This window comes from Oncorhynchus tshawytscha, linkage group LG09, assembly GCF_018296145.1.
Source record: "Oncorhynchus tshawytscha isolate Ot180627B linkage group LG09, Otsh_v2.0, whole genome shotgun sequence".
Taxonomy (NCBI): Eukaryota; Metazoa; Chordata; class Actinopteri; order Salmoniformes; family Salmonidae; genus Oncorhynchus; species Oncorhynchus tshawytscha.
This window is the reverse complement of record NC_056437.1, coordinates 31,294,135-31,365,925: the sequence shown is the minus strand read 5'-3', so window position 1 is coordinate 31,365,925 and position 71,791 is coordinate 31,294,135. Positions and strand designations below refer to the sequence as shown.

The window sequence follows — 71,791 nt, the reverse complement described above, 5'->3', positions numbered from 1 at the left end:
GGGTAAAGTCCAGTAGCAGTGGCTAACAATGACTAAATAGCTAGTAACTTAGCTAATTAGCTGGCTACCTTCTGATGAAAGTTTTGGCTATAGGGTCTAAAAAGAATAGCGGATCCGTGTCACATTGAGTGAGGCGGGTTACCGGAAGGTATATTTAATTTTTTTAAATGGAAAAAGAGATTGAAAAATATATTGGAATATATACAAAAAAAGACGAAAAATACAAAAAGTAAACGAGAGGACAACAAACCACATCTTCACTGCTACGCCATCTTGGATTTGTTCGTCCCATCACTTCAACTCCCCTACGGAGTTGGGAGAGGCAAAGGTCGAGAGCCATGCGTCCTCTGAACATGACCCTGCCAAGCCGCACTGCTTCTTGACACACTGCTCACTTAACCCGAAAGCCAGCTGCACCAATGTGTTAGAGGAAACACTGTACAGCTGGCAACCAAAGTCATTTTGCAGGCGCCCAACCCGCCCCAAGGAGTCGCTAGAGTCCAATGGCACAAGGAAATCCCGGCCGGCCAAACCCTGCCCTAACCCGGACAACGCTGGGCCAATTGTGCGCCGCCTAATGGGTCTCCCGGTCACGGCCGGCTGTGACACAGCCTGGAATCGAACCTGGGTCTGTGGTGACCGCTGCGCCACTCAGGAGGCCCCCATTATCTCATTGTTATGGATGTATCCAAAGAAATGTCACTAGAAAACAGCTTAAACAAATGATAATGCAGAAATGTTGCTGTTATTCTGGCTGAATTTTTTGATGCGACTGTAAGTTAGTCATAGTTGGCTAGTTAGTAAGCAAGGGATAAGAGTGTTGCCAGCCAGTATGGCAATGGAACATTTAGAACAAATGACTGGATCGCGTCCATAGCTACAGAACAAAAAGACTGAACGTGTCAGGACTATATCTTGTGGAAGGATGAAATAGTATGAATAAATTAATCAAAACAACGTTTTAAATGAAAATATGTCATTCATTATTTGAATATGTTGGTAACCCATTTAAAGTGCCACCAGCCACCACTGATTGACACACAAGGAACATCTAACAAAACATCTGAATAGAGAACACATCCCACCATCGGTCACAGCCAGGAAGAGTAGGTCTTCATGTTTTACTTAAGTGATAACGCCATCGAAGCCGGTGTTTGGGGGATATATTGGCACGGTTTGCCGGCCCTGGACTTCATCTTGAGCCTAACACCACCCGTGCCAAAATATCCTCAAAACACAAGCTTCTCAGGCATTATCACTTAAGTAAAACATGAAGACCTACTCTTCCTGGCTGTGACCGATAGTGGGATGGGTTCTCTATTCAGATGTTTTGTTAGATGTTCCTTGTGTGTCAATCAGTGGTGGCTGGTGGCACTTTAAATGGGGAGGACAGGCTCATGGTAGTGGCTGAAACGGAATAAATGGGATGTATCAAACACCTGGTTTTCCATGAGTTTGATACCATTCAATTCACTCCATTCCGTCCATTATTATGAGCCATCCTCCCCTCACCAGCCTCCTCTGATGTCAAGCTGAGATTGCTCCAAAGTAGGCTGCAGTCCATCACACTTTTGATACTGAGGCAGCCTCTCAGAGTAATCACAGAGTGACTAATCAAGATGCTGAACTGTAGATGCTCCTGTTGCTCCTCGAACCTTACCACTGAGGGATGGGGAGGTATTCTGAGTACACACGTCATAAGAAAATGTTATTTTATTATTCTTTTCTAGAGGATAGTCAGAATACTCTGGAGATATTACACAGTGTGGTCTCGTAAAGGATCGTGTATCTCGTATAGACATCAGCTTTCTATTAAACGACTAGTTTGTGCTGAGTCAACAATAATAGGTAATAACTCAGATAATTGTGCAGGTTCAGTGTCCTGTAGGTAGGATAATACAACAACAAAAGTCCAACTATGTATTCAATCAAAAACAATACTTAAAAAATCTTCTCAAAAGTTTTACCAAATGGTTGTCTCAGTGTCCCTAGTGGTTGTTGATGAATCATACTCTATACACCCTCTATTATACTGTTTGAGCATGAACATTAGAGAAACATCAGCTATGGATTAAACAGCACTGCTGAAAATGTGGACTCGATGATCCTCAGCCAAGCACAGACTGAATGTTAAATCATAGCCCTGGAGGCTTTGTAAGTAGTGCGTAAAATATGTCACAAATAATGTTTCAGACATGGATTAATTTTTGTTCATATGCATGGTCATTAATATCATTTTGATCTGTAGACACAGAGGGGGGAAATAGACTTCAAACCACAGGACGTCGATGACATATGGTGTGTCTTATCTTGTTTTCCCATAGCCATCTTTTCTTTCATTTGACTTCCTTTCTTTCAGTGACTTACAACCTAAAATTATTCTTAGTTCGTGTTTAGCCTGTTACCATATTTCCTTGCACCAAGGTTTGTTTGCATTGCCATTGCTAGTGGTGTCTGCCTGGTGGTCACCCCTCTCGTCCTGTCAGGCCTGCTCCAGCAACAGTCCACTGTCCACTAGCAAACAGCCAGCCCAAGGCTGCAGGACATGCAGCACATTAATGTGGAATAATAAACTGAACTGGCTGGCTGGCTGGCCAAATTCTCACTTCTGCAGTTATCTGCCCAAGGCCGCAACAGCCAATTGAAAGAAATCTAATTAAATCAAACTAATTAAATGACCGCCTAAATTAGCCAATGCTGAGCTCTTTACTCTCTTGCCATGTTGCTGTGTACACGCAGTCACAAACTTAAAACAAGAAGAGAGATCTCGTCATCACTCAGATGTGTGTGTGTGTGTGTGTGTGTGTGTGTGTGTGTGTGTGTGTGTGTGTGTGTGTGTGTGTGTGTGTGTGTGTGTGTGTGTGTGTGTGTGTGTGTGTGTGTGTGGGGTACAAGTGCAGTGTTAATCGTTTGGCTGGCAGTCCTGGTACCCCAGGTGTGTGTGTGTGTGTGTGTGTGTGTGCGTGTGTTTGTGGAACGTTGAGGCTCCTGGGGGCATTGGTGTTCGATCTGGGTCCAGACAGCAGTGTGAGTTACTCTCTGCTGACGCATTGTGGGGTACAAGTGCAGTGTTAATCGTTTGGCTGGCAGTCCCTGGGCTGCCAAGAGCAGGTCATCTGGGTTCAGACCCTGTTATACAGCAGGGAAACCAAACACACACTGACTAGTCAGACTGAATTTGCTCCAATAAATACTTGTGGAGGCTTTGCATCGCTTGTGGGCATCGGAATGCATTTCCATATTAAGAGATTAAAATTAATTGAATTGTAATCGCAAATAAAGCCTATGCTGTCCATACCCTGCCACCACCACAAACCAGGCTGGCACCCTGCCTTAGTCTTTTTATGAAAGAGACTGACTGAGCTAAAACTCACATATTTATGTGTGGGCAAATATGACTTGTTTGGTTTCTGTCTACTTGATGTACACTGAGTGTACAAAACATTAATAACACCTTCCTGACATTGCGATGCACCTGCTTTTTCCCTCAGAACGGCCTCAATTCATCAGAGCTTGGACTCTACAAGGTGTCGAAAGCATTCCACAGGGATGCTGGCTCATGTTGACTTCAATGCTTCCCACAGTTGTGTCAAGTTGGCTGGATGTCCTTTGGGTGGTGGACCATTCTTGATACACATTGGAAACTGTTGAGTGTGAAAACCTCAGCTGCGTTGCAGTTCTTGACACACTTAAACTGGTGCGCCTGGCACCTACTACCATACCCCGTACAAGGCACCTAAATATTTTGTCTTGCCCATTCACCCTCTGAATGGCACACATACACAATCCATTTCTCAATTGTCGCAAAGCTTTAAAATCCTTATTTAACCTGTCTCTTCCCCTTCATCAACACGGATTGAAGTGGATTTTACAGGTGACACCAATAAGGGATCATAGCTTTCAACTGAATTCACCTTGTCAGTGTACAGTATAGTCAGAAGATAGCTGTGAGATGTGCTCTGACCTGAGGATAGGTAAAGGATAAAATAAGTTATTTTGATTAGTTTGTAATGAAATCTTAGCTGTGAAAATGGAAGGTGAATGAGGAAAATCATTGAAAGAGGAAAGAGAGACAGCAAAACATTATGCAAGATTGTCATTATGCAAGATTCTGGGAGACAATCTGGGCTCAACTGGTGCTGCCTGGTCCTCAACTGCAAGGCCAGCCCTCCACAGCCCCTCCCCTCACACCAGGACCAACCACCTTGGGCTCAACATGTCTCCTCATTACCCATTTAGAGTCATCAGGAGCTGGGAAGGACTGAACTTTCCACTGAAATGTCAGTCAGTCTCTATAGACCTCAAGAGCCTACAGAGGATTAATGCACTCCGTCAACTGTAAAGATGTTCAGATATGTGTCCCTCTAGCGATTCCTATGTATTGTCTATCATAATTTCTCCTGTAAAGCAACAATATTCTGTTATGTTTACCACAAATGTGAGTTGGGTTGCAGTCATGAGATGTATTACATAGGAGTTTTCTATCCATGCCACTGAGTCCGCTGAGAAAGAGAACACATTCCTTAGATCCTTAGTTACTCATTCAAGGGTTTTTCTTTATTTTTACTATGTTCTACATTGTAAATTAATAGTGAAGACATCAACACCATGAAATAACACATATGGAATCATGTAGCAACCAAAACAGTGTTAAACAATTCAAAATATATTTTAGATTTTAGATTGTTCAAAGTAGCCACCCTTTGCCTCGATGACAGCTTTGCACACTCTTGGCATTTTCTCAACCAGCTTCACCTGGAATGCTTTTCCAACAGTCTTGAAGGAGTTCCCACATATGCTCAGCACTTGTTGGCTGCTTTTATTTTACTCTGCGGTCCAACTCATCCTAAACCATCTCAATTGGGTTGAGGTCAGGTGATTGTGAAGGCCAGGTCATCTGATGCAGCACTCCATCACTCTCCTTCTTGGTCAAATAGCCCTTTCACAGCCCAAATAAAATAAAATCTAATTGTATTGGTCACATACACATGGTTAGCAGATGTTAATGCAAGTGTAGCGAAATGCTTGCACTTCTAGTTCCGACTCTGCAGTAATATCTAACAAGTAATCTAACAAATTCACAACAACTACATTATACACACAAATACACACAATTGATAAAGGATGAATAAGAATATGTACATATGAATATATGGATGAGCGATGGCGTGCAGCATAGGCAAGATGCAGTAGATGGTTTAGAATACAATATGTACATATGAGATGAGTAATGTAGGATATGTAAACATGATTAAAGTGGGGTTATTTAAAGTGACTAGTGATACCAAAATGTAAACATTATTAAAGTGGCGTTATTTAAAGTGACTAGTGATACCTTTATTAAGTACATTTGTTTAAATGGCCAGAGATTTGAGTCTGTATGTTGGCAGCAGCCTCTCTATGTTAGTAGTGGCAGTCTGATGGACTTGAGATATAAGCTGTTTTTCAGTCTCTCGGTCCCAGCTTTGATGCACCTGTGCTGACCTCGCCCTCTCGATGATAGCAGGGTGAACAGAAATGTCTCTGTTGGTTGTTGTCCTTGATGATCTTTTTGGCCTTCCTGTGACATCGGGTGCTGTAGGTGTCCTGGAGGGCAGGTAGTTTGCCCCCAGTGATGCGTTGTGCAGACCTCACTACCTTCTGCAGAGCCTTGCGGTTGAGGGCAGTGCAATGGCCGTACCAGGCGGTGATACAGCCCAACAGGATACTCTCGATTGTGCATCTGTAAGAGTTTGTGAGCATTTTAGATGACAAGCCACATTTCTTCAGCCTCCTGAGGTTGAAGAGGTGCTGTTGTGCCTTCTTCACCACGTTGTCTGTGGGTGGACCATTTCAGTTTGTCCGTGATGTGTACGGAGAGGAACTTAAAACGTTCCACCTTCTCCACTGCTGTCATGTCGATGTGTATGGGGGGGGTGCTCCGTCTGCTGTTTCCTGAAGTCCACAATCATCTCCTTTGTTTTGTTGAAGTTGAGTGAGAGTTTTTTTCCTGACACCACACTCCGAGGGCCCTCACCTCCTCCCTGTTGGCCGTCTCGTCATTGTTGGTAATCAGGCCTACAACTGTAGTGTCGTCTGCAAACTTGATGATTGAGTTGGAAGAGGGAACAAGGAGTACAGAAGAGGGCTGAGAACGCACCCTTGTGGGGCCCCAGTGTTGAGGATCAGCGGGGTGGAGATGTTGTTTCCTACCTTCACCACCTGGGTGCGGCCCATCAGAAAGTCCAGGACTCAGTTGCACAGGTCGGGGTCGAGACCCAGGGTCTCGGGCTTAGTGATAAGTTTGGAGGGTATTATGGTGTTAAATGCTGAGCTGTAGTCAATGAACAGGATTCTTACATAGGTATTCCTCTTGTCCAGATGGGAGTGTGCAGTGTGATGGCGATTACATCGTCAGTGGACCTATTGGGGCGATAAGCAAATTGAAGTGGGTTTAGGGTATCAGGTAGGGTGGAGGTGATGTGATCCTTGATTAGTCTCTCAAAGCACTTCATGATGACAGAAGTGAGTGCAATGGGGCGATATTCATTTAGTTCAGTTACCTTAGCTTTCTTGGGAACAGGAACAATGGTGGCCCTCTTGAAGCATGTGGGGACAACAGACTGGGATAGGGATTGGTTGAATATGTCCATAAACACACCAGTCACCTGGTCTGCGCATGCTCCGAGGACATGGCTAGGGATACCGTCTGGGTTAACACGTTTAAATGTTTTACTCACGTTGGTCACGGAGAAGGAGAGCCCACAGGTTTTGGTAGTGGGCTGTGTCAGTGGCACTGTGTTGTCCTCAAAGCGAGCAAAGAAGTTATTTAATTTGTCTGGGAGCAAGACATGGATGTCCGCGATGGGGCTGGTTTTCTTTTTGTAATCCGTGATTGACTGTAGACCCTGCCACATACGTCTCGTGTTTGAGCCGTTGATTTGCAACTCTACTTTGTCTCTATACTGACTCTTCGATTGTTTGATTGCCTTGCAGAGGGAAAAGCTGCACTGTTTGTATTCGATCATGTTTCCGGTCGCTTTGCCATGATCAAAAGCGGTGGTTCGCACGTTTAGTTTTGTGCGAATACTGCCATCAATCCACTGTTTCTGGTTAGGGAAGGTTTTAATAGTCATAGAGGGTACGACATCTCCGATGCACTTGCTAATAAACTCACTCACCGAGTCAGCGTATACATCAATGTTGTTGTCTGAGGCTATCCGGAACATATCCCAGTCACCGTGATCGAAGCATTCTTGAAGCGTGGAATCCAATTAGTCAGACCAGCTTTGTATTGACCTGAGCATGGGCGTTTCCTGTTTTAGTTTCTGTCTATAGGCTGGGAGCAACAAAATTGAATCATGTTCAGACTTGCTGAAGGCAGGGCGGGGCTTTGTATGCATCGCGGAAGTTCGAGTAGCAATGATCCAGAATACTACCAGTTCGAGTCGCGCATTCGATATGCTGATAGAATTTAGGAAGAATTGTTCTTAGATTAGCTTTGTTAAAATCCCCAGCTACAATAAATGCAGCCTCAGGATGAATGATTTCCAGTTTACATAGAGTCCAGCGAAGTTCTTTCAGGGCTGGCGAGGGATCTGCTTGGGGGGGGGATATACACAGCTGTAACTATAATCGAAGAGAATTCTCTTGGAAGATAATGTGGTCGGCATTTGATTGTAAGGAATTCTAGGTCAGGTGAACAAAAGGACTTGAGTTCCTGTATGTTGTGATTACACCATGAGTCGTTAATCATAAGGCAAACCCCACTCCTTCTTCTTACCAGAGAGATGTTAGTTTCTGTCAGCAAGATGCGTGAAGAAACTGGATGGCTGTACTGACTCTGACAACAAATCCCAAGTGAGCCATGTTTCCGTGAAACAGAGAATGTTACAATCTCTGATGTCTCTCTGGAAGGAAACTCGTGCCCTAATTTTGTCCACCTTGTTATCTAGAGATTGGACATCGGTGGGTAACATGCTCGGAAGCGGTGGATGGTGTGCTCGCCTTCTGAGTCTGACCAGTAGGCCGCTCCGTCTGCCTTTCCTGCGGAGTCCGTTTTGTTTTGGGTCGGCCTCTGGGATAAGATCACGTGTCCAGGGTGGAGGTCCGAACAAAGGATCCGCTTGAGACGTATTCCTGGTCGTAATGATGGTAAGTTGACATCGCTTTTATATCCAATCGTTTTTCATGGCTGTATGTTATAAAACTTTAGATTTTCTAGGATAACAATGTAAGAAATAATACATAAAAGAACAAATAACTGCATAGTTTTCTAAGAACCTGATGCGAGGCGACCATCTCTGTCAGCGTCATTTCACTGGAGGTATATTGGGTGTGTTGGGTCATTGTCCTGGGTCATTGTCCTGTTTAAAACAAATGATAGTCCCACTAAGCCCAAACCAGATGGGATGGCGTATCAATGCTGTGGTAGCCATGCTAGTAAGGTGTGCCTTGAATAAAAAAATAAAAAATCACAGACAGTGTCACCAGCAAAGCACCCCCACACCATCACACCTACTCCTCTATGCTTCATGGTGGGAACCACACATGCAGAGATCATCCGTTCACCTACTCTGCGCCTCACAAAGACATGGCAGTTGGATCTAAAAATCTACATTTGGACTCATCAGACCAAAAGGACAGATTTCCACGGTCTAATGTCCATTGCTCGTGATTCTTGACCCAAGCAACTCTCTTCTTCTTATTGGTGTCCTTTAAAAGTGGTTTCTTTGCAGCAATACGACCATGAAGGCCTAATTCACGCAGTCTCCTCTGAACAGTTTATGTAGAGATGTGTCTGTTACTTGAACTCTGTGTAACATTTATTTGGGCTGCAATTTATGAGGCTGGTAACTCTAATGAACTTCTCCTCTGCAGCAGAGGTAACTCTCGGTCTTCCTTTCCTGTGGCGGTCCTCATGAGAGCCAGTTTCATCATAGCGCTTGATAATTTTTGCGAGTGCACTTGAAGAAACTTTCAAAGTTCTTGACTGACCTTCATATCTTAAAGTAATGATTGACTGTCAATTCTCTTTGGTTATTTGAGCTGTTCATGCTATAATATGGACTTAGTCTTTTACCAAATAGGGGTATCTTCTGTATACATCCCCTACCTTGTCACAACACAACTGATTGGCTCAAACGCATTAAGAAGGAAAGAAATTCCACAAATAAATGTTTAACAAGGCACACCTGTTAATTGAAATACGTTCCAGGGGACTAACTCATGAAGCTGGTTGAGAGAATGGCAAGAGTGCGCAAAGCTGTCATCAAGGCAAAGGGTGGCTACGTTGAAGAATCTTAAATCTAAAATATATTTTGTTAACACTTTTTTGGTTATTACATGATTCTATATGTGTTATTTCATAGTTTAAAAAAAATCTCTTCACTATTATTCTACAATGTAGAAAATAGTCAAAATAAAGAAAAACCCTTGAATGAGTAGGTGTGTCCAAACTTTTGACTGGTATTGTAGGTTTGAGATAGAATGTCTTTGTGTGTGTGGTTGAGTGTATTTCTGTCAACCATCCTCTTTAATTGCTTCATAAGTCCAAGCAGCATTGTTATGCGACACCATGATGCAGATGATGTCATTTCAGATTAGAAAGCACTGAGATCCTCTGATGCAGGCTGACCGATTGACTCTCTCCGTGGCTTTTACACCCCATGGCTTTTGGAAACTTTACCTCTGAAATGGTAATTATTATTTACCATGCTTATCTTGCACTCTGAAACTTCATATTAGTCACGGTAATGTCCTTGGTAGGAAAATTAGAAAGTGTTTATTTGATTACATCATACATCACTACACTTGACCCGGTCAAAACAATTTGACATACTTCATCTGGTAAATCCCTACCTCACAATTACAAGATCTTGCATATTACAGTAAACAATTGTTAAATGGAATGGAGGTCACTCATATGGAATTGTTGTCATTTTTATTATAAATATAGAATAGATTTATTATGATTAAGTTCTGTTTGAACAAAAAGGCCGATGATAATGTAGTTATTACACTATGGTAATAATGGAAGACTCTTATAGGAAATTGCTACACCATCACGTTTTAAGAGTATGACAAAACTTTGTTATGGGTAGGGTTGAAATACATTCCCTGGTTTTCCAGATGATTCCTGAAATTAAGAGGGAATAAGCAGGAAATGGAATCCGCCTTCCTGGATTTCTAGAACACCTGGACATTTCTAGAAAGTTACAAGAATTTTGCAGCCCTAGTCTCGGGTAATTGCACTTCTCAATATGTCTACCGAATCACATTGCATTCATGCCATTAACATGGGGTAACATTCCAGAAGAGAATACGTTTGAACATTGATATAGGCCTAAACCCGAATGGCTGGAGCAGTGAGAGTTCCAACAGACTCTATGGGCTGAAGGGAATGTGGAGGATTCTCTCTGAGCACTTCAGCTCACTGTCATAAACCTCTAGTTCAATCATGCTGAATTTATGAGGCCCACCACAATGCTAGCTGGTACAGTAGATAGAAATGTGGCGGTGCTGGGGCTGTGGGGGGACAAGCTCTTAACCTAACAGAGTTATGGAGCCCTGTGCTCATGACGGAGTATTGAGAGGCAGGCCTTGGTGCATCAATCAGTTTGTCAGAGTTTCCATCACATTTACCTTACTGTCAAAGATCATTTGGGTGCGTGCTTATGGACTAATTTACACCCAGTTTGCCATTATATAAAACCATATAGAAATGAATAGCTTGCCCAGTGTGACAATTATTTAAAACTCAAGGGGAATTTGTTTGGTTGGCATCATATGCTCCTGCCCTTAGTTGATATAGATGTGTTTTGACAATATTTGGCCTGGTAGGTTGCCTTACAAGCAAACCCTTCGAGGCTTAGTTCCAAAATAGAGGCACCACTTTGTTTCAAAAGTTGGGGAAGTTTCCAAAATGATAACATGAAGAGCAGAGAAGGGCAACATTAAAACATTTTGAGAACATTTGACATATTTTACAGCTGGATTCTGCTGTATGTGAGTAAGATTGTACAAATCCTTCACACAATAGTAACATGTCTGTGTTTCCTGACACCAGTTACACCCAGGATGTTGTATGCACTGGCATGGCCATTTGCTGCCTGGTTACCATTGACAAGATCAGGAATCTGGTAAACAAAAGCAAAACATAGTTTACAGTGTATACTCTTCCCTAAATGTATCCCAAATGATACATGTGGTTTACAGTTTATGTTTAACTTCTCCCATTTAGGTAATGAAAGAGCACAGTAACACTTTACAGCTCTCTCACACTCTCTCTTTTAGGGTTGTTGGTTTGATTCCCACGCGGGACCAGTCCGAAAAAGTACATATGCACTCACTATTGTAAATCGCTCTGGATAAGAGTGTTTGCTAAATTACTAAAATGTAAAATAACTAATAATCTTCAGCTGAAAATGCAATCACCCTGAAATTCTTAGGTTATGACTTATTACAGTTGACTTTAATATTACATTTGTTAAGTTTCATGAGGTACTTCTTACCAGACTCATTACTTTTATGAAAACGAATCAATTACACTGTAAATAAATCATACAGAATAAATTGGCATCTGAACAAATTAAGAAATCCACATCTAAATCTAGAGGCCACCTTATGTGGCAATGTATTATTACGTACCTCAAAATGTTTTGTATAGTTAGTCTGGATGTAACCACTGTCGTTGAATTCACTGTGGGTGACACCTGCTGTAAGAAAGATACATCTCAGTATTTTACCATTGGAGCATTTTCAGGGATAGAAGAATGTGTACACATGTGACAGCAAGAGGCTGATATAAACATAGCACGGCATAACTTAAAGAATTTTGTTAACATTAAAAATGTGTTCTGTTAATCGAAAATGTCATTCTAATCTGTGTGTAGGCATAAGTGCCTATGCGGGCGCATGTGTGTGTGTGTAAAGACAGAAATGATAGCTCCTACTTGTTTGGCCGTCTATCACGTATGCAGGGTTTTCCTTGCCCTGTCTCTGTCCCACTGCGCCACCACTCATCTCGATCTGGGACCTCGTTCTCCTGGGATACATCAAACACTTCACTGCAACAATCACACTATAAACCTCACATAATGATCAAGGTAACTGATCTGGTAATTGGGGACAAAATGGTAGCAGAACTCTCTTACCCCATTTCCTTCTGGTAGCTGGATTCTGAAATGAACCCGAGAGAAAATAATAATGAATCAGGTATAGACGTGTTGCTTTTGGTGATGGTAATTATGCCATGATGAATGTAGTAGGTCAAACTTTATTTGGATAGTCCATCTGTAGATGCGATCTACAGACTATCAGTAACATTTCAACTGACTATCTACTAATCCTAACACTAGCTCTAACCCTAACCTTACCCTAACCCTTATTCTAAACTTAACCCTAACCTTAGCAAGCACTTGCTTATCAACAGATAGTTTGTTGATAGTATGACCATCAGTAGAGCATCTACAGATGGAAAATCCGGACTTTCTAAATCAAGTGTGACCGAATTAATTCTCCAACATTTGTCCCTAGACATATAGGCCTATAGGTGTTATAGACCTATAGTCAGAGTTTTGTACCCTTTCAGACAGTGAGTAATCTACATCCACAAATGATCATACATTAACCTTTATACTCATTAGAAGGTTTACTGCAAGTCAACCTCTTTGTTAGCATCTCCTTGAAGTCTGTTGCTTGTTGAGCTTTCCTGTATGCATCGGACATATGAGAGGCAAGCAGCGAGAGCCAAACAGTCCTAACGTTACTATATTTTCTGACTGGTGTGTTCTGTATTTAGATGAAGGCCTCTGCATATATCTCACCCTGTCATTGTCCTAATAGAGGACCTCAGTGAGACCTGTCCTGACTCAGTCTACTTGTTTTCTACTTTCTTCAGTGAAACAGAGCAAGAGGCTCGTTTTGGGCATGACTCCTGCTCCTTGGACTACAGGAGGTTTGACCTTGATACAAGCTAAAGAAAGGCTTCTTACTTGCTTCTTTTCTGCGTTTGCAGCAGAAGACGATTCCAAGGATGAGCAGCACCAGCAGAGCGAAGCCACCGATGGAACAAACGACAGCGATGAGCACAGTCCAGTCTTGGGGCTCTGGTGAAACAGTGGTCTCGAGATAAGTAAGAGTTAGTGAGTTAGTATGTATGGTTAGTAAATATCACAATGTAGACTGACATCTTAGCCTTAAACTCAGTTGGCTATTGAGACAGTAGGTTATATTGTAAGTCCAACCTGCCACTAGTTGTTAATGTACTGAACTAATCAAATGTGTGACGGAGCTACGGAAAATTATACATGGCAATGTGCTCTTGGAAGAAATACACAACTTGTATCATGTAAGTATCTACCTGCATAAACAATGAATTCATTCACTTATTTATTAATGTAATAAGTAATTATGGAAAAATAATCACAGTCCCACAGAACAGTACAAAGGCATGTGTTAAGGGAGGTAGCTCTTATCCTTTCTCAGAGGATTTTCTCATATTTTTTATTGCTCTAAAAATTGTAAGGCCAGCCAGGAACATCAACTTTTAATTGTGATTTTTGGCAGCACCTCAACTTGGCCAGGAACCCATAAAATCCCTTTCCTGACTCAGCAAGGGTTCCCATTTCTAACAGTGTAAGCAGACCTCACTAAATCCTATCCATGTTGAAGGTACTGTCCAGGCTACTGAAAGTGACCAGCCAGGGCTGGCACTATAGGCTGGACGTAGGGGGAATGGCCCGCCCTACCTTACCTTGTTCCCTGTCCAAACATTTCAACATTGATAATTTATTTGATCGAGAAGCAAACAGAAAGACTGATTAATTTAAGATAGGTTACCTTCGCACGTATCTCACCAGAGAAAGAATCAGAGCGATCAAAACGTATCTGATGCTGCCTGGCCAAAAAGAGTATTGCATATCATACTCTTTTTGGCCAGACAGCATCAGATACATGGGCTACACACAGTAAGACAGAAAAACACTATTTTGCACGCTCGGATGCTTTCTCTGGTGAGGTGGTTTCAGTCACTTGCGAATTGAAGGAAAGTTGGCGGGTGCACAGTGTACTGTTTGGATCCTGGAATTATTTTGGACAAACGTGCGAAGGTAACCTACTTTTGAAGTGATTTGTTTGACAATCAGATTAAAACATCAGACTGGTTGTGTTCATGCACATTAAAATGGAAGATCGTCAAGGACAACAACCACCCGAGCCACTGCCTGTTCACCCCACTACCATCCAGAAGGCGAGGTCAATACAGGTGCATCAAAGCTGGGACCAAGAGACTGAAAAACAACTTATATCTCAAGGCTATCAGACTGTTAAACAGCCATCACCAACACAGAGAGGCTGCTTCCTACATACAGACTCGAATCCTTGGCCACTTTAATAAATGGATTACTATTCACTTTAAATAATGCCACATTAATAATGTTTACATTACTCATCTCATATGTATATACAGTTGAAGTCAGAAGTTTTCATACATTTAGGTTGGAGTCATTAAAAATCGTTTTTCAGCCACTCCACACATTTCTTGTTAACAAACTATAGTTTTGGCATGTCGGTTAGGACATCTACTTTGTGTATGACACAAGTCATTTTTCCAACAATTGTTTACAGACAGATTATTTCACTTCTAATTCAATGTATCACAATTCCAGTGGGTCAGAAGTTTACATACACTAAGTTGACTGTGCCTTTAACAGCTTGGAAAATTCCTGAAAATGATGTCATGGCTTTAGAAGCTTCTGATAGGCTAATTGACATCATTTGAGTCAATTGGAGATGTACCTGTGGATGTATTTCAAAGCCTACCTTCAAACTCAGTGCCTCTTTGCTTGACATCATGGGAAAATCAAAAGAAATCAGCCAAGACCTCAGAAAACAAATTGTAGACCACCACACATCTGGTTCCTCCTTGGGAGCAATTTCCAAACACCTGAATGTACCACGTTCATCTGTACAAAGAATAGTACGCAAGCATAAACTCCATGGGACCACGCAGCCATCATACCGCTCAGGAAGGAGATGCGTTCTGTCTCCTAGAGATGAACGTACTTTGGTGAGAAATGTGCAAATCAATCCCAGAACAACAGCAAAGGACCCTGTGAAGATGCTGGAGGAAACAGGTACAAAAGTATCTATATCCACAGTAAAACAAGTTCTATAACGACATAACCTGTAAGGCAGCTCAGCAAGGAAGAAGCCACTGCTCCAAAACCGTCATAAAAAAGCCAGACTACGGTTTTCAACTGCACATGGGGACAAAGATCGTACTTTTTGGAGAAATGTCCTTTGGTCTGATGAAACAAAACTATTTTTTTATGGCCAAATAGTTCTAACTATAGAACTGTTTGGCCATAACGACCATTGTTATGTTTGGAGGAAAAAGGGGGAGGCTCTCAAGCCGAAGAACACCATCCCAACCGTAAAGCACGGGGGTGGCAGCATCATGTTGTGGGGATGCTTTGCTGCAGGAGGGACTGGTGCACTTAGATGATGGAACCATGAGAAAGTAAAATTATGTGGACATATTGAAGCAACATCTCAAGACATCAGTCAGGAAGTTAAAGCTTGGTCGCAAATGGGTCTTCCAAATGGACAATGACCCAAAGCATACTTCCAAAGTTGTGGCAAAATGGCTTAAGGACAACAAAGTCAAGGTATTGGAGTGGCCATCACAAAGCCCAAAGACATCAATCATATAGAAAATGTGTTGGCATAACTGAAAAGGCGTGTGCGAGCAAGGACGCCTACAAACCTGACTCAGTTACACCAGCTTTGTCAGGAGGAATGGGACAAAATTAACCCAACTTATTGTGGGAAGCTTGTGGAAGGCTACCCCGAAGCGTTTGACCCAAGTTAAACAATTTAAAGGCAATGCTCCCAAATACTAATTGAGTGTATGCAAACTCCTGACCCACTGGGAATGTGATGAAATAAATAAAAGCTGAAATAAATCACTCTCTCTGCTATTATTCTGACGTTTTACATTCTTAAAATAAAGTGGTGATCCTAACAGACCTAAGACAGGGAATTTTTACTAGGATTAAATGTCAGGAATTGTGAAAAACTGAGTTTAAATGTATTTGGCTAAGGTGTATGAAAACTTCCGACTTCAACTGTACTATATTTTATACCACGTATTGCATCTTGCCTATGCTGCTCGGTCATCACTCATCCATTTATTTATATGGACATATTTTTATTCCACCCCTTTAGATTTGTGTGTATTAGGTAGTTGTTGTGGAATTGTTAGATTATTTGTTGGATATTACTGCACTGTCGGAACTAGAAGCACAAGCATTTCTCTACACTTGCATTAACGTCTGCTAACCATGTGTATATGACCAATAACATTTGATTTGATACATTTCTACAGTTATATTACATGTATTTCCTATAAAAACGCATTTAAAAATGTGTGCATGCCCTTGTCCCGTGAACAAAACGTGCCCCCCTATGGAAATCAAATGCCTGTCTAACTGAAGAGTCAGAAGAGTTCTTACCAACCACCAGGTAGATGGAGCTGGACAGGGGGGTGGTCAGGGCAGATACGCTGGCCAGGCACTTCACTTGAACACTGTTGACCCCTCGGACAGTGAGGAGGCTGATGGAGTTATACAGACTGTCCAGGGCCTCACTGCTACTGTTGTAGCTGTTCTGGTCCACCACGACCCCATCCACCACCCAGCTCACTGTGGGCTCAGGGAACCAACCAGAGGCCTCACACTGGACGATGGCCTGGTGGCCCTGGGCCACTGTCATGTTACCTCCCACAATCCTCACTGTGCCGCTCTCTGTGGAGACAGACAGAAGAGAACAGTCAGCAACCGTGAGGGATGACATCTTATATGAAACACAATGAATGTACTGTAGTGTTAATGTTGGAACACCTACAGAGTGGATAATTCTACAGATGTTGGAACTTAATTTGAGCCAGTTTGCTTCAGCAGGAAAATAATCCTGCAACTATGTTCTAGTATGTTAAATGCTTCCTGAATGTCCTGACTTAACACTGGTCGCAGCTGAGGGTTGGCCACAATGTAAACAATCAATGTAATATCGACATCCATTCAGTTGGATATTACTACTGCCTGCCTAGGAGTATTGATACATGGAGGGGAATATGTTTGTAATCGGGTAGGTCCAAATCAGGGGAATGAGAAGTCCATCCATGCACCATACTCTATATCAGGGGTGAAGGTACAACCCAGATGCAGACCACGTCGAATAAACAATAGTTTAATATTCCAACGGGGGCAGACAATGGACAGGTCATGGCAGGCAGGGCTCAGTAAACCAGAGGTGGGGCAACGGTACCGGGCAGCAGACAGGCTAAGGGAGACAAAGGGCTGTGAGACATGGGTTTGACTCTGGAGACATGAAAGGTGGGATGAATACGAAAGGTAAGGGGCAAAAGAAGATGAACAGCAGAGGGGCTAATGATCTTGGAGATGGGTAACGGGTTGATAAACCGGGGGGAGAGATTGCGGGATTCCACCTGGAAGGGCAGATCCCGGGTAGATAGCCATACCTTCTGCCCGAGACGAAACCGGGGAGCCGGGGACTGATGGCGATCCGCTTGTTGTCGATACCTGGAGGTGGTCTTGAGGAGTGCTCTCTTCCAACAACAGTGGTAGACAAACATCTGGGCAGAAGGTATGCCGACCTCCTCTTCCTGCTCAGGGAAGAGTGGGGGATGATACCCGAGGGAACATTCAAATGGTGATAGGCCTGTGGCAGATCAGGGAAGGGTGTTGCGGGCGTAATCTACCCACACCAGCTGCTGGCTCCAGGTGGTGGGGTTGGCGGAGACCTGGCAGCGCAGGGTGGTCTCGGGGTCATAGTTGGCTCGCTCCGACTGGCGATTAGACTGTGGGTGGAACCCAGAGGACAGGCTGGCCGACGACCCAATGAGGGTGCAGAACACCTTCCAGAACCGGGACGAGAACTGAGGGCTGTGGTCAGAGACCATGTCCACGGGCAGTCCATGGATCCGGAAGACGTACTGCACCATGAGCTGGGCCGTCTCCTTGGCAGAGGGTAACTTGGGGAGAGGAATGAAGTGGGCGGCCTTGGAAAAGCGATCCACCGCAGTCAGGATGGCGGTGTTGCCATCAGACGGGGGGAGACCCGTGATGAAGTCCAGGGAGATTGGGCCCACTCCAGGACCACGGAGTGGACAGCGTCAGGCACGAACATCCGGTTATCTGGGACCCCCTAGGGTTCGGCTGGGACCGCTGTGCCTCCCGAACCTGTTTCCCGATACCCCAGCTGAGTGCCGTCGCCAGGCACGAGATGGGAAGGGGCTCCGGGGTCGGGCTCCGGGGTGGTAGCTGAGTCGTTATAGCAGTGAGACAGGGCATCCGGCTTGACATTCTTGGAACCCGGCCGGTAGGAGAGGGAAACGTTGAACCAGGTAAACAGCAGAGCTCATCTCACCATCTCACCTGGAGTTGAGGCTCTTGGTGGTGCGGAGATACTCCAGGTTTTTGTCATCGGTCCACACAATGAACGGATGTTCCGCCCCTTCGAGCCAGTGCCTCCATTCCTCCAATGCCATCTTCACCCGCGAGAAGCTCCCGATTCCCCACATCGTAATTCCTCTCCATGGAGGTGAGGTGGTGGGAGAAGAAGGCGCAGGGATGTAGCTTAAAACTTCTTTGGGATAGGTGGGAAGGTAGCGTCCCACCTGGCCAACATCCGGTGAAATGGCAGAGCGCCAAATTCAAATTAAATAACTATAAATATTAAACTTTCATGAAATCACAAGGGCAATACATCAAAATAAATCTTAACTTGTTGTTAATCCAGCCAACGTGTCAGATTTCAAAAAGGCTTTAAGGCCATGTGAAACCATGCGATTATCTGAGGACAGCATCCAGCACACAAATGCATAAAAAATCATTTTCAACCAGGGAGTTGCGACACGAAAGTCAGAAATAGCGATATAATATATGCCTTACCTTTGAAGATCTTCTTCTGGTGGCACTCCAAAAGGTTTCAGTTAAATTACAAATGGTCCTTTTGTTCGATAGATTTCTTCTTCATATCCATAAAATCTCAGTTTAGCTGGTGCGCTTCAGTCAATAATTCACTCGGTTTCTATCAGTCAAAATGCATACAAAATGAATCCCAAACGTTACCAATAAACTTATCCAAACAAGTCAATCAACGTTTATAATCAAGCCTTAGGGACCCTAATATGCAAACAAACAATACAATTTAAGACGGAGAATCGTTATTGTCTTTACCGGAGATAAACATAAATAACGCGCTCTCGGCCATGCGCATGGAAACACTACAGCCAAAATGGGAGCCCTTAGAAAAACTACTTCTTCTCCCACATTTTTCCAAAACCAGCTTGAACCTCTTTCTAAAGACTGTTGACATCTAGTGGAAGCCCTAGGAACTGCAATCGGGCATGATTTCGCCCTATTATAAAAGTGCCAGCCATTGAAATCAGTGGTAGGATGAAAAAAACATTTCTTGGGATGGTTTGTCCTCGTGGTTTCATCTGCCATTTCAGTTCTGTTATACTCACAGACATTCTTTTAACAGTTGTAGAAACGTTGGCGTATTTTCTATCCAATTCTACCAATTATATGCATATCCTACCTTCTGGGCCTGAGTAGCAGGCAGTTAACTTTGGGCGCGCTTTTTACCGGAATTCAAAATACCGCCCCCTATCCCAAAGAAGTGTTAAGGTCTAGGGCATTGGCCACCACAAACTGGAGGTGAACCCCAGGAAGCGTTGCAGCTGCACCCTGGATGTAGGCTGAGGTCAATCCACCACCGCTTTCACCTTCTTGGGATCCATCTTGACGCTCCCAGCAGAGATGATGTAGCTCAGAAAGGGCATGGTGGAGCGATGGAACTCACACTTTTCCGCCTTAAAACTTCTTAAGTCGACCCTCTACTTTTTCGAACATTCTGTTAAAAATCGCGCAACATTTCAGCGCCCTGCTACTCAGGCCAGGAATATAGTATATGCATATGATTAGTATGTGTGGATAGAAAACACTCTGACGTTTCTAAAACTGGTTAAATCACGGCTGTGACTATAACAGAGCGTCTGTTTCATCGAAAAGCACAGGAAAATCTGATCACTGAAAATGGAAAAAAATATCCATGCGCCACTTCCAGGAATTGTTAAAGGTGAACCGGATTAAATGAGGCCGAGGTTGCAGTACCTACAGCTTCCACACGATGTCTAGAGTCTTCTCATTTGCTTCGGATTTGATTCTTGGTCGAACCGACCCAAGGGAACCGATTCCCTCCGGTCTCTGGCAGGATGCTTTGGTTGAGATTTCTCCGGACATTTTTTCCAGACGGACACCTATAGAATTTACATCGCCTCCTGATGAATTTTATCGCTTATTAACGTGTACTAATACCTAAAGTTGCATTACAAAAGTATTTCGAAGTGCTTTGTGAAAGTTTATCGTCAACTTTTTTAATTTTAAAAAATGACGTTACGTTATGAAACGCTATTTTTTTCCGTTTATCACACAGTCTTCATAGATCGATATCTAGGCTATATATGGACCGATTTAATCAAAAAAAAAGTGTGATTTTTTTTTTTGTGATTATGGGACATCTAGGAGTGCCAACAAAGAAGATGGTCAAAGGTAATGAATGTTTTATATTTTATTGTGCGGTTTGTGTAGCGCCGACTATGCTAATTATTTTGTTTACATCCCCTGCGGGTCTTTTGGGGTGTTACATGCTATCAGATATTAGCTTCTCATGCTTTCGCCGAAAAGCATTTAAAAAATCTGACTTGTTGCCTGGATTCACAACGAGTTTAGCTTTAATTCAATACCCTGCATGTGTATTTTAATGAACGTTTGCGTTTTAACTAATACTATTAGTGTTTAGCGTAGTGCATTTGCATTTCCAGAGCTCTAGATGGGACGCCTGCATGCCAGGTAGGAGCAAGAGGTTTTAACGAACAACTGGTCCTCCAGAAGGAGCTGGAGAACCTGCCGGACATGGAGCACGTGTTCTTGGGGGCAGTGGGAGAAGACGAGGATGTCATCAATGTAGACGATGACGAACCGGTTCAGCATATCGCGGAGAACGTCATTCACCGGAGCTTGGAACACGGCAGGGGCGTAGGTGAGGCCAAAGAGCATGACCAGATATTCATAGTGGCCGTGTTGAAGGTGGTCTTCCACTCGTCTCCCTCTCGTATCCGCAACAGGTGGTAGGCATTACTTAGATCCAGCTTGGAGTACACAGTGGCCCCCTGGAGCGGCTCGAAGGCTGTGGAAATGAGTGGAGTGGATGACTGTTCTTTACAGTGATGCAGGATCTTGTCCATCTTCTCCACGAAGAAGAACCCTGCGCCAGTGGAAGAGGAAGAGGGACAGATAAATCCAGTATCTAGTGAGTCCCCAATGTAGTCCTCCTTAGCCTTGGTTTCCGGTCCCGACGGCGAGTACAGACTCCCCCTGGCGAAGCGTGGTGCTAGGGAAAAGGTCAATCTCGCAGTCATAGGGGCGGTGTGGTGTAAGGGAAGTTGCCCAGGACTTGCTGTGACACCACCCGGAGATCCTGGTATTCAGCAGGAATGGTGGAGAGATCCGGAACCACCTCCAAGGACCCAGGAAGACATCCCGGGGCAGGTTATGCCGACTTCAGACAATGGGTGTGACAGAACGAATTCAAGCCCATGATGGCACCCGTAGACCAGTTGATGAGTGGATTGTGTCGCTGGAGCCAGGAGAATCCCAAAAACACGAGGATCTGGGGGGACTTGATGAGCAGAAACTGAACGGTCTTGCTGTGATTCCCTGGCACACGTATGTTGATAGGAGAGTTATTATAGCTGACCTGACCAATAGAGCGCCCATCCAATGCTCTAACATCCATAGGAATGGAGAGAGGCTGAGTGGGGATATTCAGCTCAGAAGTCAGTGTGCCATCCAAAACGCTCTCATCGGCCCCAGAGTCAAGGAGGACCCAAAGAGATTTGGACTGGTTTCCCCACAGCAGAATGACATATAAAGGGTTGTGAGTAAGGAAAGGAGAAAAGTCCCCCTAAAAGCCCACCAGAGTACTCGCTCCTACCGGTGAGCCTGCACTTTTACCGAGCACGAGGACACAAAATGACCCGCAATACAGACAGCTCCTTGTGCTGACACTGTGTTGCCATTCCGCTGGCAACAGCCCAGCCCTGACTAGCTGCATGGGCTTGGGAAACAGTGCCTTGGCCCTCCTCGGTGACTCTTGAGAAATGTAGGGAAATCTCGGGTGCACTCGGCCACGGGACCGTCGGGAACTTCTGGGAGGACTCGGAGGCAAGGTGGAGTCCCTGGACAAGCGAGTGAAATCGAATTTCCTCTCGATCTGTCGTACCCGCAATCGCCCATCGATGTGGATGGTCAAAGCGATGAGGGGGTCAAACTCTGTGGGTAACTCCCGAGCCGCAAGCTCCTCCTTAACCTCCTCCGAGTTGCTGTGCAGGAACATGTCGAACAGTGGTTCCGGGTTCCACGCACTCTCAGCTGCCAACGTACGGAATTCCACTGCATAGTCGGCCACAGTGCGGGCATCCTGTCGGAGCTGGATTAGCTTCCGGGCAGCTTCTCTCCAGGAGAAAGGGGCATCAAGGACCTTCCTCACCTCTCCCACGAACCCCTCCAGGCTCTCGCATATGGCTGCTGTTCCCATACAGCGGTAGCCCAGGTGAGAGCCCTTCCAGACATCAACGTGATGAGGTAGGCTATTTTGGAGCAATCCGAGGGGAAGGAGGAGGGCTGAAGCTCGAAAATGAGGGCACACTGAGCTAGAAACACCTGACAGGTGCTCGGCTCTCCATTAAAGCGTTGCACAGGAGGTAAACGGGGGAGGTGGAGTGGCCGGTGGGGCGGCATTGCTAACCGCCGAATTGCTGAGGCGCGGTGGGGTTACCAGCAGCATGTCCAACGCCCGGTCATGGCGCTCAGCCAACGTTTGGGCCCCTCCATCAGCCCATGAAGCAATTCCTCATGCCTACCAATGGAGGCTCCTTGGGAGGAGATGGCGTTGCGCAGCTGGCCCGCTGGGTCTGCTGGGTCAGTCATGGCCTGTTTGTACAATCAGGTGTGAAGGTACGACCCAGATGCAGACCACGTAGAATAAACAATAGTTTAATATTCCAACAGGGGCAGGCAATAGACAGGTCAAGGCAGGCAGGGGTCAGTAAACCAGAGGTGTTAAACCAGAGGTATAAATACACAGGGGATAATGGGGAAGATGGGCGACACCTGGACGGTGGTGGAGACAATCACAAAGACAGGTGAAACAGATCAGGGTGTGACACCATAGAAACAAGACCAAATCAATATCCAACAAAGGTAATCCAATAGAGCCAGCAGGAGCCGCAATAAGATGAACAGTAAATTGTAACCGTGAATGTGTAAATGGCATACCATCACCCAAGCCACTAGAGGAAGGAGTACAAAACAGAGTCAACCAAGGACGACCACACTCGCATGATGAGGGCCCTTGCCTGAGATTTGAAGACTTGCATTAGCTCCCTAAGCTAATGCATAGGCTTTAGCTCAGCAGGCTAGCAGGATAGTAGTATTATGGCACACAAGAGACCAGGGTTCAAATTCTAGGTCAATCACACATTTTGCTGAAGTGCTAATAAAAACAGATGTCAGCTCTATAAAACAAAAATGTCAAAAGAGTGTTCAGTAAAGATCAACTGAATTGAGAATATTCATTCCCGTTGCGCTTTATAATCAAATACAAAAATGTTTTTCAACATCTTGTCTCCAGGCTGGAATCTTTGTCTCAGAACATCTGATGCCAAACTTTATTCCTCTCTTTTTTGTGTGAACTCTACCATGTGGAAATAGGCAAATTTAGCAAATAATGAGCCTCCCCCTATGCATGGTGCAACTCTTCAAAATAGTCCATAAATGCTGAGCCCTACAAGGCATTTGCATATCCACAGTGTGTTTCCCCTATGCTTGGTTGGTTCTTCTATCATTTTGGGGATAGAAAAGTCACCATAAGGATAGTAAAAAACAGGAAAATTCTCCCTCATGGGGACATTTCCAGCATGCCCATGAGGACAACGGCTATTCTAAGCTCAGAGGTTTGGTTTAGGGTTAGGGTTGCAATTAGGATTAGGGTCAGAATTTGGGTTAGGGCAAGGGGTTAGTGGTTAGGTTTAGATTTAGGGTTAAGGTTAGGAATTAGGTTTAGGTTGGGTTACGGGTTAGGGTAAGGGATTAGGGAACATATTCATTGTAGTTCCACACGAAGATAGAAGAACATCACGTGTGTGTGTGTGTGTGTGTGTGTGTGTGTGTGTGTGTGTGTGTGTGTGTGTGTGTGTGTGTGTGTGTGTGTGTGTGTGTGGTGTGTGTGTGTGTGTGGGATGCAGGAGAAACTCGCTGCTCTGAACTAAGCTGACCACTCTGTCTCCCATTCCATGTACCAAAATGCTGCCGTTGGTGAGGACATTCTCACCTTCACTGTTAAGGCGAGGTTGAAAGTTCTACCAACAAAATATTATCTGCCACTCTGGTACCCTGCAAATCATGACCAAATCAGTATTCTACATGAGTCAAATATAGTGGAGTCTATTGTCCATGTTGTTAATGCACACAAGCATAAACATTCTTGTGTAAGGGGAAGCTGGTTTGATGTTGATGCCTTTGCCGAGAAGCTACTTAAGTACCAGCCCATCGGGGAGATGCTTGGACAGCCTTCGGGTGTAGGTGCAAGATGGTGGTGCTGATATTTGTCAGTCTCGGCCACTTACACAGGATTGCAGTGCATGGCCTCCAGATTGCTGGCCTGACAAAAACAAGAGCAAAGCAGTTGGCTAGGTACTGCTCTGTTTTCGCTGTCATGTAAAAATCTTCCCAGCGTGAAATAGTTCCAATCGTTCTGATTGTGACATCATGTTGTAACTTTCCCAGTCAATAATTGCACACGCAGCTGAGCTCCTTTAGATGTTTCTCTCACACCCCCTCGCCCTTGATTTAGCTAGCTAGCTAACTAAGTAACAAATATATGCAGTGTCAATTGAAAAAGTAGCGCCCAAGTCTTTGCAAACGCAAAAAATCTCTCCTCATGTCAATCCTCAGCACTTTGACGCGAGAGTCCGGGTATTTATATGCAGACCTCACGCCTCAACAAGCTTCTGATTGGTCCCTGGCCACCATTGATTTGCAGACATGTGAAGCAAATTTTTATGCTGGGAGAGATATTACAGAATGAAGTCACAATCAGAACACAATAAGAATGATCAGAACTATTGAGAACTATTTCAAGCTGGGAAGATTTTTAAATGACAGTGGGCAGAAGGAGGTGCTTTCTGTACCCTTGAGTGTCATCCATACAGGGACCTTTGAAATGTTTGGATACTTTTTTAATGTAAACTTGATAGGTGAATTCAAATAGAGTATATAAAGTGTGTGTGTGTGTGTGTGTGTGTGTGTGTGTGTGTGTGTGTGTGTGTGTGTGTGTGTGTGTGTGTGTGTGTGTGTGTGTGTGAGCGTGTGTGAGCGTGTGCACACTTGTGTGCGTGACTTGAGGAGATTGCGCTTCAAAGAAATGCTTACCATCAAATTAAGCAGTAGAGTACAATTAACCATAATGCAAATCCTACAGCTCCCATCCACTAGTGTGTTTTACCTTACCCTTGTCTAGGAGCCAAAGCATACTTGCTGATTGGAAACAACGGATGCAAGGGTGGTGTACAAAGTATTGTGGTGTACAATGTTTCTCTGGGATCTATAGACCAGCACTGTATTTTCTCTGCACAATTGCTAATGTGCAGATCAGACCAGTAAGATTTTTGCCTACAGCAAAAAGACTTACGTTACATGGACTTGGTTCATTAGTTATTTATTACACTAATCACTTTTGGCAACTGTGGCAAATTAGCTAGACAGAGAAAACTTGCCTTACCCACTGGGCACAGACGTCAGTTCAACGTCTGGTTTTGATTTACATTTGGTTGTGCTGACAATTAACGTGAACTCAATGTGAAATCCACCAAAAATGTCACCCTGCCCCAGTTACTCTGCAGTTTATTAATTCATTTAATTTAATCTCCTCAACAATGGTACTCTATCATTTCAGTAAAGGTGATTATTTAAATGAACTCCATATTCTAACCTTGGATTATATAGAAGCTCATCAAAAGTATTTTAAAGAGTTATTTCTGTCTGAATCAGACTGTTCCATCTGCCTAATACATGGATCCTTATTCCTGTGTTGATGATTAGCCAGGACCTGCTGAGAGAACAGATTATTATCCCTTTCTATGCTCAGAGTTTACAGTGTGCTACCACTTCTCTACTCTCTGATCTTACAGTGTATACTACTGCTCTCCAGAGCATAGGTCGGTCATTACACTACTGTCATCTATAGTGATACTGTATGTGCACAGCCTATACAGTGCAGGATGAGATGGGGAAAAATACATTATTTTACTACTCTGCACATTTTGATTCCAGTAAAGAGGCCAGTCTTCACTTCTAAGGATGAAATATTGAGGAATTGTTCCCAACCTTGGACAAAGAGCTGAGCGGTCTGGGTCGGCTTTTCCTGGACGCCACAGCTGACGTCACCAGAGTCGTTCCTCCAGACGTCCCAGATGATGAACTCCCAGCAGTATATGTCGGCGCTGGAGTAGTTTTTAACGGAGAAACGACTGTTGTGCTCAGACACACCAGTGCCACTGTTGATGGTGAGGACCAAAACAGTTTTAAGCATCCATGACATGGAGTACCAGGCCTCAGACAGGCTGATGTTAAACCGAGCCTCTGAGCCCCGTAGCACAGTCACATTCAGGGGCTCCAGCTGAGGGACTCCTGAGACTCCTGGAGAGGAGAGGAGAGGAGAGGAGAGGAGAGGAGAGGAGAGGAGAGGAGAGGAGAGGAGAGGAGAGGAGAGGAGAGGAGAGGAGAGGAGAGGAGAGGAGAGGAGAGGAGAGGAGAGGAGAGGAGAAGAGAGGAGAAGAGAGGAGAAGAGAGGAGAGGAGAAGAGAAGAGAAGAGAGGAGAGCATCATGGTGTGGTTAGAGTTGGGGGTGAGAGGAGATAATGATTATCTATTTGTCATTTGTTGTATTTGAGATCATTAAGTTTGCTGACGACACAACAGTTGTAGGCCTGATCACCGACAACAATGAGACGGCCTATAAGGAGGAAGTCAGAGAACTGTCCGTGTGGTGCCAGGACAACAACCTCTCCCTCAATGTGAGCAAGACAAAGGAGCTGATCGTGGACTACAGGAAAAGGCCGGCCGAACAGGCCCCCATTAACATCAACAGGGCTGTAGTGGAGCGGGTCGAAAGTTTCAAGTTTCTTGGTTCCCACATCACCAACTAACTATCACGGTCCAAACATACTAAGACGGTCGTGGGGAGGGCACGACAAAACCTTTTCACCCCCAGGAGATTGAAAAGATTTGGCATTGGTCCCCAGATCCTCAAAAGGTTCTACAGCTGCACCATCCTGACAGGTTGCATCACCGCCTGGTATGGCAACTGCTCGGCATCGGACCGTAAGGCACTACAGAGGGTAGTGAGAATGGCCCAATACATCACTGGGGCCAAGCTTCCTGCCAATAGGCGGTGTCAGAGGAAAGCTTATAAAATTGTCAGAGACTCCAGTCACCCAAGTGTTTATAGACTGTTTTCTCTGCTACTGCACGGCAAGCGGTACCGGAGCGCCAAGTCTAGCACCAAAAGCTACTGCTACTTTGCTGCTACTTCCTGGTCCAAGAGGGTGGAGTGGAGCCGAACCGAACCGATGGTGCTCCAATGCCCAGATGACTGATGCAACGCATGCTATTTCCCAGAAATGGGATGATTGACTTTCCTAACCCTTGTGAATGATTTGAGTGACTTGAGTGAGTGATTTGCCTTGGGGCCTTAGTACCTGTATTCTTGTCTTTGCTGCAAGTGCCACACCTTTAGAACAGTAAACCTCGAGAACCCTCTTGACTCATTATTCTGCCGATAGAACAAGTTCCTAAAACAGTCTAAGGTGTTTGGAATGTTGGGCCTGTTTACACTCTGAGTTGCTCATTCATTCCATAATAATAGATGCATTTTACAAAGTTCTTTTCATACAGACTACGTCACTTTAAAAAAAAATGCATCTAAGGAGCCCCATGGAGCTCCAATGAGACATGGATAGGCTTTCAGCAAAGTGACTTTCACTTTTACTTGAGTCATTTTCTATTAAGGTATCTTTACTTTTACTCAAGTATGACTATTGGGTACTTTTTCCACAACTGCTTGTAATGACAGAGTTGTGGGTTTGATTCCAACGAGGGACCAGTGTGAATGAAAATGTATGCACTCACTACTGTAAGTCACTCTCGATAAGAGCATCTGCTAAATGACAAAAAATTGATGAGGCTACTTGTGGCTACTTTGAAGAATCTAAAATGTAAAATATATTTTGATTTATTGCACACTTTTTTGGTTACTACATGATTCCATATGTGTTATTTCATAGTTTTGATGTCTTCACTATTATTCTACAATGTACAAAATAGTAAAATAAAGAAACACCATTGAATTTGTGGGTGCGTCCAAACTAGAAATGTCCTCTCACTGTCAGCTGTGTTTATGTTCAGCACAATTAACATGTGTAAATATTTGTATGAACATAACAAGATTCAACAACTGAGACATAAACTGAACAAGTTCCACAGACATGTGACTAACAGAAATTGAATAATGTGTCCCTGAACATAGGGGGGGTCAAAATCAAAAGTAACAGTCGGTATCTGGTGTGGCCACCAGCTGCATAAAGTACTACAGAGCATCTCCTCCTCATGGACTGCACCAGATTTGCCAGTTCTTGCTGTGAGATGTTACCCCACTCTTTCACCAAGGCACCTGCAAGTTCCCGGACATTTCTGGGGGTAATGGCTCTACTCCTCACCCTCCGATCCAACAGGTCCCAGACGTGCTCAATGGGATTGAGATCAGGGCTCTTCGCTGGCCATGGCATAACACTTCCTGCTGATTGCAGGAAATCATGCACAGAACGAGCAGTATGGCGGGTGGCATTTTCAAGCTGGAGGGTCATGTCAGGATGAGCCTGCAGAACGGGTACCACATGAGGGAGGAGAATGTCTTCTTTGTAACGCACAGCGTTGAGATTGCCTGCAATGACAACAAGATCAGTCTGATGATGCTGTGACACACCGACCCAGACCATGACCAACCCTAAAAGTGAATCCGACCATCACCCCTGGTGAAACAAAACCGCAACTCGTCAGTGAAGAGCACTTTTTGTTTTGCCAGTCCTGTCTGGTCCAGACGGTGGGTTTGTGCCCATAGGCGATGTGGTTGCCGGTGATGTCTGGTGAGGACCTGCCTTACAACAGGCCTACAAGCCCTCAGTCCAGCCTCTCTCAGCCAATTGCGGACAGTCTGAGCACTGATGGAGGGATTGTGCATTCCTGGTGTAACTTGGGCAGGTGTTGTTGCCATCCTGTACATGTCCCTCAGGTGTGATGTTCGGATGTACCAATCCTGTGCAGGTGTTGTTACACGTGATCTGCCACTGCGAGGATGATCAGCTGTCCGTCCTGTCTCCCTGTAGCGCTGTCTTAGGCATCTCACAGTACAGACATTGCAATTTATTGCCCTGGCCACATATGCAGTCCTCATGCCTCCTTGCAGCATGCCTAAGGCACATTCACGCAGATGAGCAGGGACCCTGGGCATTGTTCTTTGGTGTTTTTCAGAGTCAGTAGAAAGGCCTCTTTAGTATCCTACATTTTTATAACTGTGACCTTAATTGCCTGCCGTCTGTAAACTGTTAGTGTCTTAATGACCATTCCACAGGTGCATGTTCATTAATTATTCATGGTTCATTGAACAAGCATAAGAAACAATGGTTAAACCCTTTACAATGAAGATCTGTGAAGTTATTTGGATTTTTACGAATTATCTTTGAAAGACAGGGTCCTGAAAAAGGGACGTTTCTTTTTTTGCTGAGTTTATATTTAAATATTTCCAATTTCATAAAATGTTGTTACATGTAGTCTTTTGGTTCAACCATAATGCATAATAAACATGATCAACAGAGGGAACATATTGGGTGTACTCTGATAAGGTGGAGAAAGAATACATGAATTTACAAGACCTGTTCACAGAAAATATAATTGGTCATAAGATGGGCCTGAGATCAAAGTCAATATTCAGACCACTAGGGGTAAATGTGTTTAAAATAGGACATCCAGTAGGCCTCCCTCTAGTAGTTGGATCTCCATGTTACCTCCTCTCCTTGGTAGAGCAACATGCTCAATGCCTGTGTATTTGAGGGAGGAGATGGGATGGTTAGCTTCAACAAAGTAAGCTGCTATTGGATTGTTCGTGTTCTTACACCTGATAGAGCTGCGGTGTTCAGCTATGCATTATTTTAATTGTCTTTTTGTTTGTCCTACCTGGATTTCCCACATGTACAGGTGATGAGATAGATTACTCCCGTTGTCTTGCATGAGATGATACCCCTAACAGGAATTTTTCAACCTCTATGTGGGAGTCTGAAGAAGGATGTTGTTCTAGTGCTGTTGCGCTGTGCACATGAGCCACATTTGTAGTTCCCATTTGGAATGGGTGTCAAGAGTGTCTGAGTGAGCTCAAGGGGCAGGTCAGATCTCACCAAGTTATCTACATTATTGTGACCATGCTTATAGACCACCAGTGGAGGCTCCTTGAAGAGGTGTGCAATTTTTTTTGTCTGATTGCAAAATATGCCAGTGCTTTTTCAGGATTGCTTTCATTTTCTCAGAACACTTGGTGTACTTAGTGCAAAACACCATTGTTTTTTGTCTTTGATTTAGTTGTTAGCAATTCCTCTCTTGGTTTTTGAGATATTTTCATCATTGCAGCATTAAGAGTTTGGTCCTTGTAGCCTCTCATTTTGAATGTATCTGTCATTGTCTTAGCATTGCTGTCAAAATCTGACTGGTGGCCACAGATTCGTTTAACTCTGCATAACTGGCTATATGGTAGACCATTCTTGAGGGGAAGGGGATGCATACTATCCGCACATACTGTAGCAGGGTACCCCAGTCTGCAGCAGTCCAATCCCTGTACCTTTTGCAGAATATCAGTCTGTCCCTTATGTTTTCCTGGAGAGAAGTGGCTTCTTTGCTGCCCTTCTTGACACCAGGCCATCCTCCAAAAATCTTAGCTTCACTGTGCGTGCAGATGCATTCACACCTGCCTGCAGCCATTCCTGAGCAAGCTCTGTACTGGTGGTGCCCCGACTCCACAGCTGAATCAACCTTAGGAGACGGCCCTGGTGCTTGCTGGACTTTCTTGGGCGCCCTGAAGCCTTCTTCACAACAATTGAACCGCTCTCCTTGAAGTTCTTGATGATCCGATAAATGGTTGATTTAGGTGCAATCTTACTGGCAGAAATATCCTTGCCTGTGAAGCCCTTTTTGTGCAAAGCAATGATGGCGACACATGATGTCAGCTGGTCCTTTTGTGGCAGGGCTGAAATGCAGTGGAAATGTTTTGGGGGGATTCAGTTCATTTGCATGACAAAGAGGGACTTTGCAATTGATTGCAATTCATCTGATAACTCTTCATAACATTCTGGAGTATTTGCAAATTGCCATCATACAAACTGAGGCAGCAGACTGTGAAAATTCATGTTTGTGTCATTCTCAAAACTTTTGGCCACGACTGTACATAACCTGGTTCAAGAATTTATGACATTACCCTGAAGAAGGCACAGTGATGCCGAAACGTTGGTGGGGTTTTTTAAATACTGGGAGGTTATACATATGGAGTGTGCGACTCTCTTTGTTATTATAGTAAAGTACTTAAGTAGAAATACTTTAAAGTACTACTTAAGTGTTTTTTGATGTATCTTTACTTCACTTGACTATTTATATTTTTGACTACTTTTACTTCACTACATTTACTTAAGAAAATAATACACCTTTTACTCCATACATTTTCCCTGACACTCAAAAGTATTCATCACATTTTGAATGCTTAGCAGTACAGGAAAATGGTCTAATTTACGCACTTACCAACAGAAAATCATTGATCATCCATACTGCCTCTGATCTGACGGACTCATTAAACCCACATGCTTCGTTTGTAAATTATGTCTAAATGTTGGTGTGCCCCTGGCTATCCGTAAAAATGAAAAAAATAAAACTGGTGCCGTCTGATTTGCATAAAATAAGTCGTTTTGATACTTAAATATTTTATTAATTACATTTACTTTTGTTACTTAAGTATATTTAAAACCAAATCATTTTAGACTTTTACTCAAGTAGTTTTTACTGGGTGACACACTTTTACTATCTAATTTTATTTTTCTATTAAGGTACAGTGCCTTCGGAAAGTATTCAGACCCCTTTACTTTTTCCACATTTTGTTACATTACAGCCTTTTTCTAAAATGTATTAAATTGTTTTTTTCCCTCATCAATCTACACACAATACCCCATAATGACAAAAAAATGTAAATATCACATTTACATACTGTAAGTATTCAGACCCTTTACTCAGTACTTTGTTGAAGCACCTTTGGCAGTGAATACAGCCTCGAGTCTTCTTGAGTATGACGCTACAAGCTCGTCACACATGTACTTGGGGAGTTTCTCCCATTCTTCTATGTAGATATTCTTCAAGCTCTGTCAGGTTGGAAGGGGAGCGTAGCTGCAAAGCTATTTTCAGGTCTCTCCAGACATGTTCGATTGGGTACAAGTCCGGGCTCTGGCTGGGCACTCAAGGACATTCAGAGACTTGTCCTGAAGCCACTCATGCGTAGTCTTGGCTGTGTACTTAGGGTTGTGAACTTTCGCACCAGGCTGAGGTCCAGAGCGCTCTGGAGCAGGTTTTCATCAAGGATCTCTCTCTGTACTTTGATCTGTTCATCTTTCCCTCGATCCTGAGTAGTCTCCCAGTCCCTGCCGCTAAAAAATATCCCAACAACATGATGCTGCCACCACCATGCTTCACCGTAGGAATGGTGCCAGGTTTCCTCCAGAAGTGACACTTGGCATTCAGGTCAAATAGTCTTGGTTTCATCAGACCAGAGAATCTTGTTTCTCGTGGTCGGAGACCTTAAGGTGCCCCATGCAACATTTTGAACTGATACAGTATCGCCTGTCTCCATGCTTGACAAAATTAATCAGCTTACAGCGAATGTATCAATGAAATTCAGGTAATGAGTGGAATATATTTGCATATATAACCAAAGCATTTCAGCAGTGAATTGTACACTGCACTCCAAATGGTAGCATACAAGAGTGAAGCACACTGGCTGATGGAGAATGATGTACAGTATTTACAACCACATCCATATATGATTTGGTTTTACCTTCTAACATAAATTGATGTCAAATTGATACATTTATGAGGTACAAATATATAAATGTACTCAGTCAATCAAACATGTGCTTCGAGTTTTGAAACATGAGCCATTTTGATGATCTGTTTAGATTTCTGTGCTTAGAGTTGTGAAAATGTACCACATACTTGGGGAAATTGCACCAAAGTGATTGGAGAATAAAAACTGCACTATCCTGATGAGACCTGACTCATAAAGTTTCCTGAAGAAGGAAGCAATATTATAGCCTGGTGTAGTCAACGTAAAGCCATATCCATTAGGCATGTTAAATCAGAGACCTGTATTTCTCTGCATGGCTGTGATAAACACGAGAAGGCCTCCATGCGAAATGAACAGCTTTAATCACTCCCAAACGAGACCAGTCTAACTAGGGCAAGATGAAGCCAGGGATAAATTATATGCTGAGCTGGGTTCTAATGCTCGTTCAGTGAAATAGAGTTTGATGTTTATTCACTATTATCTATTCTCATGAACAGGGAAATGTTTGGGTAATCCCAATTGCGACGTCAACTATGGATTTTGTCCCCATCCTATCATATTCAGTAGATTTGTTTCAATTGTGAGTATATGCGATAGCGCAATGTAGTGTGTCAAATGTGTATATGTGTGCATAAAATATTGAGGTCTGCTCACCTGTTGCATAGAGTAAAAGCAACGTGAAGAAAACACTGGCCATGTTGCCCAGGTAACAGTCATGCTAATATTCCCTGCCTGTAATATAAAAACAAAAAAGACGATGGCATGGAAACAACACAGCGGGCAGCAAAATAGTGTACACATTCAAACAGACCTGAGCTCTGAACGCTACATTTTTCACCAAGGAATGTTGTTCGAGGAACTCCCCTGTTCACAAAACCACATACATTCTCTGATTGATCGCTGATCAAAGACTCACTACAGCCCAACCACAGAAACATTATATCTTAATAACTTATCTTCTCGCACAAACATTAATCAAACAAAATATATTATTGAAACAAAATATATTTCAATAATTGCGGTCTCATAGATCCGTCCATTCAGAGTACCGACAGAATCATACTTCCTCCCTAAGTCTTTCCCTCAACAACAACAAACAAGATCATTCTGAAATTACATTTTTCTTTAGGAAATATTCCTACTGAGATCCAATGTACATCGACATACATCATTCTAATAACTTACTTGTTGAAGACTCTTAGAGCGATGACTAAAATGGATCCAAGGTTAATTTCCTGTTGAATCAGACCTAGTAAATAGAGGGACTCCACCTTCAGGTGAAACCAAATGTAGCTTCACTCCCCCATATACATCTACCTCTACAGAGAGCAAGGTCCACCCATGTAACAGTTCCCTTATCAGTCACACTTGCATGAGTGAGTGCTTAAGCGTTTGTTTGAGTGTGTGTCACAGTTTCACCTTCTTGCATAGTGATTATTGGCATAGTTAAGCTTGCTGGTAGAGCAGAAGGTTACCAGAGAGTCAACTGAGGTAGGTTGTCTACCCAACAGATTACCTTAGGGGGCTTTGATCCCTACATGACACATCTGGGATGTCGTCTGGGGTGAATAATACCACAGAGCGGTGGTGTTGTGACACAAACACACAACAGCCTTTAAGCAGACACACCCATGTGTTGCATTCGCTGCCATGTTTTAGTGTAAGTACAGCAATTTCAATCTGAGGTTTTTCAACATGGGGCCACATACTTCTGACCCAGATACAGTGCCTTTGGAAAGTATTCAGACCCCTTGACTTTTTCCACATTTAGTTACCTTACATCCTTATTCTAAAATTGATTAAATAAATAAAAATCCTCAGCAATCTACACAAAAATACTGCATAATGACAAAGCAAAAAAAAAGGTTGTTAGCTATTTCTGCAAAACACATTAAAAAAAAATTGAGCTCAGGTATATCCTGTTTCCATTGATCATCCTTGAGATGTTTCTACAACTTGATTAGAGTCCACCTGTGGTAAATACAATTGATTTGACATGAGTTGGAAAGGCACATGCCTGTCTATATAAGGTCCCACAGTTGACAGTGTATGCCAGAGCAAAAACCAAGCCATGAGGTCGGAGGAATTCTCTGTAGAGCTCGAAGACAGGATTGTGTCAAGGCACAGATCTGGGGAAGGGTACCAAAACATTTCTGCAGCATTGAAGGTGCCCATGAAGTGGTCTCCATTATTCTTAAATGGAAGAAGTTTTGAACCACCAAGACTCTTCCTAGACCTGGCCGCCTGGCCAAATTGAGCAATCGGGGGAGAAGGGCCTTGGTCAGGGAGGTGACCAAGAAGCCGAGGGTCACACTGAGAGAGCTCTAGGGAACCTTTGAGAAGGACAACCATCTCTGCAGAACTCAAACAATCAGGCCCTTATGGTAGAGTTGCCAAGCGTCACATCTGGAGGAAACCTGGCACCATCCCCACGGTGAAGCGTGGTGGCAGCATCATACTGTGGGGATGTTTTTTCAGTGACAGGGACTGGGAAACTACTGAACAATGGTTAGAATACAAAAACAACATATCTGATAATTACATATTATACAACGGGTGGTTCTAATCCTGAATGCTGATTGGTTAAAACTGCATTCCAGCCGGTGTCTATTCCTCAAGTTACCACTGGCTAAATCTATGACCTTAAAATGCCCATTTACTCTGTTCCACCTGACTGCGCAATCCACTGTCTCATCAGCCCAGCCAGGCAATGTATAAACTTGATCTCCACTATAAAAAACATCTGGACATTATCTCACATTTCTTTTAGATTAACATTTTGTTTTCAACTGCGGAGATTTGGATATACCATGCTGTCTGTCTCTCCGACATTTGCAACATTGTTTACATTTTCAAATTCGATCACCAGCTGTCCCATAGTAATGAACATGTCGGGAGTCGGAACGAGACAGTCAGGCAGAGTTTCTCAGCCAGTGAAATCATGAATCAGCTGGCATAATTTTTATGGATATATACAAAGAAATGTAAATTGAAAAGGTCAAACAAATTTGCAGTCTTTCCAACTTCAGTTTGAAGTGATTGTGTTAGCTGTGTTGTTGACTAGATCTTCTGAACAACAGTGTCCTGACGAGAGAGCACATTTTCTATCTCAGGAGAAATTGCGCCTCATTAGCTCATTGCTATGGATGTATCCAAATAAATGTCACTAGAAAACAGCTTAAACAAATGCAAATGCAGCTACTGTTGTTATTCTTCTGCACTGTTTTACTGTGACTGTAAGTTAGCCGTAGTTGGCTAGCTAGCAAGCAAGGGATAAGTATGGCAAGCCAGTATGGCAATGGAACGTTTCGAACGAATGACTGGGTCATCTCCATAGACACAGAACAAGAAGACTGAACGACTGGGTTGCGCCTGTGGCAACCGACCCGATAGAACGAATGACCAGCCGGCTTGGGTAGCAATCATTGTGGAAGGTTGAAATAGTATGAATAAAGTAATTTTAAAAAATTAAAAAAATTAAAATATGTCAGTCATTATTTGAATATGTTGGTAACCCATTGTGTAAAAGTGATAATGCCCTCGAAGCCGGTGTTTGGAGAAGATATTGACACAGTTTGCCGGCCCTCGACTAGGTCTCGGGCCTAACAACACTTTTCGGGCATTATCACTTAACCATATGTGGTCAAGTATTTTGGCACAGACAAACAATAATATCAGCAAATACAGTAGAACCAATCAATTATATATTTAACCTACAGCAAACAACATGTATTGTAAAACAACAAGTGAAAAGGCCACGTAGGTCAATATCACACTGGACAGGTGGTTCCGCAGTGCAGGTGTCATCATCACCAGAGTCCAACTGAAGAGTTCACACTCTTACTAGGGTGGCATGTGGTGCACTGACGCACATTTGATGAGTGTGATGGGTGGGATCTGGTCATGTTCAAAGACAAGGTCAAGTGGAGACTGTTTTATGGCTCAGGAGCTGTGTCCATTACTATGGGGTCATTACACAGCAAAGTAGCACACTATTTATTCATTGATAAATTACCCAATCATGTCTGTCAATGTCCTGGCTGTTACAAATGGAAAGGTTCACACACATAGAGAATTCGTTTTTTGAAGCCCTAATTGCTGTTCACAATTATAATATGTCTGGGGAAGCTAACCATAACCTAATAATTATGATAGATCACACAGTATTTCCATCTAAATGAAAGGAAACACCCATGTTGAAGAGTCAAGTTTCAGTCAGAAATCTCTGAGATTCATTTCTCTCCCTCTACCACTAAAATGATCTGTAATATGCTAAATTGGAAAACACTATTTGCTCACGTCTCTCAATTTTTTTTAGGAGTATCCTTATGTATTTTTGGTAATAAATGTGTTTATGTAGTATCTTCATTTAATTATGAAAAGAGACAGAATAGCTTCTCCATTTAAAATGATAGCAAACTACAACCCTGCAAAGGGTAAATAAATGGACAACATATCCTTGCCTTCTTGTACAATGAAGTATAGAGACCATATCTGAACATACTAGGGCGACATCTGGTGGATCCTACCTCCCCTGTGGGTAGGAGAAACAAGAACCCCATCTGTCTGTCATTGTTCATCTGTGGCTCCAAGCTTTGGCAGGAAAGTGTACTACAACAGAGTTTACATATAGAAACATAGCTCCCATCAAAATGGGACAAAATTATAGATTCTCTGCAGATGTAGAATACTTCAATTTCATAAATTGAGTATTAATAACCACATGATGGTGCTAAAACTAGTCACATATTTTTGTCTAGTCACATATTTTAGCTGAGCTTGCAGCATGTAATACAACATACATGTGATTAATCTGTTTAAAATTAGATAATTGTTCCACATAAAGCTTAGTTTCTTTGGTAATGAAATACCCGTACATTGTTATCAAGTATATGTTTTTGCTGAATAGGCCTCTACAGCACATTGAAACTGACAGTGCATCGCACTATGATGATGTCAATGGCCCAGTACCATTAAAATAAATAAAACAGGAATTGCATGAAGGTGGCAGCCAAAATGGAGTCCAGACAGGCTTTTATATCTGTGACGTGACGTAAAGGACAGGGTGACATATAGAGACCTTGGAATGTCTCCAGACACAGCTGATATTGTATAGGGAGAAAGGAAAGCAGACAAGCATGAAAACAGAAAATAGGTAGTGGCGTGAGGGAGGGGCGGTAGGTCATGCCCTGGAAGTCTGCTGAATCTGGCTGTATATTGGTTCTGAGGGATCATTACAGCCTTCTTCTCCATTAAAGGTCCTCCTGCTCCGATGTTATCTAGATCATAAGTTGTAACCCTTCAACATTTATCCATTGTCTCCGATGGCTTGACTTCTCCTTAAATATCGTCCTACCATTCTGCTTCTGGCCTCTTTTGCAAGTTTGTTGCAGATTGGTTAAGCTCAATTATCCTCCATTGTATTTCACCGATAACAAGCATCGAGACTGGGTTGTGACTAGGAGTTATTTTTCGTAGCAGGTCAGGATAGCCTTTTAGGTAACACTAACATTTTCCTTACCTATAGGCGGTGGCCTATAGCAGCCTTTTTCCCCATACTAATTGTCTTGTAGTGTATCTACTAAAAATGTACACTTTAAACTCCAGACAAAGGCTAGAGCAAGTTTGTAAAATATTTCATTTGAATGAAATGGCTCATTTGTGGCAAAAATGATCAGCCAGAGACAAAACAGCTGATAAACATTACAGTATACTGTATGCCTAGGTTAATACCTAGGTGTCTGGTTAGACTGTAAACGCTCCTTCCAGACTCACATTAAGCATCTCCAATCAAAAACTAAACCTAGAATCGGCTTCCTATTTCGCAAACAAAGCCTCCTTCACTCATGCTGCCAAACATATCCTCATAAAACTGACTATGTTACGGATCCTTGACTTCAGTGATGTAATTTACAAAATAGCCTCCAACGCTCTACTCAGCAAATTGGATGTAATCTATACCAGTGCCATCCGTTTTGTCACCAAAGCCCCATATACTACCCACCACTGCAACCTGTATGCTCTCGTTGACTGGCCCTCGCTTCATATTCGTCGCCAAACCCACTGGTTCCAGGTCATCTATAAGTCTTTGCTAGGTAAAGCCCCGCCTTATCTCAGCTCACTGGTCATCATAAAAACCAATTCTTTCTTTGGCCGCCTCTCCTTCCAGTTCTCTGCTGCCAATGACTGGAACGAACTACAAAAATCTCTCAAACTGGAAACACTTATCTCCCTCACTAGCTTTAAGCACCAACTGTCAGAGCAGCTCACAGATTACTGCACCTGTACATAGCCCACCTATAATTTAGCCCAAACAACTACCTCTTTCCCTACTGTATTTATTTTATTTATTTATTTTGCTCCTTTGCACCCCATTATTTTTATTTCTACTTTGCACATTTTTCCACTGCAAATCTACCATTCCAGTGTTTTACTTGCTATAATGTATTTACTTTGCCACCATGGCCTTTTTTTGCCTTTACCTCCCTTATCTCACCTCATTTGCTCACATCGTATATAGACTTGTTTATACTGTATTATTGACTGTATGTTTGTTTTACTCCATGTGTACCTCTGTGTTGTTGTATGCGTCGAACTGCTTTGCTTTATCTTGGCCAGGTCACAATTGTAAATGAGAACTTGTTCTCAACATGCCTACCTGGTTAAATAAAGGTGAAATAAATTAAATAAAAAATAAAATTCACACAGGACACCGGATAGGACAGGAGAAGTACTCCAGATATACCAAACTGACCCTAGCCCCCCGACACATAAACTACTGCAGCATAAATACTGGAGGCTGAGACAGGAGGGGTCAGGAGACACTGTGGCCCCATCCAATGACACCCCCGGACAGGGCCAAACAGGAAGGATATAACCCCACCCGCTTTGCCAAAGAACAGCCCCCACACCACTAGAGGGATATCTTCAACCACCAACTTACCATCCTGAGACAAGGCCGAGAATAGCCCACAAAGATCTCTGCCACGGCACAACCCAAGCTTACCGATCATTGCACCTGTACACAGCCCATCTGTAAAAAGCCCACCCAACTCCCTACTCCCCATACTGTTATTTATTTTGTTTGCTCCTTTGCACCCCAGTATCTCTACTTGCATATTCATCTTCTGCACATCTATCACTTCAGTGTTAGTGCTAAATTGTAATTATTTCACCACTTTGGCCTATTTATTGCCTTACCTCCCTAATCTTACTACATTTGCTTACACTGTATATAATTTATTTTTATTGTGTTACTGACTGCACGTTTGTTTACTCCATGTGTAACTCTGTGTTGTTTGTGTCGCACTGCTTTGCTTTATCTTGGCCAGGTCGCAGTTGTAGATGAGTACTTGTTCTCAACTGGCCAACCTGGTTAAATAAAGGTGAAATAAAGAAGAAAAAATATGAAATATTGCCCTAGTTGTGTCTGTTCTTTTGGCATCTCTCCCCATTGAATAGAATTTATTACCTTCTTGTTCGTCTCGGTCACCACTACGTTGATCCACACAGAGTACAAAACACACACATTCCTAACACTCAAACACACACAATGCTTTAAATGGCAAAACCACCACTTTTGAACCTCATTTTCATTATCTCCAGCACAATACCAGTGTCTCCATATGAGAAAACGGCACATTTGGTAGCCCTTTCCATTCATTGCCCGTCATCCCGTTTACGGGTTGAAAATGGCAGATTTTGACATTGATACGTGCCTAAATTGGAATGCAGTGGCTGTACAGTAACATGCTAGACAGTAGGTCCTACATGATGTCAGAGCTCAGGTTCTCCGCTTCACAGCGATGTATGGGTTTTGACTGACAGCCAATATAAACTTGAGCACCGCACGCAACAAAAACATGCCCTCATCCCTCCCGCTAATTGGGATACTTTTGCACATTTGTTGTTGGCTGAGTGAGGGAAATGAGTTCTGAAAGATGAGACATTGAGGATTGTAATATCAAATAAATAAAAACAAGTGTGCTTGCTTCAGTTCCTTAATGGCAAAGCTAGGAGAGCTCAAAACTGTACCTTATAGTTGAAGGCTCTTTCCTTGAGTCATAAAAGCACATTGAAATTATTTTGGTACTGCGCACAGTTTGGAGGTGTGTGGCCACTTGGAGACACCAGTTAGACCTTTCGCTCAAACCCTTGTAATTTCAATGAATATTCTGATCATATTATTGAATGTATCCAGAGTATTTTCAGATTTCATTATTGACAAATACTGTGAAAGGTACAGTAAATGTAAAATGCACATAAAATCAACAGTAATGTTTGGATTCAGTCTTGTGTCAGGTGAACTGTTATGCCTTTGGTCTGATCATTTCCAAATAATCTCCAAAGCCTTCTGTTCAATTGCTACCATGGTCATACATGTGTTTTTAAAGTTCTTCTGTTAGAAACATTTCAATTTGGCCCTATTCAAATAGGCCAATTTCAACGAGTGTAAGGGGTTAAAAAAAAATCTACCCACTGGGACGGCAGGTAGCCTAGTGGTTAGACCAGTGGGCCAGAAACCGAAAGGTTGCTGGATTAAATCCCTGAGCTGACAAGGTAAATAAATCTGTCGTTCTGCCCCTGAGCAAGGCAGTTAGCCCACTGTTCCCCAGGCACAGAAGACGTGGATGTCAATTGATTCAGGAAGGGTCTTGTTAAATGCGGAAGACACATTTCAGTTGAAGGCATTCAGTTGTACAACTGACTAGGTATCCCCCAATCAGACTTTATGGTAGAGTGGCCAGACGGAAGCCACTCTTCAGTAAAAAGGCACATAACAAGCCTGCCTAAAGTTTGCCAAAAGTCACCCAAAGGACTCTCAGACCATGAGAAACAATATTCTCTGGTCTAATGAAATTAAGATGGAACTTTTTGGCCTGAATGTCAAGCGGCACGTCTGACGGAAAACTGGCACCATCCCTATGGTGGTGCCAGCATCATGCTGTGGGGATTTGTTTCAGCGGCAGGGACTGGGAGACTAGTCAGGATCGAGGGAAAGATGAACGGAGCAAAGTACAGAGAGATCCTTGATTTTAAAAAAACGTATCCAGAGCACTCAGGAACTGACTGGGGCGAAGGTTCACCTTCCAACAGGACCACGACCATAAGCATACAGCCAAGACAACCCAAGAGTAGCTTCAGGACAAGTCTCTGAATGTCCTTGATTGGCCCAGCCCGAGCTCAGAATTTGCCCCGATCGAACATCTCTGGAGAGACCTGAAAATATCTGTGCAGCGACACTTCCCATCCAACCTGACAGAGCTTGAGAGGATCTGCAGAGAAGAATGAGAGAAACTCCCCAAATACAGGTGTGCCAAGCTTGTAGCGTCAGAGAGAGTCTGAATACTTACGTAAAAGTGATATTTCAGTTTATTTTATACATCTGCAAAATAAAAATAAAATGTTTTTGCTTTGTCATTATGGGATATTGTGTATAGATTGAAGAAATGTTTATTTTATTTATTTAATCCATTGGAGAATAAGGCTGTAACGTAACAAAATAGGCCTGAATACTTTCTGAATGCACTGTAGCAACTGCAGATTGCCCCTTTAACATTGTTTATTCATTTTCTATTGTAATCAAATCAAATCAAAGTTTGTCATGTGCGCCGAATACAACAGTAGATCTTACAGTGAAATGCTTACTTACAAGCCCTCACCAACAGCGCAATTTTTAAGTTAAAAATAGGTATTAGGTAAACAATAGACAAATAAAGACATTTTAAAAAATGAAACAGTAAAATAACAGTAGCGAGGCTACTGGTGGGGTGATGTACTGGGCCGTACGCACTACCCTCTGTAGTCCCTTGCGGTCAGAGGCCGAGCAGTTGCCGTACAAGGCAGTGATGCAACCAGTCAGGATGCTCTCGATGCTGCAGCTGTAGAACCTTTTGAGGATCTCAGGACAAATGCCAAATCTTTTCAGTCTCCTGAGGGGGAATATGTTTTGTAGTGCCCTCTTCATGACTGTCTTGGTGTGTTTGGACCATTCTAGTTTGTTGGTGATGTGGACACCAAGGAACTTGAAACTCTCAACCTGCTCCACTACAGCCCCGTCGATGAGAATGGGTGCATGCTCGGTCCTCCTTTTCCTGTAGTCCACAATCATCTCCCTTGTCTTGATTATGTTGAGGGATAGGTTGTTATTCTGGCACCAGTTGGTAATCGAATTTAAGTAGCGGTTCTTAGTGGAGCAGAACTCATGGAAAACCACAGGTTCTGCTGGTTTCAGCAGTCAGTCATCTCAGCAGTTTTTACAGGTAGCTTCTATACTGAACAAAAATATAAATGCAATATGTAAAGTGTTGGGCCCATATTTCATGAGCTATTTCTCTATACAAAAAAGTGCCCCAATTTGTTTTACAACCCTGTTAGTGAGCATTTCTCCTTTGCCAAGATAATCCATCCAGCCGACACGTGGCATATCAAGAAGCTGATTAATCAGCATGATCATTATGCAGGTGCACCTTGTGCTGGGGACAATAAAAGGCAACTCTAATGTGCAGTTTTGTCACACAACACAATGCCACAGATGTCTCAAGTTGAGTGAGTGTGCAATTGCCATGCTGACTGCAAAAATGTTCACCAGAGCTGTTGGCAGAGAATTGAATTCTCTACGATAAGCCGCCTCCAACATCATTTCAGATGTCAAACCGGCATCACAACCCACAGACACCGTGTAACCAAGCCTGCCCAGGACCTCCACATCTGGCTTCTTCACCTGCGGGATTGTCTGAGAGTGGACAGCTGATGAGTATTTGTCTGTAATAAAGCCCATTTGTGGGGAAAAACTCATTTAGATTGGCTGGGCCTGGCTCCTAGGTGGGTGGGCCTATGCCCTCCCAGGCCCACCACCTATGGCTGCGCCCCTGTCCAGTCACACGTCCAAACTATATAAACTCAGCAAAAAAAGAAACGTCCCCTCACTGTCAACTGCATTTATTTTTAGCAAACTTAATATGTATAAATATTTGTATGAACATAACAAGATTCAACAACTGAGATATAAACTGAACAAGTTCCACAGACATGTGACTAACAGAAATAGAATAATGTGACCCTGAACAAATGGGGGGGGGTCTAATTCAAAAGTAACAGTCAGTATCTGGTGTGCCCACCAGCTGCATTAAGTACTACAGTGCATCTCCTCCTCGTGGACTGTACCAGATTTGCCAGTTCTTGCTGTGAGATGTTACCCCACTCTTCCACCAAGGCACCTGCAAGTTCCCGGACACTTCTGGGGGGAATGGCCCTAGCCCTCCGATCCAAAAGGTCTCAGCCGTGTTCAACAGGAATGAGATCCGGGCTCTTCGTTGGCCATGACAAAACACTGACATTCCTGTCTTGCAAGAAATCATGCACAAAACGAGCAGCATGGCTGGTGGCATTGTCATGCTGGAGGGTCATGTCAGGATGAGCCTGCAGAAAGGGTACCACATGAGGGAGTAGGATGTCTTCCCTGTAACACACAGCGTTGAGATTGCCTGCAATGACAACAAGCTCAGTCCGATGATGCTGTGACACACCGCCCAAGACCATGACGGACCCTCCACCTCCAAATCGATCCCGCTAAAGAGTGCAGGCCTCGGTGTAACGCTCATTCCTTCGCCGATAAATGTGAATCCAACCATCACCTCTGGTGAGACAAAACCGCGACTCGTCAGTGAAGAGCACTTTTTGCCAGTCCTGTCTGGTCCAGCGATGGTGGGTTTGTGCCCATAGTCAATGTTGTTGCCGGTGTTGTCTGGTGAGGACCTGCCTTACAACAGGCCTACAAGCCCTCAGTCCAGCCCCTCTCAGCCTATTGCGGACAGTCTGAGCACTGATGGAGGGATTGTGCATTCCTGGTGTAAACATGGGCAGTTGTTGTTGCCATCCTGTATCTGTCCCACGGGTGTGATTTTCGAATGTAGAAAGGCCTCTTTAGTGTCCTAAGTTTTCATAACTGTGACCTTAATTGCCTACCGTCTGTAAGCTGTTAGTGTCTTAACGACCGTTCCACAGGTGCATGTTCATTAATTGTGTATGGTTCATTGAACAAGCATGGGAAACCCTTTACAATGAAGATCTGTGAAGTTATTATGATTTCTACAAATTATCTTTGAAAGACAGGGTCCTGAAAAAAGGATGTTTATTTATTTATTTTTAGTTTATGAACTGTAACTCAGGCAAATCTTTGAAATTGTTGCATTTATATTTTTGTTCAGTGTCGAAACACTTTTAAAAAAAGTATATTTCGTGTAGGCCTACTGCGTGAGTTTTGATTCACTTTCCGATTGGCATCTAATTTAGAATAGACTAGCTAGAGGTTGACCTTGCACTTTCTATAACAGCCTTAACCTTCCGTGACATTTATCCTTGAAAGGTACTGTATGTCTTAACTTATAAATCCAGGCACAAATAATGTTTGGCATGTTTTTATTGATATGTCAACCACAAGAATAATTCTGGAAGAGGGTTAGAAAAGTAGGCAACCGACAAACACAAATGGAAAGCAGAACACTGTCATGTAGGTAAAATAATGATATGGCTTGAATCCTTCAGAATACGAACAAATTGTAACCAAAGTATTAAGCCACAATTTTTCACACTAGTTTCATGAAGAGGAATGGATTTGGAAAGAAAGAATGCAACAAAACAACCCTGCTGGTTTATCAAAATGCAGTGAAACAAAAAAAAAGAAACAGTCTCAACACAAAACATTTAAATATCAAGGCCAGTGTATGAAAAATATTTACAAATCTTCTCATTAAATTGAACTAAATAGCAACAACAATTGCATAATTTGGTCTTAAAGTAGACAGTCAAGTTTAGGCTGTCAAGCCACCGCTTGGAGAATTATAGCCACTACCTTGTTACAAACAACGAGCCAGCATGTGATTCCAACACCACCTGAAACACAGGCACAAGAGCAGGTGAATGAATAATCATTATATTACCGTTTAGATCCAGATCCAGAGACCAGATCAATGTCATCTAACCTCATTTAAAATTGTAAATGATCAAGATTCTCAATCACAGATCAAGCCAAACAATTTAAATCATAAAAATGTGACAAATCCACAGGCAGGGATTTAGAAGTGATCCATAGGTATTACTGTTCTTAGAGAAACATACTTTTGGGTTTAAATAGAGCTGAGGAAACATCTGCTCATAAATTACTCTTTAAAGATGAGGGAACTGGTATTCATTCTGCTCTCTTTGAGCTTTAAAGCAAAACAGACATTGAGTTGAATGGATTGAGTTGAATGGATTGAATAGCACCAATACAATCCTCATTTACCTCCATTACTGTTAATTTATATAAACAGTAGAGCTATCTGCACACCTAAAGGAAGCTACAGGTGCAAAGTAGTGTAGGCTATACACTGTACAGTAAGTTCTGTTATCCTGAAATATCCCTGTGTGTCTGAAATAGCACTCTATTCCCTGTCTAATGCACTACTTTGAAGAGTGTCCTTTGGTTAAAAGTAGTGCACAATATAGGGAATAGGGTGGCATTTGAGCCGCAACCCCTACTGGTGTTAGAGCCCCTCTCAGGGCAGGCGCTGTAATCTGTTTTACCTGCTACTCCAGATGGGAAGGCCACCATTCGCTCTAGAGGAGAAATCCACTTACTGGGCAAGACCGTCACTGGGTCAACATAGTATTTCCAGATCAGAGAGATCATCAGCACAGCCTTGGAGAGATGGAAGGGGGGTCAGTCATCATCCCCAGTCCCAAATCTCGATTAAATATTTGCATAGTTTCCTATTGCAGGATTGTGAAATAATCCAAGCTACTATGAAAATATAACAATAAATGTCAAAAATAATAATAATAACAAATCTGTTCTACTTCACTTACCTGCAGAATATAATACACTATGTTGACGACCCATTTGATTTTGGTCTGCTGACCAGTTCTGGATTTAACTGAGGGAAGAAAGGAAAATGCAAACTTCAGACAACAAACTGACGACTGGGTGTGCTTTCCCCACAGAGACAATTTGTCACAATGGGACTGTAAAGGTGTCCGCAGGCTTCCCATCCGAAACAGTTTGGAACAGTTTGTGCATATATTATGATGGCATTATGTGACGTTTTGGTCTTCGGCAAGGGTTTCTTCGGCTGTTCGTGCACACAAAAGCATTTCTTGAGGTAAAGAGAAGTCGGTGAAACCGATTTGTCTCTCGATGAATGACCACAAACACTTCATTGAAGAATCCCTACTGTTGACCAATCACCGACGAAGGGGCATAGACTTCGGCTACAAACTTTGGCTTGCCACTAGAAACATTTGTGTGCACGAACAGCTGAGAAAACCCTTGACGAAGACCAAAACAAACAAAAACTATAGTCATAATATAAATACACAAACTGTTCCAAACTGTCTTGAAGGCTAGCAGGAGAGACTGTACAACAACTGGTTAGGAGTTGAGCGAGACAGTGACAGAGAGGTCAGCAGAAGTGTTGCCCCTCCCCAAAGAAGCTTTGGTCAAGCCACTGGAAGTGTCTGACGTCAAGGTCACCTTTATCTTCATTCATCCTCCACCAGCTCTACCCTGAGGATTATGGGAGATTTATAATTCAAAACCCTCCATGGATTCATACCGATAGCTGCATTCACTTAATCACTTTAGCCAACTACCCTAAAGATATGAACATTTCTACTAAGCATTATTTCCCTGTGCCATTGTCCTTTGACTATGAATTTGAAATGATAGGTGGTGTGGTAGAGTTACTGTGACTCCAGTGAGAACAGGAATACGCAGCCAATACAGCACATTCTACCCTTAAACTAAATGTCAACGGAGTGTAGTACGAACTACTTAAAATGGCCTCTACGAGTATATACAGTGCCTTCAAAAAGTATTTACACCCCTAGGCTTTTTTCCCACATTGATGTGTTACAGCCTGAATTTAGAATGGATTACATTTAGATGTTATGTCACTGATCTACAAACAATACTCCATAATGTCAAAGTGGAATGATGTTTTTAGAAATGTTTACAAATTAATTAAAAAATGAAACGCTGAAATGTCTTGAGTTATTATTATTATTATTATTAAGTATTCAACCCCTTTGTTATGGCATGCCTAAATAACTTCGGGAGTACAAATGTGCTTAACAAGTCACATAATAAATTGCATGTACTAACTGTATGCAATAAAGGTGTTTAACATTAATGACTACCGCATCTCTATTAATTACACTTTGGATGGTGTATCAATACACCCAGTCATTACAAAGATACAGGCATCCTTCCTAACTCAGTTGACAAAGAGGAAGGAAACTGCACAGGGATTTCACCATGAGGCCAATGGTGATTTTAAACCAGTTAGAGTTGAATGGCTGTGACAGGAGAAAACTGAGGATGGATCAACAACATAGTAGTTAGTACACAATAATAACCTAAATGACAGTGTGAAAAGAATTCCAATATTCCAAAACATGCATCCTGCAATAAGGCATGACAGGGCTCCCGAGTGGCGCAGCGGTCTAAGGCACACCATACTCGTTGCAAGAAGCGTCACTGCAGTCCTGGTTCGAATCCAGGCTGCATTACATCTGGCCGTGATTGGGAGTCCCATAGTGCGGCACGCAATTGGCCCAGCATTGTCCAGGTTTGGCCAGGGTAGACTGTCATTGTAAATAAGAATTTGTTCTTAACTGACTTGCCTAGTTAAATAAAAGGTTACACATACTGCAAAAAAATGTGGGAAAGAAATTAACTTTTTGTCCTGAATACAAAGCATTATGCTTGGGGCAGATCCAACAAAACGCATCACTGAATACCACTCTTCATATTTTCAAGCATGGTGGTGGCTGTATCATTTTATGTGCTTGTCATTGGCAAAGACTAGGGAGTTTTTTAGGATGAAAAGAAAAGGAACAGAGCTAAGCACAGACAAAGTCCTGAAACAAAACCTGGTTCAGTCTGCTTTTCAACAAGCACTGAGAGACAAATCCACCTTTCAGCAGGACAATAACCTAAAACGCAAAGCCAAATATACACTGGAGTTACTTACTAAGACAACATCGAATGTTCCTGGCTTAGTTACAGTTTTGACTTGAAAATCTATGGCAAAACATGAAAATGACTGTCTAGCAATGATCAACAACCAACTTGACAGAGCTTGAATTTTACAAAGAACAATGAGCAAATATTGTACAATCCAGGTTTGCAAAGCTCTTAGACTTACCAAAAACGGCTTAGCTGTAATTGATGCCAAAAGGTGATTCTAACATGTATTGACTTAGAGTTGAATACTTATCTAATGAAAATATATTAGTATTTTATTTTTACATTATTTATTTTTGTGACTTGTGGAAGTGATGTGCTTCTGAATGGTATTTTGTGTAGATCGTTGACAATAAATAACAATTCAATCCATTTTAATCCTACTTTGTAACAACAAAATGTGGAAAAAGTCAAGGGGTGTGAATACTTTCTGAAGGCACTTTATCAGTTCCTTTTGGACTGAATAACGGCCCTGTATTTGGTCGCCACTTTGGTTTGTGGAAGTTGTGTGCTGCTGAATGGCACGTTCTTGAAATGGAGCCCCTTTCCTTTCTGTCTATGTTACTGTCAGGGGCTCCAGAGATTATAGCGGGAAAATGAAAAAAAGGTGAGTGAGGTGAGAGAAGGCTGATGGCAACAGGCTGCAGCTGTGCAGATGCCCCCCCCAAATGAACACTCAGCTATTACCCTTCCTCTTAACATACACGGGAATGTACAATACATTAAGAACACCTGCTCTTTCCATGACATAGCTTTAACCTGGATTCACATGGTCCGTCTATGATCCCTTATTGATGTCACTTGTTAAATCCACTTCACATCAGTGTAGATGAAGGGGAGGAGGCAGGGTAAAGAAGGATTTTTAAGCCTTGAGACACGGATTGTGTGTGTCAAATCAAATTTTATTGATCACATACACATTTTTAGCAGATATTGCGGGTGTAGCGAATTGCTCGTTATCCTAGCTCCAACAGTGCAGTAATATCTAACAACTCACAACAATACACACACATCTAAAAGTAAAAGAATGCAGTTAAGAAATATGTAAATATTAGGACGAGCAATGTCAGAGTGGCATTGACTAAAATACATTAAACTGGGTGCTTCGAGCCCTGAATGCTGATTGGCTGACAACTGTGGTACTGTGCCTTGCGAAAGTATTCGGCCCCCTTGAACTTTGCGACCTTTTGCCACATTTCAGGCTTCAAACATAAAGATATAAAACTGTATTTATTTGTGAAGAATCAACAACAAGTGGTACACAATCAGGAAGTGGAACGACATTTATTGGATATTTCAAACTTTTTTAACAAATCAAAAACTGAAAAATTGGGCGTGCAAAATTATTCAGCCCCCTTAAGTTAATATTTTGTAGCGCCACCTTTTGCTGCGATTACAACTGTAAGTCGCTTGGGGTATGTCTCTATCAGTTTTGCACATCGAGAGACTGACATTTTTTTTCCCATTCCTCCTTGCAAAACAGCTCGAGCTCAGTGAGGTTGGATGGAGAGCATTTGTGAACAGCAGTTTTCAGTTCTTTCCACAGATTCTCGATTGGATTCAGGTCTGGACTTTGACTTGGCCATTCTAACACCTGGATATGTTTATTTTTGAACCATTCCATTGTAGATTTTGCTTTATGTTTTGGATCATTGTCTTGTTGGAAGACAAATCTCCATCCCAGTCTCAGGTCTTTTGCAGACTCCATCAGGTTTTCTTCCAGAATGGTCCTGTATTTGGCTCCATCCATCTTCCCATCAATTTTAACCATCTTCCCTGTCCCTGCTGAAGAAAAGCATGCCCAAACCATGATGCTGCCACCACCATGTTTGACAGTAGGGATGATGTGGTCAGGGTGATGAGCTGTGTTGCTTTTACGCCAAACATAACGTTTTGCATTGTTGCCAAAAAGTTCAATTTTGGTTTCATCTGACCAGAGCACCTTCTTCCACATGTTTGGTGTGTCGCCCAGGTGGCTTGTGGCAAACTTTAAACGACACTTTTATGGATATCTTTAAGAAATGGCTTTCTTCTTGCCACTCTTCCATAAAGGCCAGATTTGTGCAATATACGACTGATTGTTCTCCTATGGACAGAGTCTCCCACCTCAGCTGTAGATCTCTGCAGTTCATCCAGAGTGATCATGGGCCTCTTGGCTGCATCTCTGATCAGTCTTCTCCTTGTATGAGCTGAAAGTTTAGAGGGACGGCCAGGTCTTGGTAGATTTGAAGTGGTCTGATACTCCTTCCATTTCAATATTATCGCTTGCACAGTGCTCCTTGGGATGTTTAAAACTTGGGAAATCTTTTTGTATCCAAATCCGGCTTTAAACTTCTTCACAACAGTATCTCGGACCTGCCTGGTGTGTTCCTTGTTCTTCATGATGCTCTCTGCGCTTTTAACGGACCTCTGAGACTATCACAGTGCAGGTGCATTTATACGGAGACTTGATTACACACAGGTGGATTGTATTTATCATCATTAGTCATTTTGGTCAACATTGGATCATTCAGAGATCCTCACTGAACTTCTGGAGAGAGTTTGCTGCACTGTAAGTAAAGGGGCTGAATAATTTTGCACGCCCAATTTTTCAGTTTTTGATTTGTTCAAAAGTTTGAAATATCAATAAATGTCGTTCCACTTCATGATTGTGTCCCACTTGTTGTTGATTCTTCACAAAAAAATACAGTTTTATATCTTTATGTTTGAAGCCTGAAATGTGGCAAAAGGTCGCAAAGTTCAAGGGGGCCGAATACTTTCGCAAGGCACTGTATATCAGACGGTATACCATGGGTATGACAAAAAAAATATTTTTACTGCTCCAATTACATTGGTAACCCATTTATAATTGGAATAAGGCACCTCCAGGGTTTGTGGTGCATGGCCAATATACCACGGCTAAAGGCTGTGTCCAGGCACTCCTCGATGCATCGTGCATAAGAACAGCCCTTAGCAGTGGTGTATTGGCCATATACCACACCCCCTCGTGCCTTACTGTTTTATTGGAATACAGTATATACATATGAAATGAGTAAAAGAGTATGTAAAAATGATTCAAAAGTGACTAGTGTTCCATTGTTAAAGTGATCAGTGATTCCATTTATAGGGAAGCAGCCTCTAAGGTGCAGGGTTGAGTGACCGTGATAGTAGTCATCACTAGTAGCCAGCTAGTGATGGCTATTTAACATTCGGATGTCCTTGAGATAGATGCCGTTTTTTAGTCTCTCGGTCCCAGCTTTGATATATACTTGTTCTTGGGGCGGCAGGGTAGCCTAGTGGTTAGAGCGTTGGACTAGTAACCGGAAGGTTGCGAGTTCAAACCCCGAGCTGACAAGGTACAAATCTGTCATTCTGCCCCTGAACAGGCAGTTAACCCACTGTTCCTAGGCCGTCATTGAAAATAAGAATTTGTTCTTAACCGACTTGCCTGGTTAAATAAAGGTAAAATAAAAAAATTAAAGAAAATACTTGTTCTGACCTCGCCTTCTGGATGAAAGCGGGTGGTTTATGTCCTTGATTATCTTTTTGACATTCCTGTGACATTGGTTGCTGTAGGTCTCCTGGAGGGCAGGCAGTGTGACCCCGGTGATGCGTTGGGCAGACCGCACCACCCTCTAGAGAGTCCTGCGGTTGCGGGCGGTGTAGTTGCCATACCAGGCGGTGATACAGCCCGACAGGATGCTCTCAATTGTGCATCTGTAAAGTTTGTGAGGGTCTTAGGGGCCAAGCAGAATTACTTCAGCCTCCTGGGGGTTGAAGAGGCGCTTTGCGTCCTCTTCACCACACTGTCTGTGTGGGTGGACCATTTCAGAAGCTTTTTGCCATCTCTACTGCGGTCCCGTCGATGTGGATAGGAGCGTGCTCCTCTGCTGTCTCCTGAAGTCTACGATCAGCTCCTTCATTTTGTTGACGTTGAGGGAGAGGTTATTTTCCCTGCACCACTCCGCCAGGGCCCTCACCTCCTCCCTGTAAGCTGTCTAGTCATTGTTAGTAACCAGGCCTACTACTGTTCTGTCGTCTACAAACTGGATGATTGAGTTGGAGGCATGCGTGGCCACACAGTCATGGGTGAACAGGGAGTCTTATGGGGCTCCTGTGTTGAGGATCAGCTTAGTGGAGGTGTTGTTTCCTACCTTCACCACCTGGGGGTGGCCAGTCAGGAAGTCCAGGACCCAGTTGCACAGGGCGGGGTTCAGACCCAGGGGCCCGAGCTTAATGATTAGCTTGGAGGGTACTATGGTGTTGAATGCTGAGTTGTAGTCAATGAACAGCATTCTTACATAGGTATTACTCTTGTCCAGATGGGATAGAGCAGTGTGCAATGCAATGGTGATTGCATCGTCTGTGGATCTATTGGGGCGGTATATGCAAATTGAAGAGGGTCTAGGGTGTCAGGTAAGGTGGAGGTGATAGGCTAGTTAAGGATCCTATCAAAACACTTCATGATGGCAGAAGTGAGTGCTACAGGGCGAGTCATTTAGTTAATTTGCTTTCTTGGAACAATGGTGGACATCTTGAAGGAAGTGGGGAAAACAGACTGGGATAGGGAGAGATTGAATATGTCCGTAAACACTCCAGCCAGCTGGTCTGCGCATGCTCTGAGGATGTGGCTAGGGATGCCGTCGGGCCGGGAGCCTTGCGAAGGATGACATGCTTAAATGTCTTACTCACGTCGGCCACGGAGAATGAGAGCCCACAGTCCTTGGGAGCGGGTCGCGTCAGTGACACTGTGTTATCATCAAAGCTAGAAAAGGTGTTTAGCTTGTCCGGGAGCAAGACGGTGTTCCCTATGTAATCTGTGATTGTCTGTAGACCCTGCCACATACCTCTCGTGTCTGAGCCGTTGACTTGTGACTCCACTTTGACTCTGTCCTGACATTTTGCCTGTTTGATTGCCTTACGGAGGGAATAACTGCACTGTTTATATTCAACCATATTCCCAGTCACCTTTACGTGGTTAAATGCAGTGGGTTTTAATAGTCACAGTGGGCACAACATCCCCTATAAACTTCCTGATGAACTCAGTCCGTGTATACGTCAATGTTATTCTCAGAGGCAACCCGGAACATATCACAGTTCGCGTGATCAAAACAATCTTGAAGCATGGATTCCGATTGGTCAGAACAACATTGAATAGACCTTAGCACGGGTACTTCCTGTTTGAGTTTCTGCCTATAGGAAGGGACGAGCAGAATGGAGTCGTGATCTGATTTGCCGAAGGGAGGGCAAGGGGAGTGCCTTGTAGCCATCCTGGAAGGGAGAGCAACAATGGTTGAGAGTTTTTGAAGCGCGATTACTACAGGCAATGTGTTGATAGAACTTCAGTAGCGTTTTTCTCAAATTTGCTTTGTTAAAATCCCCAGCTACAATAAATACGGCCTCAGGGTATGTGGTTTCCAGTTTGCACAAAGTCCAGTGTAGTTCCTTGAGGGCCGTCGTGGAATCGGCTTGAGGGGGAATATACACGGCTGTGACTATAACCGAAGATAATTATCTTGGGAGGTAATACAGACAGCATTTGATTTTGAGGTATTCTAGGCCGGGTGAATACAAGGACTTGAGTTCCTGAACTTTATCACAATCACACCATGAGTAGTTAATCATGAAACACACCACCGCCTTTCTTCTTCCCGGAGAGTTCTTTATTCCTCTATGTGCGATGTACTGAGAACCCAGCTGGCTTTATGTACGGGGACATGATATTCAGAGAGAGTATGTTACAGTCCCTGTTGCCTCTCTGGAAGAAGATCCTCGTCCTGAGCTCGTCTACTTTATTGTCCAGGGAGTGAACATTACCGAGTAATATACTCGGAAGCGGTGGATGGTGTACACGCCTCCTGAGTTGGACTAGAAGTCCACTCCGAATACCTCTTCTCCGCCAGCGGTGTCTTGGAGCAGCCTCTGGAATAAGTTCAATTGCCCTGGGGGGTATGATCAAAGGATGCAATTCGAGAAAGTCATATTTCTGGTCGCAATGCTGGTGAGTTACCGCCGCTTTGATATCCAAAAGTTATTTCTGGCTGTAAGTAATAACACAAAAAAACATTCTGGGCTTATAATGTAAGAAATATCACACAAAACAAATTAAATACTGGAAAGTTGCTGAGATGCTAGCAGAGCTTCCATATCTGTTGGCGCCATTCAGAGGGGGCTAGACTAAATGAACGGGGTATTGTAGTAGGTGCCAGGCGCACCGATTTGTGTCAAGAACCGCAACTTGACACAACTGTGGGAAGCATTGGAGTCATCATCCCTATGGAATGCTTGACAGCTTGTAGAGTCCATGTCACTTCAAATTGAGGCTGTTCTGAGGGCAACTCAATATTAGGTTGAGGCTGTTCTGAGGGCAACTCAATATTAGGAAGGTGTTGTTCATGTTTTGTTCACTCAGTGTACATGTGCCTAGTCCCCAATAGAGACATGGACCAAATTGGTTATTAAAGAGTTTTCCCATCTACTAAATCAGCTGAGAGGGAAGAGAAACAATTGGTGATACCTCCACCATGTCTCATTATTTTAATAGTGTTGAATTTTGTGAAAATCTAAAAGTTTGGGGAACAATGCATACTTGTCTGTGTTGACTTTAGATAATAAACTATATTGGTTATGTTGAATCAGGTGTTGTGTGAGGCCTTTTGGTGTGACATTTCTAGAACATGTACATAAACGATCATAGCGTTGAGGGGTAGAGACAGAGATATAATGCCGTCCGCTTATTACCATAAGTCTTCAACTTGTCCGTCATCTTGTTGATCTTGCGCTCGAGCCGTGCGTACCTGGCAAACTCGTCCATCATGTTGATGGAAGAAAGCTCCTTCTTCATGGCCTGAATCGCTGCCCTCATCTCTATCTCATCTTCCACATTCTTCTGGAAAACTTTGGACAGCTTCAATAGAAGAAAATACAGCCAAAAATATAAATCTAATGGTTTCTAAGCATGTTATTCACGAGTTGCATTTTGATTCACTTAACTACTGGGCAGTGACTGGCTGGGGTAGCCTGCTTAAAAGTGAACTATGCAGTAAGGTATCATCACAGATAATTATGTTATCAAACTGCAGGGTGTTAGCACAAAATAAACGCAGGAATTAGCACTAATCAATGGCCGATTAAGAGGGATTCATGTGTTTTCTCCAGTTATTGATTTGATGGCAACATACTTGTGTATTGACAGTATTCTATTTGCTATTAATGTTGCATGATATATCGAAACATATGCAGTTTTTTTATACTAGACCATGACAAACGGTTCATACTAGAATTGTTTTTACTTTCGGTACTTCTGTAAAAAGCCTGCACTGGGAGTCTGGGCTGCATTCTGTTAGCTCCCCAATCATGTTGCACCGAAGTTAACACACTTGAATATTGTGACACAGCATGTAGAAATGTTTAAACTGTTCATTACTGTTCGCAAAACAATGTCCATACAGGCTAGAACACTTTACAATGCAAGAAGATACCAGTAGCTTCCAGCTTTGAAGGCTAACTTTCCTTGCTAGCTGACAGCTAAAGCTAACATCAATTCACTTCCCTAGTACTTTGTGATATTATGCAAACCATAACACAAAATATGCTGATTTCAAAGCTGATTGCCTCCAAAAAATTAATTAATTCACTTATTTGGTCTTGGTCTCGCTCTCAAATCTCTCCCAAAGATTATCTATAGCCTCTGTTGCTCTGATGGGCCGCTCCCCTCTTTCCTTTTGAATGACGTCATTAATGATTAAAGCAACAGAGCACATTTTTATCAAAGAAGCTACTTCTAAGTAAATGTTGTTGATCAGTACAACAAATAAGTCCCAAATGTAAGGGAAACATATTGTATGTTACCTGTAGCCCCATGAAATCAGCCAAAACAAGCTCAATAACTTAATGCATGCACACACTCCTACTGAATATGCATTAACTTGTATTGTGGATAGGCCCTAAACTACATCTTAATTCACCCAGTTTATCAGGAGATGTACAATTCAAATACCATTATGTTGTTATGTATTTATATTGGTAAAAACAAAGTCAAACGTATTGTATAATGTATTAATGAATGCATGCATACATGGCTGTCTCAGAAAAACTTTGAAGTAAAACAATTCTAACATAATGATTTCAAGCATTTCACTACACCCGCAATAACATCTGCTAAATATGTGTACGTGACCAATACAAGTTGATTTGATATTGAGCTCAATATATCCCCGATAATTGAACAGAGTAGTGGTTGAATTTATCTGTCTGGATCAAGCGCCATTCGATTACTTTAGCTCATATGCATTCGTGTTTTGTTGTTAAGGTATCGAGTGTCAAGTATATATTAAACTTGGAAGTCAAAATGCTGGTATCATGACAACATTATCTGCTACTGTGGCCTACTATGTGGCCAACACGGGATTTGGTGTTTAAGGATCTGACAACATTTTACATTAGTTTAAATGTTGCTTATGGAAGAAAAAAAAACACTCATTTGAATCAATATCACTTTGCCATAGCACTAAACCCATGAGATATAAACAGCTAGACTCCATTATACACGTGATGTTATTTTCCAGATTTCAAACTCAAATGTACTACATACCCAAATCTGGCATTTACCCTTGTATCACGGAAATGTCTGAGACTAAAAACACCTATGGTGCTAAAAAAGAGCAAGGGAGGATCAAGTCAAATAAATTTATAGGGAAGATTACATCGTTTTGGTGAGAGGGAGATGAACAGTCACAACCAGCCATTAACTGCCGGCGGGTCTTTGTCAATCCCGCCCAGTAGAACGAACGTCATGTCATGTCTCTGTGCTAAAATGTTACAGATAAACATGCCGGCGCAATTTAAAAGTTTGAACACACATTTACCGGTACAACTGGGCTACAATTTCTACACAATGTTACCACATGAATGGCATACTCACATAGGAGGAAATTGAAGGTAAGAACATTTTGACGAGGTTGCACAAGACCACAGACCCTAAGACCAGCAACCAGATGTACACAGTCGCCATTTTCCTTTGATTATTTACAATAGCCGTCGCTAGGGAAGCACACCCCCTTGTCTTTCTACCCCGTGTAGATTTTTTTTTTAAAACTGATAATTTTGTATTTTTGACAAGTAACGTTGGCCTGTTTTATTTATTTCCCCCCAAAATCCTACGTGTATGAAAATACTGCATTGTTACTTTGTATTCTGATAATATGGGGTATTGTGACTAGGGAATCTCTCCATATGTGGAGCTTAACGTTTTAACCAATATTTTGCCATAAAGGGTATGAGCAAAACAGTATAAGGAGTGGGTGTCGTGGTTTCCCACTCCTCGTCGAAAGGCAAATAAATATAGATCTGATTGGCATGTAAAGATATCCACACAGGTATCTCGCTATGATTTGAAAATGTGTTGACGACTCCTAAAGCCAATCAATGGCCAGGGGCGGAGAGTGGTTTGTCCGTCAGGTTAGCGCTGTAATGAATTGAATAGGGGGGGTGGAATCCAATCCGGTTTGAGCTAGTTTTGTTCCAATGGAACATTAACGTCTCGCTACGCTGTAATAGAACGTACTGTTTGAATCTTATACCGAACAGTATTTTTCTTGCTCCGTTTTGGAACATTGCCCTCTTTTTTTTTCTTTTAACAAATACGCAAAACAGCCATGCCTAAAAGGAGCAAAGTAAGTAGAATATTTTTGTATTGATTTTTGTGTCATTTGAGAGATAAAACACAATTGCATGAAATGCATTTATTTTTGCACGTACAATTGTTGAAATGTAGCCACAAATGCAAGTTGTTTTGGTCCTCTTCGCTGCAACATTGTTACACTGCTGCTGTGTGCAGTCAGGAGTTTTAAAATGTATCACTCTGTTTTGATTTGCGAAGTGGCGGGTTTTCTTCGTCTTATCTTTTCACGCAGTGATTTTACTCTTCGGAAATTAAGACTGGTTAAATACTTGGTGCATTATATTTACCTTATCCAGTCTTGTAACTTGGGGGGTTTGTCACTTTTTTTTTCATGGTGGTTGTTTAAAAATGACATTTACTTAACGCCAGACAAAGAGAAGTAGGGAGTTAGCCATGTCGTGAGATGGCCATTCTGCAGAAATAAAGTTGGTGACATCAATCTTTTTTTAAGCAAATATGACTGCACTTATTGTATAACATTGAATTTTAATTGAATTCCGTGTATCCCTTAGACATGTATCCTCTAGTGCAATATCATTCAAATAACTTAATTTGTTGGGATATGTTCAACGCTTGGTGGGCGGTATGGTATGCACATGCAGAAGACTGCTTCTAGGGTTCTTCAAAAAGGGCAGAAAGTCGTGTGTCATGGCTGCCCTTGTGAGGAAGACAAACATTTACGTTTTTCTTGCTTTGCAATATCAAAATGTATAGTTGCAACGTAATCTGCTTAAAAGTTGACGCATGCCACGCTACATCGTGTAGAATGTTTGCTTGTGTGATTTTATTTTATTTTCGTGTGCCCTTCATTTTGTTGTTTGCTCGAGACAATTCTGAGTTATGCAATGGCGATTCGTCGACATCACAGCGCCGCTCTTGTTGCTGGGGATTTTAGTAGATTCTGTAACCATTGAGTCGCTGAGGATCTCGGAGAGTTCGAAATTCGAATGAATGGCGGGAACGCAGAGTAGACTGGCTGGTCTGCGAAGAGGACAGTAATGTTGCTTGGCAAATGTCCATTTATCACGAATGAATGCGTTGGGGGGAGGAGTCGGATTCCCCTCTGTAGCGAGCATAAGCAGCATGGAGAAAATATCAACTGCATACTCCTTTGCGTCCGGTCTCCTTTCTCAAAACTCATTGGAGGAAAAGGTCAGAAGGGCTTTTTCCATCCAATGGTGTTTGAGAAGGAGACCAGGGGCACGCAGTTGAGTTCTTCCCAGGGTACTAATTATTGGCAAGTTAATTGGTTCATTACTTAAATGCCTGACGCAAGTTGACATGTACTGTATTTGTATTAAATAGTTTATGGATGATGTAAGTGGAACAAACAAGCATATGGCAGTGACCATAAAACTGTTGCCTCCTTAGGCCCACTTTTGATTGCGCAATTTCAATTCACAGGGCTTTATTGGCATAGAAGTATATGTTAACATTGCCAATGCAAGTGAGGTAGATATTATACAATTTCTCTAATACTAATGGCATTTAAACTGCCCCTCCCCCAGTAAAACCCACCTAACACGGTTGCCCTACTGAGTTGTCACTAACATTCCTCTCTCCTTTTATCACAGGCAAACGCTGATGCTGAGGCAGCAGAGGTTAGTAACATATTACTCAAATATAATTTTATTTGTATTTTATCAAGGCACTGGTTCTTAACAAGTATGTAAATGTTGAGTACAATTCCGTTGCTTTGCCACCAGGGGCCAGCATCAACCAGGTTGTCAAAATCGGCTCCTGTTTTAATTAAACAATTGGTATTTTCTTTTGAAATATTTTGCAGCCCAAGAGGAGATCTGAGAGATTGGTAAATGTGAGTATATTACCAACCTTTGTAGACACATTTCATTTGCACCCAAAAACAGACCATTTCAGCTAAGAATCACATGCTAAAATGCCTTTAATTGCAGAAACCAGCCCCTCCAAAGGCAGAGCCCAAGCCAAAGGTGAGGAAGTGCTGACATTAACCACATTGAATGTACATTTAATTGTAAATTAAGTGCAGTTAAGGACTTAAGGTATTGTGTGTGTACATATATACATACACACAGAAGGAGAAGGCAGTACCCAAGCCCAAGAAGGCTAAGGAGGTGAAGAAGGCTGCACCTGAGGAGAAGGAGGCGCCTGCAGAGAATGGCGAAGCCAAAGCTGAGGAAGAGGTAAGGGGCTTATGGGATATGTAGGTATTTCTTCTTACAGATAAATGAAAAAACAATCCAATTGTTATTTTTAAATCTTTATTTGACTAGGCAAGTTGGTTAAGAACAAATTCTTATTTTCAATGACAGCCAAGGAACAGTGGGTTTAACTGCCTGTTCAGGGCAGAATGACAGATTTGTACCTTGTCAGCTCGGGGATTTAAACTTGCAACCTTTCGGTTACTAGTCCAACGCTCTAACCACTAGGCTGCCCTGCCGCCCCATGATATGATATGGTGCTCTTTTTATTTATAATTTAAATTTTAAAAAAATATTTAAAAATTTGTTTGATTTTCAGGAACCAGCCACAGAAGAACCTGAACAGAAAGAAGATGCGGCAGAATAACATCTCTCAAACCACATCTTTTATCACTGCTCCCTATTCCTCTTTCTTGTACAATTCAGGGGAATATTTTTATTGACTATTTTCTAAATGCAAGTTTTTTAGTAGTTTGATTGTAGAAACACATTTTTTATGGAACAAATACATTTGGAGACGGATTTCATCACATCCCACATTTTTACATCTCCGGAACAATTACGGTTATTGTAAATGTCAAAGGTTTTTATTTTTGCCGTGGGGTGGGAATGGGCCAGGTTGCTGCATCAAGAACATGCAAGCACGTTGTTTACAGGATCCGGTCAAAACAGAGAGCTTGCCTGAGAGACTAACATTCCATAGGCTATATGAGGGACGGTATTTGTAACCTGTATTGTGTGGTGGGGATGAATTCCTCAAGGGGCAACACAGTTTTATTGTTTATAATGAGAAATGTTTTAGAATGTTGTAAGCTGTGTTCCGTATGTTAACTATTGTACTCATGCCATTTTTTTCTTAACCATTCTGCTTAATAAACCTATTCCCTAGCACTGGAGTTCCTCCCTATCAGGCCTGTGCATTGCGTGTAATTGGTTTTGTCTCTGTTCTGTGATAGCATTGCAATAAATGTGTACAGCTGCTGTTTAAAAGGGTTTTCAAACTTTCTATATGCAGTGTGTAATGGTACATTGTAAATGGAATTCTTTGTTCTTAGCCAAGCTAATGACATAAGTGTGAAACATACTGTTGACTATGGTTCCTTTTGATGCTGAGAAACTGTACATCCACTTGAGCTGTCAAATACACAAACCAGCAATATTCATGTGGGTTTTAGGTATCAAGTACAAGTGTACAGTTCTTGTATTCTTTGTTTATAGATGTATCTGTGTCATGATTGGTATAAACAAACCAATAAAAATGTGGTTGTAATCGTTTGATCTTTTCTCATTGTGTGCCAAATAGACAGCGCTGTGTGAATCCATACAATCATGCCAATACTAGCAGTATTTTAGATATGATAGTTCTGGTTGTCCACAAATGCATATTGCATTAGCTAAAGAAAACCATGCCAGTTTTGAGACTGACATGACTGACAGCCAGTATCTGTCCTCGATGTGAAAAATATGAATGCATGTAAAGCACATCTGCCCCTAAAAATAATTTATCGCTGTGGGGCTAGTGAGGGACCATCAGTAAATTGTCAATAGCTTCACATTTCAGTGACAAGAAACCGACGACTATAAATTGTAGAAATGTATAATTAAATATTGAAAGCATTTAATGAGAACTAAAGAATGTACAACATGAAAATATTGTCCTATTTACATTTGTAATTTATTGACCGCTCACAACTAGCCCCAGAGATAGGCTATCGGGGCGGCAGGTAGCTTAGTGGTTTGAGCATAGGACTAGTAACTGAAATGTTGCAAGATCAAATCCCTGAGTTGATAAGGTAAAAAAAAAATCTGTTCTGCACCTGAATAAGGCAGTTAACCAACTGTTCCTAGCCTGTCATTGAAAATATGAATTTGTTCTTAACTGACTTGATCTGGTTAGACCGTTTCAAGTTATCTAGAAGGGTGAGTGTCTGTGTACTGTTTTGGCAGAGTGAATGTAGCTACAAAATTTACATGATAGAAATGTGAATACTATGGGGCTGTTGACCTTAGGATGTTTAGATGAGCCAAATTATAACAGCAATATATTTCTACCAATCAAAGTTTAGAAGATTAACAAAATGGTAATAATAAACAAAAACTAAATCAAACCCAGTTCAGAATTATAGCCTTTTTGAATGAACTTTGGAGATGGCGGCCCTGTGGAAGTCCTTCGTCCAAAGGTTGTTGAATGCATGCACTGATACGACCCGAAAAACAAAAACAGGATACTGAGTCTTTTTTATTTTGGCATCTTAAAAAGGTAGAAATTGAGTTATGCCTAATACGGCCATTCATATTATTTTTCCAATATTCATTTTTTACAGTGGGTCAATATTGGTCAAACACCATGCCCCTTGGGTTAAGCGCTTGACCCAGCTGCTGGTAAATTAGTCTATATAGCTGGGTTAAAACAACCCAGCACATTGGGTTGAGGGATTGATCAGGCAGCTGGGTAATTTAACTAATCCTTAGATTACATTTAGTGTAATCCTAATTTCAGTTTTGCTTATACAGTGCCTTCGGAAAGTATTCAGACCCCTTCACTTTTTCAACATTGTTAGGTTACAGTCTTATTCTAAAATTGATTAAATAAATGTTTGTCCTTTAATCTACACACAATACCCCCTAATGACAAAGCAAACAGATTTGTAGGAATTTTTGCAAATGTATTAATAATAAAACACCTGAAATATCACATCTACGTAGGTGTTCAGACCCTTAACTCAGTACTTTGTTGAAGCACCTTTGGCAGCGATTACAGCCTTGAGTCTTCTTGGGTATGACGCTACAAGCTCGGTACACCTGTATTTGGGGAGTTTCTCCCATTGTTCTCTGCAGATCCTCTCAATTTACACGTCTCTCCAGAGATATTCAATCGGGTTCAAGACTTGGCTCTGGCTGGGCCACTCAAGGACATTTAGAGACTTGTCCTGAAGCCACTCCTGCATTGCATTGGCTGTGTGCTTAGGGTCGTTGTTCTGTTGGAAGGTGAACCTTTGCCCCAGTCTTGAGGTCCTCAGGGCTCTGGATTAGGTTTTCATTAAGGATCTCTCTGTACTTTGCTCCGTTAATCTTTCCCTCGATCCTGACTAGTCTCCCAGTCCCTGCCATTGGAAAAACCTAGAGAGATATAGAGTTGGTTGAGAGCGGTGTTAGTGCCAGCTTCGTTCTGTGGTGGTAAATAGACAGCTACAAATAATATAGATGAGAACTCTCTTGGTAGATAGTGTGGTCTACAGCTTATCCTAAGGTACTCTACCTCAGGCAAGCAATACCTCAAGGCTTTTTTAATATTAGACATTGCACACCAGCTGTTAATGACAAATAGACACACACCCCCACCCCTCGTCTTACCAGAGGTAGCATCTCTGTTCTGCCAGTTCATGGACAATCCCGCTAGCTCTATATTGTCCATATCGTCGTTCAGCAACATCTCGGTGAAACATAAGATGTTAGTTTTTTATATCCCGTTGATAGGATAATCTTAATCGTAGGTTATCAATATTATTTTCCAATGATTGCACATTAGCAAGAAGAACGGATGGTAAATGAAGTTTACTCGCTTGCCTACGGATTCTCAGAAGGCTGCCCGATCTGCGGCCCCTTTTCCTGCTTCTTTTCTTCACGCAAAAATGTGTGGATCTGGGCCTGTTCCAGTGAAAGCAGGATATCCTTCACTGTTCTCATGTCCAGAAGTTATTTTCAGGTCATAAGAGACGGTAGCAGTAACATTATGTACACAAGTAAAAAAATAAGTTACACAAAATGCAAAAAAACGAACAAAATAGCACAACTGAGCTCAATTTCGAGTCTCATAGCAGGGTCTGAATACTTATGTAAATAAGGTATCTGTTTTTTATTTTTAATACATTTGCAAAAATGTCTACAAACCTGTTCTCGGTTTATCATTGTGGGGTATTGTGTGTAGATTGCTAAAGATCCTTTTTTTTTAAAGAATACGGCTGTAAAGTAACAAAATGTGGAAAAAGTCAACGGGTCTGAATACTTTCCAAAGGCACTGTATATTTGTGCCTTCTCTACCATCCCACCCCCTCCTTTTCTGACACAGTCAAGATACAATGTTAAATGTCAAATAATTTGCATTTCAGAACAAACATCACATCCAATGTAGAATATACAAATATATACAAAATATATAAAATAGCAAATGGAATCAAAGCCCGATTGTCTAAATATGTGTTATTTCATATAATAAGATTTCATAAGATAGGACTATTTGTTAAAATTGAATTGAATTATATTTCAGAAACCAAACAGTTCAATCAGACTAAAGCCTCAGTGGAACTTGATGTGCACACTCAGATTGCAATCTGAGAAAAACAACGCATGCGTGTTTGAGACAGTCTGTCTTAAGTAGTATTAACACAGATCTGTCTATCAGACAGTGCCACAGCTAATCAATAGATTAGCACATTCACTGACACACTTCAGCTATTTTAGGCGACAGCACAAACACACACGAGCTGTGTTCGAATACCCATACTAAATACTACACACTTAATGAGTATATACTACACCATTAGTTCATTTTAGCATACTGTAAACCAACGGTATCCTTTCAGTTGAGTGTACAAGCGCTTCACCTGTCTACCAGAAGTTGATGCTGTTGCTATGCAACCTCTTGCTAGCATAACAAATGACTAGCTAGACATTTTACGATTTGGGGTGTGTTCGTAAATTCAATCTGGAGTGCCAGAGTGCACTCTGGGCGTTTGTAAATCCAGAGCATTGTCCGTTTGTAAATTCAGAGCGTTCCGTGTCCGGAGCGTTCAGAGTACACACTGGATGCTCTGGCTTAGGGTGTGATCCGAGGGTTCTGACCTCAGAACGGCAGTTAAGCACCCAAGCTAACTGGCGAACGTTGGCTAGCTTGCCAGCTACTCCCAGACAAAAATGAGGGAACACTTTTTTTATTTCACCTTTATTTAACCAGGTAGGCTAGTTGAGAACAAGTTCTCATTTACAACTGCGACCTGGCCTATGCTGCTCTGTACCATCACTCATTCATATATCCTTATGTACATATTCTTTATCCCCTTACACTGTGTTATAAGACAGTAGTTTTCTTGGAATTGTTAGTTAGATTACTTGTTCGTTATTACTGCATTGTCGGAACTAGAAGCACAAGCATTTCGCTACACTCGCATTAACATCTGCTAACCATGTGTATGTGACAAATAAAATTTGATTTGATTTGATTTGATTTGATTTGAAAGCAAAGCGACAAACAACACAGAGTTACACATGGAATAAACAAACGTACAGTCAATAATAATAGAAAAGTCTATATAGTGTGTGGAAATGAGGTAAGATTAGGGAGGTAAGGCAATAAATAGGCAGTAGTGGCGAAGTAATTACAATTTAGCAATTAAAACACTGGACTGATAGATGTGCAAACCTCACTCTGACCATTTTACTCACCCTACCAGAGCTGGTTAGGCTGTTTTCATGTTATCCAGAAAATTGGTGACTAACTGTGCTGCTGGCAACCATTTAATTACGGGTTTTTTTGCCAACGTTTACTGACACCGTCCATATTCAACGGGTGTTGAGCATTCGTAAATTTATCAGTTATTCTGTACTCTGCCACACTCAGTGGCACGTTCGTTGAAAGCATACTCGGACCAACGTGCAGGGTGATCTGGGTCCCACATCTTTATTTAGTGAAACGCACAAAACAATAAAGCAAGAACGAAACGTGACGACAATGGAGTGCTGAACTATAACTACCCATAAACAATATCCCACAAAACACAGGTGGAAAGATGCTACTTAAATATGATCCCCAATTAGAGACAACGATAGCCAGCTGCTTCTAATTGGGAATCATACCAAACACCAACATAGAAAACAAAACTAGAACCCCAAATTGAAAATATAAACTAGACTAACCCCGCAGTCACGCCCTGACCTACTCCACCATAGAAAATAAGGACTCTCTATGGTCAGGACGTGACACTCAGACAAGAGTGCTCTGAAATCAGAGTAGACAGAATTAGAATTAGCTAATGTTAGCTAACATACTGCTGTAATGATATGCCATGCATTTCATAAGGATAGCGTAGCTAATCAATTGTCATCCAACATAACTTATTTGAAAAGTCATTACTTTATTACATTGCTCAACATTTTCTTAACATTTGTCATAATTAGTAAAGCAATGAATTTGTATCTGCTCTCGTTGGACTTCGGCTGCTTATTTTCTGCCATTTTCTTCAAATCTGAAAACCACTCCCATTTTCTGAAGAACTGCATAATGAGCACTTAATGCACGGATATAGTGTCCACTGCTTGTATACTTTGTATTTTGGCAAATTTAATACGACATCCGGGAACTTTTGGCATACTAACTATATCTATACTATGACCAATAAGCAGACTACATACTCAAATTATTTTACAAATAGTACGGTTGGCGTGGTTAGTATAAGTATTCAAACACAGCTAAGCTGTTTTGCCATACAATAATGGTCAACATTTGGGTCGAATCAAAACACTGTTACAAGTGTAAAATGTTACGTTTGAAGGTCACTACTAAGGACATGGACTAATGACTCAAAGCAATTTTCATAATCACCAAAATGTAACATTTGTATATTAAATACATTGTTGTGATAGAATGAAAGTACCAGAATGCACTTCAGCCCAGCTTGAACAAAAAAAGTAATTATATATTAGTCATACAAATATATGAGGATTTGTGCAACAGTAGTTGAACTAAAGGCAAACAAGCACATACCGTATAGTAAAGAAAAATGCATTAAAACAAACAAAAAGTCAATTTAACAGAGCTATGCCTTAAGAGCATATTAGCATTGGAATATGAAGGGGAAAGGGCATACCTAGTTAGTTGCACAACTGAATGCATTCAACTGAAATGTGTCTTCTGCATTTAACCCAAACCCTCTGAATCAGAAAGTCACTCATGGCTCATATATACATTAATCTATTCATTCACAAGAACACAAACACATGTGCTTTCTCCTGTCACTACTCACACTATATACAAGAGTAGATACTTTCCCACTATTGTTCAGTGGAAAAAAGGCATGCTCGCAACAGTCTTACTGAGGGGGATTCTGTTCCTGGCAGCTGATACACTGTGGTTTGTAGGAATTACCATGCTGGGGCACACAGTCTGGGAAAGTTGATATCAAACGCATAATAGGATTTGAAACACACATCCAGTGCCTCAAGCAATGTACCTTGCTCCAATGCCTGTCCACTAACGACTAAACACCTGTGAGCCATCACAAATGGGTAGGGTCTGGTCACCTCCGACTGGCACATGTGCTCAACCATGTTAGATAGAAATCATTACATTTTAGAATATGAGGACTTGTGCAAAGGATGGAGGCACACTGCCAATGCCATCACACACAATTTATTTTGTATACCATATAGCCATTTACACATAAATAAATAAATAATTGTTTGATGCCTACATCTTCCATTCTTTTGGGGCTGATGATAATCGATTCATTTACACAACAATGTCTTGGAGAGTGCAGTTATGCATAACAGATTTTGGAATGCTGTTCCTTTCATTCAAGGTTTACAAATGCTATCATCTATTCAATCTCCCTATGCCTATCCACTATTTAAACTTACAGGCTGCAAGTCAATTAAGGACTTTTTGGTTTTGATCTCTTCGAAGCTGGGTCGGAATGTCTTCCTGCCAATCTTGTAGACTGGTGTTGGGAGGACCACTGGCAGAAGTCTTAAAACAATGTCACCTTGTGTATCTGGAGAGAAGAATGTTTTGTGAATAACTTGATTGTTTCAGGCTAAACATTTATGAGCATCTGAAGCACCATCAACAGGGCCATTTCAAACTATACCTGCACTTCAAAGAGATGATCTTGGGCCTCCTTCTCTCGGCCGGCGAAGCAAAAGTTTTTTGTCCTTGAAGACCACGATCCAGTTTTCAGAGTATCTCCGAGCAGTCCAGGTTTAAAATGCTTCTGAGCAATCTGTAGTAAAGCAGACATTCATTTTCCATTGCAGTTAATCATTAGTGTGGCTAACATTTGACTCTGTATGGCCTCCTGACCTCAGTCAGGAATGTCTCTTTGATGTTTTCGGTACGATGCATCGATAATAGGGCTGCCCCTGACCCCCCAAAAAATCTTGGTCGACCGAGAGTCATCTGTTCTTCCAACCAATCGATTGGTAGAAATGTTAAAACGTATATTTTACCATATATTTAAATAAAATCAAGTATATGTAGGCTACTGAGCTTGTCTGATGCTTTAATAGTGGTGGCAGCATCATGCTGTGGGGATGTTTTTCAACGGCAGGGACTGGGAGACTAGTCAGGATCGAGGGAAAGATGAACGGAGCAAATTACAGAGAGATCCTTAATGAAAACCTGCTTCAGAGTGCTCACGACCTCAGACTGGGGCAAAGGTTCACCTTTCAACAGGACAACGACCCTAAGCACACAGCCAACACAACGCAGTGGTGGCTTCAGGACAAGTCTCTGCATGTCCTTGAGTGGCCCAGCCAGAGCCCGGACTTGAACCCAATCAAACATCTCTGGAGAGACCTGCAAATAGCTGTGCAGCGACGCTCCCCATCCAACTTGACAGGGCTTGAGAGGATCCCCAGAGAAAAATGGGAGAAACTCTCCAAATACAGGTGTGTCAAGCTTGTCAAATCATACACAAGAAGACTCGAGGCTGTAATTGCTGACAAAAGGTGCTTCAACAAAGTACTGAGAAAAGGGTCTGAATACTTATGTAAATATGATTTCTGTTTTTTATTTTTAATACATTTGCAAAAATTCTAAAAACCTGTTTTTGCATTTTCATTATGGGGTACTGTGTGTAGATTGATGAGGAATAAAAACAATTTAATCAATTTTAAAATAAGTCTGTAATGTAACAAAATGTGGATAAAGTCAAGGGGTCTGAATACTTTCCGAATGCACTGTATGCTGCCTTTATTTATCCTACAGTTCTGACTTGGTGTACAGGGAGAATACTGTAAGAACGGCCCGTGTTCTGAATTCTGTCGCTGTACATTTCAAAAGTGCCAGGGACAGCTTTATGTAGGACCAAACAGTTTGTGGGCACAGTTTGTCACCGTTGTAGTGCAATTAATGTATTGTTTAGTGTTGTTTTGTGTAGTGGCTTTGCTGGCATACATCTAACAATTTCGGGGGGAGTTTGCCCCACCAAGATTTACATGCTAAAATCGTCCCTGCACACGCACTGCCACACACAGCCCCCAAGCGCCGCCCACTTCTATTACAAAAGTTGGATTTTTAAATCCCAAAAATTAGAGGTCTCAACTCAATTTCTTTTCTAATTTGAGAGAACCAATCAAACCCTTTTGCACAATTTATGAGTGAATATTGCATTAATTAACAAACAGCCTCCTTTGCAGTCCAGTGTGGTTTACAGCTCTCCCTGAGCGGTGAGTCAGCCAGGCTAGCAAACAGAATCAAATTCAAGTCTTATGTTTTTGTAAAAATAATTATCCACCATGCCTGGAGTAAATCTCGACTGTCTTGGCCCCATTCTGTCTTGTCCAATGAGCCCCCTGGATCGCAATCTCCTTCATGTACTCTCCAACTTGATTTGCCGGCCAGATGTTATCTGGGCTGCCCTATCACATTTGACTGTTGTGAGCACAAAGTACTCAATTCATTTTAAATTCCTTTTAACAATCAGTTTTCAATATACACAATAAATATTTCAACATATACCTGGCAAGACCTAGCTACTACTCAAGCTTGGTGTGTCTAGTTGTTGGGTTTAACTGCCTTGCTCATGGGCAGAACGGCAGATTTCAGTTACTGGCCCAACACTTAACTGCTAGGCTTAACCGCTAGGGGGGAGACTTTAAGGGATAGTTTCACCCACATTTCTAAATGACATACTTTGAGGGGGGAAGGATTGATAAGCCAGGGAATGCGGAAAGAGCTAAATTAATAGGGGTGGCAGTAGCTTCGAGGTTAGAAAGGCAAAACACAGCTTAGGTGGATTAACAAAAGGCTGTCGTCTCAGATTTTGAAATGATGCTTTACAGCGAAAGCAATCCAAGCGTTTGTGTAAATTTATTGATCGCATGATAAAACATTAAGTACACTTAGCATCAGGTAGCTTGGTCACGAAAATCAGAAAAGCAATCAAATTAATCGTTTACCTTTGATGATCTTCGGATGTTTTCACTGACAAGACTCCCAGTTACACAACAAATGTTCCTTTTGTTCCATAAAGATTATTTTTATATCCAAAATACCTGCGTTTGTTTGTTGCATTATGTTCAGAAATCCACAGGAAAGAGCGGTCACGACAACACAGACGAAAATTCCAAATAATATCCATAATGTCCACAGAAACATGTCAAACGTTTTTTATAATCAATCCTCAGGTTGTTTTTAAAATATATATTCGATAATATATCAACCGGGAGTGTAGGTTTTTCAATAGGACAAGGGGAAACAATGGCCGCTTTACTCTGTTGCGCAAAATTCACTCTGAGAGCCCCCACCTATCTTTCTCGCTCATTTTTCAAAATAAAAGCCTGAAACTATGTCTAAAGACTGTTGACACCTTAGGGAAGCCATAGAAAAAGGAATCT

The 71,791-nt window shown here is 42.2% G+C and overlaps 3 protein-coding genes across 9 annotated transcripts; 1 reads left to right on the top strand and 2 right to left on the bottom strand.

Moving 5' to 3' along the window:
- Nucleotides 1-9,737: 9,737 nt before the first annotated feature.
- igsf5a (immunoglobulin superfamily, member 5a) lies at nt 9,738-34,624 on the bottom strand. 5 transcript variants are annotated; one of them, XM_042326803.1, is made up of 9 exons: nt 34,519-34,624; nt 33,988-34,065; nt 26,517-26,828; nt 16,497-16,787; nt 12,975-13,104; nt 12,135-12,159; nt 11,934-12,025; nt 11,629-11,696; nt 9,738-11,117 (listed from the first exon to the last, which is right to left on the bottom strand). In XM_042326803.1, exons 2-8 carry the CDS (start codon nt 34,028-34,030, stop codon nt 11,678-11,680), a joined length of 912 nt encoding a protein of 303 aa, XP_042182737.1. In that variant the 5' UTR covers nt 34,031-34,065; nt 34,519-34,624; the 3' UTR covers nt 9,738-11,117; nt 11,629-11,677. The 5 variants fall into 5 exon arrangements, with proteins under 5 accessions (XP_042182737.1, XP_042182739.1, XP_042182736.1 ...); XM_042326805.1 differs by having other exon boundaries at nt 11,629-11,693; XM_042326802.1 differs by having other exon boundaries at nt 12,975-13,088.
- An 11,112-nt stretch (nt 34,625-45,736) lies between these two features.
- Nucleotides 45,737-58,559, bottom strand: LOC112257804 (guided entry of tail-anchored proteins factor 1). Of its 3 annotated transcripts, none has more exons than XM_042326801.1 (5): nt 58,242-58,559; nt 56,060-56,225; nt 47,182-47,249; nt 46,954-47,014; nt 45,737-46,227 (listed from the first exon to the last, which is right to left on the bottom strand). In XM_042326801.1, exons 1-5 carry the CDS (start codon nt 58,329-58,331, stop codon nt 46,154-46,156), a joined length of 459 nt encoding a protein of 152 aa, XP_042182735.1. In that variant the 5' UTR covers nt 58,332-58,559; the 3' UTR covers nt 45,737-46,153. The 3 variants fall into 3 exon arrangements, with proteins under 3 accessions (XP_042182735.1, XP_042182732.1, XP_042182734.1); XM_042326798.1 differs by having other exon boundaries at nt 46,900-47,014; nt 58,242-58,547; XM_042326800.1 differs by lacking the exon at nt 58,242-58,559 and adding an exon at nt 58,024-58,080 and having other exon boundaries at nt 46,900-47,014.
- A 259-nt stretch (nt 58,560-58,818) lies between these two features.
- si:ch73-1a9.3 (non-histone chromosomal protein HMG-14) lies at nt 58,819-62,455 on the top strand. Its single transcript, XM_024431662.2, has 6 exons — nt 58,819-58,992; nt 60,575-60,601; nt 60,787-60,816; nt 60,914-60,949; nt 61,055-61,162; nt 61,500-62,455. Exons 1-6 carry the CDS (start codon nt 58,975-58,977, stop codon nt 61,545-61,547), a joined length of 267 nt encoding a protein of 88 aa, XP_024287430.1. The 5' UTR covers nt 58,819-58,974; the 3' UTR covers nt 61,548-62,455.
- Nucleotides 62,456-71,791: the final 9,336 nt, after the last annotated feature.

Excerpts from the sequence above, each read along its gene's own strand:
- igsf5a (XM_042326802.1), bottom strand. The coding sequence starts at position 34,030 with ATGGCCAGTGTTTTCTTCACGTTGCTTTTACTCTATGCAACAG. Across the intron at positions 26,829-33,987 it reads GCTTTTACTCTATGCAACAG|GAGTCTCAGGAGTCCCTCAG; the intron begins GTGAGCAGACCT and ends TCTCCTCTCCAG. Across the intron at positions 11,697-11,933 it reads CGTGATAGACGGCCAAACAA|CAGGTGTCACCCACAGTGAA; the intron begins GTAGGAGCTATC and ends TCTTTCTTACAG.
- LOC112257804 (XM_042326798.1), bottom strand. The coding sequence starts at position 58,331 with ATGGCGACTGTGTACATCTGGTTGCTGGTCTTAGGGTCTGTGGTCTTG. Across the intron at positions 56,226-58,241 it reads TACCTTCAATTTCCTCCTAT|CTGTCCAAAGTTTTCCAGAA; the intron begins GTGAGTATGCCA and ends CTTCTATTGAAG. Across the intron at positions 47,015-47,181 it reads TAGTGTATTATATTCTGCAG|GCTGTGCTGATGATCTCTCT; the intron begins GTAAGTGAAGTA and ends CATCTCTCCAAG.
- si:ch73-1a9.3 (XM_024431662.2), top strand. Across the intron at positions 60,950-61,054 it reads AGGCAGAGCCCAAGCCAAAG|AAGGAGAAGGCAGTACCCAA; the intron begins GTGAGGAAGTGC and ends ACATACACACAG. Across the intron at positions 61,163-61,499 it reads AAGCCAAAGCTGAGGAAGAG|GAACCAGCCACAGAAGAACC; the intron begins GTAAGGGGCTTA and ends TTTGATTTTCAG.